Source organism: Neodiprion fabricii, chromosome 6, assembly GCF_021155785.1.
Source record: "Neodiprion fabricii isolate iyNeoFabr1 chromosome 6, iyNeoFabr1.1, whole genome shotgun sequence".
NCBI lineage: Eukaryota > Metazoa > Arthropoda > Insecta > Hymenoptera > Diprionidae > Neodiprion > Neodiprion fabricii.
In genome coordinates, this window is record NC_060244.1 from 14,202,495 (window position 1) to 14,274,583 (window position 72,089).

General features: G+C 40.4%; 2 protein-coding genes across 2 annotated transcripts in view; one reads left to right on the top strand and one right to left on the bottom strand.

Moving 5' to 3' along the window:
• Positions 1–32,894: 32,894 nt before the first annotated feature.
• LOC124185014 lies at positions 32,895–33,518 on the top strand. Its single transcript, XM_046575300.1, has one exon. It carries the CDS (start codon positions 32,895–32,897, stop codon positions 33,516–33,518), a length of 624 nt encoding a protein of 207 aa, XP_046431256.1.
• A 38,240-nt stretch (positions 33,519–71,758) lies between these two features.
• Positions 71,759–72,089, bottom strand: part of LOC124185015 — a 1,347-nt gene continuing 1,016 nt past the window's right edge. The window contains exon 1 of the mRNA XM_046575301.1: positions 71,759–72,089. This exon is cut by the window's right edge and continues 1,016 nt beyond it. Within this exon, the coding sequence (XP_046431257.1) occupies positions 71,759–72,089 (331 nt within the window).

Below are 72,089 nucleotides of genomic sequence, written 5' to 3' on the forward strand. Positions count from 1 at the left end.
ATCCAAAATGTTCAATGTTTATTCAGTTATTGATTTTTGCCGTAGTTTCTCTGGAGACCGAATAGGAGAAAGCGGTGATAATCCTCCTCGTTATTCATTTCATTATCGTTGGCAGATATATATGTATATACACAAATTATACAATTATATCATTGAATATGAATGAAGGTAATTGAATCAAATAATTGATTGATCTGAATAATGATTGATTTAAATGAATTATTTTTCTCGAATTGACGAATAATGACTTTTGAAAAATTGAAAATATGAAATTGAACAACTAATCATTTATCTATCTGTATGTTTTCTTTAAACTTTTCAATGAGTTCTAATCCATTGTATAGATGTTCCAAATTACAATCTATAAAGGTCATTGAATGGCATTTTTTCAATGAATAGTATTTCTATTTTAATTGATATGCGAGCAAATATTTGTGAAATGTGTGAAATTTTTTCAATACTTATATTAATTTTTAAAAATTCAATCAATGTGAAAATTATTTTTTGTTTTTAAATTTTTCTTTTTTTGACAGTCAATTGAAAATTATAATATATATCAATAAAATATGGAAAATAAATTCATTTATCATTTTTTTTATTCGAATAATGATATATACATATGTATATTTATATTTGTATATATCATTATCATAAATATAATATTCATATATATATATATATACACAAATTATATAATAATATAATTGAACATAAATGAAGGCAATTATATTTAATAATCTACTAGGGGCTTCGCCCCTGCGCGCTTCGCGCGCCAACCCCATCTCGGCGCTACGCGCCTCACTATTTCCTTACGCATTGTCTAGTAGACAGGCGAATTCCTTCATGTTGATTTGATGACAAGTCTGCACTTGCTGTCCACTTCAATTCCTTCTGTGCTTACTTTCCTTTTTTTCATCAATCGAAGCTTCCATTCGTTGGTTGAAAATTGGTGTTCCTTCTTTATTGATATCGATCTATCTCCTTGACTTGCTGAATTATTTTTGCTACCGCTCTGCCCGTTATTCTCCAAAATCACCTTCTTTATATTATTTTTTTCTCTATATTTGTGTTGCTGTTCACTCCGCAAAACACCTCTCTCTCTTGTGGTTAACATAGATCCTGGTCGTCCTCTTGCCTGGTTATAGGAATATTTGTTTATTATTATTCTCTGGCTTATTTGTTTATTCGCACTGACAATTTTATTTTCCTTTTTCTTTTGTGATACGTCCGACCATCTACCGTCTCCATCGCCTTGCCTGCCGGTTGAAACTCCTCCTTTCTGTTCGTTGGTTGAAAAGCCAGTATGATATTTTTTGTTTGCTTCCCTATATTTTCGCTGCTGTTCCCGTCGTCTAATTTTTCGCTCTTCTATGTCCATCACGTTGGTTGGTCGTCCACTTGATTCATTTTCCAAGTCAATAATCACAATCGATTCTTCCAATTCTTCTACACCCTTCGTTGAATTATTTTTACTACCGCTCTGCCGGTTATTCTCCAAAATCACCTTCTTTATATTATTTTTTTCTCTATATTTGCGTTGCTGTTCATTCCGCAAAACACCTCCTTCTCTTGTGGCCAACGTCGATCCTGGTCGTCTTCTTACCTGGTCATACAAATATTTGATGGATATTATTCTATGGATTATTTGGTTCTTCGCACTTACGATTTTATTTTCCTCTTTCTTTTGTAATATTTCCGACCATCCACCATCTTCATCGCCTTGTCTGCTGCTTGAAACTCCTCCTTTCTCCACTGTCATCGTAAATCCTGGCTGTCCTTTTGACTGTTTGGTAACATATTTAGATTTACTATTATTTGATTTTTACTTTTCGTACTTATTACTCACTATCTGAATTTTATTTTGGTTCTGCAAGACATCAAAGTGTCCACTGTCTCCGTCGCCGGTGCAGAGTAGCGAGAATTGTGTTTCATTTTGTGATCCGATCCGGTGTGGATGAATTTGTTCTTCGCGATACACGATTAAACATATCTCAAAAATGTCCGCAGCTGCAGCTAATTTTGCTTCTCCCCCGTATATTCTATTTTTATTCATATGTGATTTGTAATCACCAGGTGACCTAATCACAGCACCGTTTGACTCATTACCTGCAATAAGACCCGCAAATGTAGACCAATTATCCACTATATTTGAAACGATACTCAATCTCACCTCTGCGTGTCGATCTTGAGTGCCGTATACACAATACGCCAACGCGCGAAAAAGACAATTTTCGTCGGGAATCATCTTGATAATTTTCGTTTGCATGTTCATTTTCTGCGCGTCAGAAACAGATACCTATAAAGATACTTGTCAAAGACTGTCATAAACAGCCGATGACAGGTGTCAAAGGGTTTGCTAGATGCTTTTTGTTTTGTTTTCGGGATCTCACCCCACCGCCAACTTCATGCGTATACTATTGTTATTATAGTCTTTTTTTACTATTGTTATTATAATCTTTTTCTACGTTCATTTGTTTGAAACTTTTTTATTAGATAGAGAGATTAAAATGAATGATAATTAATTTGAATGAATTATTTTTCTCAAATTGAAGAATAATTCCTTTTTAAAAATCAAATATATGAAATTGAATAACTAATCATTGATCTATCTGTATGTTTTCTCTGAACTTTTCAATAAGTTCTAATCCATTGTATAGATGTTTCAAATTACAATCCATACAGGTCACCGAATGGCATTTTTTCAATGAATAATATTTTTATAATAAGTAATATGTGAGCAGGTAATTAAAAACTATACAGGATTTTTTTAATAATTATATTTATTTTTAAAAAATTTAATTCATCTAAAAATATTTTTTTTTTGAATTCTCTTTTCTTCAAAAGTTAATTGAAAATTATCATATAAATAAATGAAGTGTAAATAATGAATTTATCCATCATATTTTTCATTCAATCAATAATATATGTAGACAAATTATACATTTTTATTATTGAATATTAATGTGGGCAAATTAATTAAATAATTTAATAATATATAGAATAATAATTTGAATGATTAATTTTTCTCAAATTAAACAATGATTGTTTTAAAAAATTCAAAATGTGAAATTGAATAATTAATCACATATCTATCTGTATGTTTTTTTTGAACTTTTCAATAAGATACAATCCATCGTATAAATTTCCAAATTACAATCCGTGAAGTACATTAAATGGCACTTTTTGATTAAATAATATTTTCAATATAATTAATATGTAAGCGAATAACTGAAAAGTATATAGAATTCTTTTATTGATTATATTTATTTTGAATAAATTTAATTAATGTAAATATTTTTTTTTTCTCAAATTCATCTTTTTTCGAAAGCTGATGAAAATTTAAAATATATATGAATAAAATATGAATAATAAATTTATTCATAATTTTTTTTAATCAATCAATTATATATATATATATATTAGGGTGGGCCAAAAAAAATGAGTATTTTTTTTTTTACTTTATACTCTGAAAATCAGTTGCTAGATACCTCCAAAGAATTCTCACCAAATATGAGCTCTTAATTTTGATAACAAGGTCCTCCGCTTTACAATTTTGTATTTTTTCCTGAGTATTAGAAACAAAAATTCGTATCTCTTTGACAACTGTTCGTTAAAAAATATCTCCCCTCATATTCTTGTAGGAAATCGAACGCTCTACAAAAAAGGTCTTTTACAATTTTTTCGTAAACCTCAGCGTTTAAAAGATATCAAAGCTTAAAGTTTGATTATTTTAAGAGAAATTTCTGGTTTGCTTATGAATTTTTTAACTCGCTTACAAAGAATTTTGATGAATTATACAACTCATAGTTTTGTAGGAAATTAACTGCTCTACAAAAATGGTGTCTTATGATTTGTCGATTAAGTTAAGCGTTTAAAAGATATTCATCGTCAAACTTCAATACATACTAATTTTAACAGTTTTTGATGAATAATTCGAAAAATTTCAATTTAATTTATAAGCTTCATGAAAATTTATTCCAATGTGAGTTCCTAAGAAAAGAGAAATGTTTTAAACTATTTTTCTTTAATTTTTTTAGTTCTACATAATATATATTTTTTAATTTTTAATTTTCAATACATATTTTTATACTATTTTTATTTTATTTTTTCGGTTTTATATAATATACAGAACTAAAAATGATACATGTTTTTTAATTTTTAATTTTTGATATACATTTTTATACTATTTTTCTTTTATTTTTTTAGTTCTATATAATATATGTAACTATATATATACTATAATATATAGAACTGAAAAAATGAAAGAAAAATAGTTTAAAACATTTCTCTTTTCTTAGGAACTCACATTGGAATAAATTTTCATGAAGCTTGTAAATTAAATTGAAATTTTTCGAATTATTCATCAAAAACTGTTAAAATTAGTATGCATTGAAGTTTGACGATGAATATCTTTTAAACGCTTAACTTAATCGACAAATCATAAGACACCATTTTTGTAGAGCAGTTAATTTCCTACAAAACTATGAGTTGTGCAATTCATCAAAATTTTTTGTAAGCGAGTTAAAAAATTCATAAGCAAAACAGAAATTTCTCTTAAAATGAGTAAACTTTAAGCTTTGATATCTTTTAAACGGTAAGGTTTACGAAAAAATTGTAAAAGACCTTTTTTGTAGAGCGTTCGATTTCCTACAAGAATATGAGGAGAGATATTTTTTAACGAACAGTTGTCGAAGAGATATGAATTTTTGTTTCTAATACTCAGGAAAAAATGCAAAATTGTGAAGCGGAGGACCTTGTTATAAAAATTAAGAGCTTATATTTGGTAAGAATTCTTTAGAGGTATCTAGCAACCGATTTTCAGAGTGTAAAGTAAAAAAAAAAATACTCATTTTTTTTGGCCCACCCTAATATATATACAAATAACACAATAATATACTTGATTTTAAATGTGGGCAAATGAATTAAATAACTCGATGATATAAAAAATGATGATTTAAATGAATTGTTCTTCTTAAATTGAAAAATGAATAATTTTCAAAAATGAAAAATACGAAATTAAATAACCAATCATTTAACTATCTGTATATTTTCTTCAGGCTTTTCAATAAGTTCCAATCCATTGTATAAATGTTCCAAATTACAATCTATAAAGGTCATTGATTGGCATTTTTTCAATGAATAGTATTTTTATTTTAATTAATGTGTGAGCAAATATTTGGAAAATATGTAAAATTTTTTCAATACTTATATTCGTTTTTAAGAAAATTAATCATGTGAAAATTATGTTTTTTTTCTAAATTCTCCTTTTTTTGAAAGAAAATTGAAAATTATAATATACATGAATGAAATATGTATGATAAATTCATTCATCATTTTTTTTTCCAAATAATGATATATATATATATACATGTATATATACACACAAATCATATCATATTATAATTGAAATGAATGAATGCAATCAAATTAGATAATTAATCGATATGAATAATAATTAATTTTAATTAATCATTTTTCTCAAATTGAAGGATAATTAATTTTTACAAATCAAAAATATGAAATTAAATAACTAATTATTCATTCATCTGTATGTTTTCTTTGAACTTCTCAATGAGTTCTCATCCATTGTATAGATGTTCCAAATTACAATCTATAAAGGTCATTGAATGGCATTTTTTCAATGAATAGTATCTTCATTTTAATCAATATGTGAGCAAATATTTGGGAAATATGTGAAATTTTTTTCAATACTTATATTTATTTTTGAAAAATTTAATCAATATTAAATTTACTTTTTTTTTGAATTCTCCTTTTTTGTGAAAGTCAATTAAAAATTATTATATATATGCATGAAATATGGATAATAAATTCATTTATCATTTTTTTTATTCGAATAATGATATATATATATATATATATATTTATATTTATATGGGCTATTCCGCGTCAACCGGATCAGTCATCTTTCAGATATTTTTTCAATTTGGCATGTGGATTGTGTGTGAGGAGTTAGATTTTGTTGCCAAAGCGCGAATCTCATAATGCAAAATTCGATTTTTTATTAACCATAACAAATTAGACTCCCATTTTTTTCAAAAATTCATAACTTTGGCAAAAAATTAGATACAATATATTTTAATTAATAATTAATATTTTAATTAAAAATATAATAATTACGTGGAAAGCTCCATAGAATCTAAAAAAAAATACGAAATGGTAAAAAAAAGTTGTTATCAATTGTTTATTCAACAATTAATTTTTCAAAGATTTTTAAAACAGTGACTGACACGATGAAAAAATTTTTTCAAAATTCTTACATGTTCCTTGAACTGTACTACAACCTGTGAATTAATTCCAGAGGGGTGTTTTTCTTCGTTTTTGAGTAAAAAATCATCAAAGGTGTCGATGCGCATGAAATTGCGGCGCGCCGAGTCTCTACGTAATAGCGGGCGGCCGGTTGCCGTCCACCGCTACACCGCGGTGGCGTCGCAGCGTTATTTTAGAGTCATTTTCACGATGTAGGACATGATTGAAGAATCTGAAAAAAATACTGTACCTTCACAAGGCGTGCTCAAAGCGATAAGTGAAGTTTCAAGAATGTGTTTTTATTTTAAAATAAGTAGCAAGTTATGTAATTATTATCATTTATGTGCACTCTCATGGTGTGTAACCGTTATTTTGAATCTCTGTAATAAAAAAACGGTGAAAAACACATTCTTGAAACTTCACTTATCGCTTTGAGCAGGCCTTGTGAAGGTACAGTATTTTTTTCAGATTCTTCAATCATGTCCTACATCGTGAAAATGACTCTAAAATAACGCTGCGACGCCACCGCGGTGTAGCGGTGGACGGCAACCGGCCGTCCACCATTACGTAGAGACTCGGCGCGCCGCAATTTCATGCGCATCGACACCTTTAATGATTTTTTACTCAAAAACGAAGAAAAACACCCCTCTGGAATTAATTCACAGGTTGTAGTACAGTTCAAGGAACATGTCAGAATTTAAAAAAAATTTTTTGATCCTGTCAGTCACTGTTTGAAAAATCTTTGAAAAATTAATTGTTGAATAAACAATTGATAACAACTTTTTTTTTACCATTTCGTATTTTTTTTAGGTTCTATGGAGCTTTCCGCGTAATTTGAAAAAAAAATATATTGTATCTAATTTTTTGCCAAAGTTATGAATTTTTGAAAAAAATGGGAGTCTAATTTGTTATTGTTAATAAAAAATCGAATTTTGCATTATGAGATTCGCGCTTTGGCACAAAAATCTAACTCCTCACACACAATCCACATGCCAAATTGGAAAAATATCTGAGAGATGACTGATCCGGTTGACGCGGAATAGCCCACATATCTGGGTGTTGCGTTATCAAGCAACCTGCAAGGGGATATAGCAGCCACCGAATCATGCAAAAGAGGCAAACATGCAATCGGACCACTCTACTCAATTCTTTCTAGGCTCATAGTAGAAACTTGGCTTAGCAAAAAGAAACTCCATGACAGCATGATCAAAACAACGCTGCTATACTTAGTGCGCATCTGGGGTCTCAGGAAAGAAATAATAGACAAACTTGAAGCAACTCACCTGCTTTATTTTAAAAGAATTTTCCATCTTCCTGTCTGTACGCCACATTATCATCTATGCCTTGAACTCAACATACCACACATTTCTCTAGAAGTACTAAAATACGCATACAACTGAGTAATTAAAATACTAGACATGAGAGAAGACCGACTGCCCAAGCTCGGCTTGACTAGACTTATTCAACTATCTGCCAATTACAAAAGTCTGAACTTGAACTGGACCTTACAAGTTAAGTCGTTGCTTTCTCTTATTGGTGAAGAACAAATGTTTGAGGACATGAACGCAACTCATTGAAAGGTAAATAAGGACAGGATCCTCAACAAGTACCGCTCTTTCCTCAAACTTCAAGACCTTAAACGCTACTCAAAGTCTGAATCATGTCAATCACCCATAACAAGGTCGCTAGAAGACTCGTTCCCAATATACCTGACAAGAGGCTCTTTCCACACAATAACACCTAAACTACAGCTGAGAGTCGCCAACATATACTCGTGCAACATATCAACGAAGCTGGGGGTAATTAAATTAAAACCGGCAGAATTATGCCGCTTCTGTCACAACTCAGAAAAGGAAACAATAGTTCACTTTCTGATAAACTGTACATTCTTCAGCTCTCCTCGCTCCGAATACCTACAAATATCCAAGGAAGATAGCGACCATCTCAACATAATTATAATTTTAGATGACCATTCCACATCTGGCTCCAAAAATTTATTAAACTATTTCACAGCGTGTTCAGAATTATTAAACAGTATCACGTCAAACTAGTTCTGTTCAAATCAATACACATTACTTAACGGCCTTAAAATGTATATAAACCTTTCTATGTTTTTTTTTTTTTTCATGCTAAATTTAAAACTTATTGTTTGTAACATTATACGATCTCATAAAAAAAAGGGTATCAAAGATATGGATCTTAAAAATCACTTTAAATAAATAAATAAATAAATGAATATAAATATTGGATTCATTCATCATTGTTGTTATTTAATTATTCATATATAGTGGCGTTTCAGAGTCGCCCGTCACAAGGGCACACAACCGTTATTATTTCTATTTTACGCGACCTCAGCAGGGTACTCCAACCGAACTCGATACAAAATAGGCAATAACCACTTTAAACTAATTCTTTCTTTGTAAATTCTTTATTTCGCGCTTCGGCGCAAGCTAATAAGGTACTTGGACGACAACTATCCCGACCAACGAGGGACCAATAGCTACCGTTTCCAGCTCTCGACGACTTCGCCTACCGACGGTCTAATCAGACTATACTGGCTACCTTGGTGCTCTTCTATACACCTGGGGGCGCATCCACCCGAACCTTCCGTATCGCCTCGACTGCCGGTGAACAGGGAGATAAAAATCCTCCCCATGGCCGAGGGCATCGTTCCTCAAGGAGGAACCATCCACCCGCTCTATCGGATGCCGCAAGGATGGCGTGAAGGGCAGACCGTAGCCTGCCATCTTCCGAATTACCGGCCTGGTGCCGGACCGACCCCAAACCACTACGTCCAGATCGATAAAGCCATCGTTCCGAGGATCGACGCAGCCTTCCTGTTGGCAAGGACTGATTGTGTGGGTCGTGGTCCACGGTTTGGCCAACCGTCTGACTGCACGACCTCGGGTACAGGCAGCCGGCTACTGCCTGTACAAAAGCCGGTGGAAGTGAACAATGAGGCGTCACTCTCCACTCGGTAACTTTGACCAAGAGGCACCCTGTGTATGCCTCTGTCAAAGAAGTCCCCGATGATAGGCAACCTGGACAGTAAACTGAAGCAGCTATTAAATCGTACGAGTTGGTGTCAATGACGAAATCGCGAGCAGCACATTACGCCACATCTAGCGGTAATTTTGGTAAACGCATGACCACGCCGTAACCAATATTCGCCACAGGGGGATGGCCTATTTGCAGTGGGGGTCAACCAACCAATCAAAGGGAAGAAGAATCACCCCTCACGACAACCGCGAGATCGGCGAGCCGAACTCCGACCTCCTTCTATTCTACGCTTGACCTGCTGAGCGACAGCTGTGTTTATCCGTATTCTCCCGATTATTCTCTCGTTTTGAGCTACCGATCCTTCTTCCTCTCGTTCTACTTTACTTTATCTACAGTTTCTCCATACCCTCTATCGTTGCACTATCGTTAACTTCTACCTGTAAATTCAAGTCCTTTCGTTCCTTTCTATTTTCTTTTGATTATTATAAGTTTTATTTAAAATAAATTCAGTGTTGTGTGCCTGAAGTCACCAACTAAGGTAAGGCTTCTGCCTCTGTATTGTATCGTTACGAAGTTGCTCATAATTTCTATTCTCTCTTATGGTATTCATCGACTTTGTGTGAATCATGGTCCACGGCTTAGAGTTGCAGTAAGCCGCCGTGTGACTGCATGATTTCGGTCATTAATATTATATTTATCGTTTCTTGGTTGCATCGTGCGATGCCAGTTTTGTGTGAATCATGGTCCACGGCTTAGAGTTGCAGTAAGCCGCCATGTGAATGCATGATTTCAGTAGTTGATAATTTCCGTGTCTGAGCGACCTCGTAACTGCCGAATAATTATTTCTTTTGTATTTATGATTTTTCTGATTATTTGTGAATTACTATTAGCCTGCTTCTGTACTTTCTATCGTATTTTGAGCCCTATTGGCTTTACGTTTTATTCCATACTCTTTTGTAATAGTAGTGTGCTTCATATTTTATTTCTGTTATTGCTTATTATATTTTAATTTATTTTTGTGCTTATTGTATCGTATATCGAGTTCCTTGGAGTACAACCGAGCGTAGAATCAGCCCCTAAATATTACCGCACCTTTTCTATTGCTATTAGCAATTTTATATTATTTTTGCCTGTTATTCTTTTCTCTGTATTTTGTAAAGCAAGTTCTGCGAATTATTCTATTGTACTGCGGTGTATTTAGTGTATTTCTTTATTTTGTAAACTCTCCGAAATTCTCACTTTCTCATAATTTTGTATTTCGTATTCTCTCAAAAGTTATGTTCAGGAATTCATTGTTTAATTCCTCAGGTCCGTGATCATTATAAATTATTGATTCTACCGTTTATGAATAATTCTACCAAAAGTTATCCAGTTGACCGTTTACACTACCGATTTTGTAAATTGTTAACGAATATCAATCTCTCGTACTCGTCTATGGTAAAATCGTCGTATTATCTACCGAACTATCGTTACGTTGTTTTCCACCGATTGCAGTAAAGTTCTCTCGTTTCTAGTTGACAGAATCATCATATTCGTAGCGTCATTCGCACCTTGGGTAAGATCACGTTGCCCAGTGACGTGTAGTTTCAAGTGAATTCTTGCATTATATCGCATCTCCCAACCTACGTTCATTTTTCTCTGTCAACTGCCGTCTCTCGTTTCAAAGCTACCGTTTACTGCTATCCTACCCAAATTATTGTGAACAACGATTGCTTATTTTATTAACTACCGCTGTCGATACCATTTTATTTGCCTGTCTCAACCATGTAACCTTCTGGACAATATATGATCGATTGACCTGTTCATTTTCCTTTTGACTTGAGTTTATTCTTTATTTCGTTATTTTCTTTAATTCTGTAATTACTGTTAGCTGCCTTGAATACCGCCACTCTACCAGTTCGTACGTGTGCGGACCTGAGCCTAGCCAGCCATACAACGGGTTCTCTATTTATTCATCGTACGGTTTCGTATTATTTTTATTGATTTGTATTATTGTTTGGAAATCGACGCTAACGCGTCTGGCGCCCAACATAATTGATTTTGTTATAGTTTGATATTTCGAATAAGTGGAGAATCGCGCCGAAGTGTCAACGGTAAGTCCTCATCCGAGGGTAACAGAATTTAGCGTTACAATATATATATATATATATATCTGTATGTGTGTATATATATATACAAATTATACATAAATATAATTGAATATAAATGGAGGCAATTAAATTGAATAATTTGATGATATGAACAATAATTGATTTAAATAAATCATTTTTCTTATATCAGCGAATAATTAATTTTTAAAAATTAAAAATGTGAAATTGAAAAACTAATTCTTTATCTATCTGTGTGTTTTCTTCAAACTTTTCAAAAAGTTATAACAATCCATAAAGTACATTGAATGGCATTTTTTGATTGAATAATATTCTTATTTTAATAACATGCGCGCGAATAATTGAAAAATGTATAGAATCATTTTAATAAGTATATTTATTTTAAAAAAATTTAATTCATGTGAAAATTTTTTTTTTCAAATTCTTCAGATCTTGAAAGTTAATTAAAAATTATAATATATATAAATAAAATATAAATATTAGGTTTATTTGCAATTTTTTTTATTCAATCAATTACATATATACACAAATTACACATCGATATATTTGAGTATAAATGTCGTCAAATAAATTAAATAATTTGATGATATGAAAAATAATAATTTAAATGAATCATTTCTTCAATTAAAGAATAATCAATTCTTGAGAATTCAAAATATGAAAATGAATAACCAATCATTTATCTATTTGTATGTTTTCTCCAAGCTTTTCAATAAGTTCTAATCCATTGTATAAATGTTCCAAATTACAATCCGTAGAGTACATTGAATGTCATTTTAACAACGAATAATATTCTCATTTTATCCGATATGTGAGCAAATAGTTAAAAAATATATGCAATTTTTCTGATAATCATATTTATTTTCAAAAAATTTGTTTATTGTAAAAATTTTCTATCTTTCAAAAATTCTTCTTTGTTCAAAAGTGAATTAAGAATTATAATATATATAAATAAAATATGAATACTAAATTTATTTATCATTTTTTTATTCAATCAATTATATACATTGTAACGCTAAATTCTGTTACCCTCGGATGAGGACTTACCGTTGACACTTTGGCGCGATTCTCTACTTATCCACAATATCAAACTATAACAAAATCAATTAGGTTGGGCGCCAGACGCGTTAGCGTCGATTTTCAAACAATAATACAAATCAATAAAAAAAACAGAAAACCGTACAAAAAAGATAAATAGAGAACCCGTTGTATGGCTGGCTAGGCTCAAGTACATATGCGTACATCCCGGTAGAGTGGCGGTATTCAAGGCAGCTAACAGTAATTCCAGAATTAAAGAAAATAACAAAATAAAGAATAAACTCAAGTCAAAAAGAAAATAAACAAGTCAATCGATCGTATATTGTCGGGAAGTTTACATGGTTGAGACAGGCAAATAAAGTGGTATCGACAGCGGTAGTAAATAAAATAAACAATCGTTGTTCACAATAATTTCGGTCGAATAGCAGAAAACGGTAGCTTTAAAACGAGAGACGGTAGTTAAGGGAGCTTTCCAGTGTGACAGCCCCAAAAATCGCTGTTTTTCACGATTTTTTTTTTTAAAGAAAAAATAGTCTAATCGGTCCTGTTTTTTGTTTGTATATTGATTGGGTATTGAAGAATACAAAACAGTTTTTCAAAGATCGATTTATTTATTAATTAATATCTATAAAAATGATGAAACAATTGTGGCAGAAAATGCACTCGGATGTGGTGTCCACGTTGGGGGTCACAATTTTGATCTGAAACAAAAAACACAAAAAGATTATTGATCGGTATATAATTGGCTTTCGTGCTATGGAGGCTTTTTCTTTCTTTTTTTTTTTTGCAAAAATGGCGCCGGTTTGAAAAAAAAGTATCGATTTTAGCATTTTTTTTGGCAGTTTTTTTTACAAAAAAATAGGAAGATGTCAAAAAAAAAAAAAAAAAAGCTTCCATAGCACGATAAACAATGACGTTCAGAATATTGTGTAAAAAATTCAACTCGATAGCTTTAAAACTCTGCTCTCCAAGTTGGACACCGTTTTGAAAAATGCTGTTTCGAGAAAAACGCGTTCAAAGTTTCAAGTGAGGAAATTTTAGGTAAATCATTTACTTACGGTCAATCAGCGATGCCCGGTCCATGCAATATCCCTTCTGCTTCTTCGAAAAGATCGTGCTCAATGGATTGTTCAGTCCGACGAGCTGTCCTCGCCTCTTTGCTATCCAGGGACGCCCGGCGGTTTGCTTGGGTGATGCGCGCATTCTTGTACTTAGCGGCGAAATCTGCGGCGCTCGGCCCTATCGTGCATCCCATCGTCTTAAAAATTTTTAAAATTGGGTCGTAACCTTCATTGAAGGTGCACACAGCACACTGCGTAGCGATTTCTACTATCTGCTTGCCGCAGAATACGTACTTTGGGTCTAGTTGTCACACACAGTGATTGATTGATTTTCAAGAATTTAGCACTCCATCCGCTTTTTTTTTGAAAACTGAGTGCGACAAAAAAATAAGTTGCGCGACTAATTTACGGCTAATCAACGCCAAATTATGCAATAGTCCGAATTCACATTTTCGACAATTGGCGAGCCAAGTTCATGTAGGTGCAGGTAGGAACGAGACAATAGAAATAACGATCGCACGGGCAAACGGCCGACGCGTTAGCTGTAGCGCTCCGTTGCCTTCTTCCAAGAAATGCTGTACAGTAACCGAAAAAATCTTAATTTCGGCATGAAAATTTCAGGGAATATTCGGAAGAGTGTATACTATTCGATAAAGCAAAAAAAAAAAATCGATTTTTTGAAAACTTCACACTGGAAAGCTCCCTTAACAGAGAAAAATGAACGTACGTCGGGAGATGCGATATAATGCAAGAATTCACTTAAAACTACACGTCACTGGGCGACGTGATTTACCCAAGTTGCAAATGACGCTACGAAAATTATTATTCTGTCAATTAGAAACGAGAGAACTTTACTGCGATCGGTGGAAAACAACGTAACGATAGTCCGGTAGATAATACGACGAATTTACCATAAATTATAATCAGTACGAGAGATTGACATTCATTAACAATTTACAAAGTCGGCAAACGATCGACTAGATAGCTTTCGGTAGAATTATTCATAAACGGTAAATTCGATAATTTATAATTATGACGGACTTGAGGAATTGAATAAGGAATTCCTAAACATAACTTCTGAGAGAATTCAAAATACAAAATTATGAGAAAGTGAGAATTTCGGAAAGTTTACAAAATAAAGAAATACACTAAATACACCGCAATACAAAAGAATAATTCGCAGAACGTAAGTTAACAAAATACAGAGAAATAAATAACAGGTAAAAATAGTATAAAATTGCCAACAGCAATAAGGAAAAAGTGCGGTAATATCTAGGGGCTCATTCTACGCTCGGTTGTACCCCAAGGAACTCGATATACGATACAATAGGCACAAAAATAAATAAAAATATAATAAGCAATAACAGAAATAAAATATGAAGCACACTACTATTACAAAAAGAGTATGGAATGAAATTTGAAGCCAATAGGGCTCAAAATACGATAGAAAGTACAGAAGCAGGCTAATAGTAATTCACAAATAATCAGAAAAATCATAAATACAGAAGAAATAATTATTCGGCAGTTACGAGGTCGCTCAGATACGAAAATAATAAATTACTGAAATCATGCAGTCACACGGCGGCTTACTGCAACTCTAGGCCGTGGACCATGATTCACACAAAACTGGCATCACACGATGCAACCAAGAAACGATAAATATTATATTAATGACCGAAATCATGCAGCCACACGGCGGCTTACTGCAACTTTAAGCCGTGGACCATGATTCACACAAAGTCGATAAATACCATAAGGAAGAATAAAAATTATGAGCAACTTCGTAACGATACAATACAGAGGCAGAAGCCTTACCTTGGCTGGTGACTTCAGGCACACAAACTGACTCTAATTTAAATCAAACTTAGAATAATAAAACGAAAGTAGAAAGGAAGGAAAGGACTCGAATTTACAGGAAGAAGTTAACGATAGTGCAACGATAGAGGGTATGGAAAAACGGTAGAATAAGAGAGAACAATAACGGTAGAATGAGAGGAAGAAGGATCGGTAGCTTAAATCGAGAGAATAATCGGGAGGATGCGGAAAACAAAGCTGTCGCTCAGCAGGTCAAGCTTAGAATAGAAGGAGGTCGTAGTTCGGCTCGCCGATCTCGCGGTTGTCGTGAGGTGATTCTTCTTCCTTGATTGGTCAGTTGACCCCCACCGCAAATAGGCCATCCCCCTGTGGCGAATATTGGTTACGGCGTGGTCATACGTTTTCCAAAATTACCGCTAGATGTGGCGTAATGTGCTGCTCGCGATTTCGTCGTTGACACCAATACTCGTACGATTTTGTAGCTGCTTCGGTTTACGGTCCAGGCTGCCTATCATCGGGGACTTCTTTGACAGAGGCATACACAGGGTGCCTCTCGGCCAAAGTTATCGAGTGGAGAGTGACGCCTCATTGTTCACCTCCACCGGCTTTTGTACAGACAGTAGCTAGCTGCCTGTACCTGAGGTCGTGCAGTCAGACGGTTGGCCAAACCGTGGACCACGACCCACACAATCAGTCCTTGCCAACAGGAAGGCTGCGTCGATCCTCGGAACGATGGCTTTATCGATCTGAACGTAGTGGTTTGGGGTCGGTTCGGCACCAGACCGGTAAGTCGGAAGATGGCAGGCTACGGTCTGCCCTTCACGCCATCCTTGCGGCATCCGATAAAGCGGGTGGCTGGTTCCTCCTTGAGGAACGATGCCCTCGGCCGTGGGGAGGATTTTTATCTCCCTGTTCACCGGAGTAGTGTATATATGCCGGTTCTAATCCAAAGATGGCGGCGCTCCCCCCTAGCCCCCCCCGACTCACGGTGCACGCTCTCCCAGCCCCCCCCCCCCCCCCCCCGGTCATTTTTGGCGGCTATTTTCATAGGATTTGACACACACACACACACACTTACACACAAAAAATAATTCCTGTCGAGACTTGTTTGGCGCCGGAAAGCCGCACATAAATCAGATAGGGTAAATACCCGCCAGATCTATTGAAAAAATTCCAGGAAATGACCCCTGTAGGTAGGTTTAAAATGACGTTTTCAATGCTTTTAACAATTTTTTTATTCAACATCAATTACATTTAGTTTTCTTATTGTATTCTCAATTATCTTATTCTAAATTTTAACGAGTAAAATTATACATATTATTTTCAATATCCATATTAATTAAACATATTGTTATTCAAAAATTAACTTATACCAATTTTTAACAGTACCACTGATCGGATTATATTCAACAATGCGATCATGCAAGATCATGCAGTAGGCAGAAGTGTGTGGTGGGAACGTAGTGCTAGAGTCAAATTCCAATCGAATGTCCACAGGTCCCCAGTTTTCAATGTTTCGTTCTGCTTGGAGCAATCGATGACGATAACGGGAGCTTGGTTTATAAATTCACGCCTCGATAGCAAAGGCTCGGCTACTTTGTTATAGTAGCTCATTTGAAACCGAACATACATATCATAGAGAATGGCAGGGGATGTGCAGGCTCGGACTTGCTCGCTATCAAGAGTCGTAAGACCCCAAAACTGCATGTGCACATACCATACGGTGAAGAGCGGGCAAGATAAGATTTTTCTGACACCAAACACTGTTCGCCACTAGCTTTTCGTTGACCGATTTTTCCCACCACATGGCTCACGCTGCTTAACGATTCATAAAACCCAAAAATTTAGGGATGGTGGGAGGGGGACTGCGGACCCCGTCGTCTCTGACGTCATTTTTTACATGAATTTCATCTTCTCTGCAGAGTCGGGAGGGTGATGAAGAGCGGGCAAGATAAGATTTTTCCGACACCAAACACTGTTCGCCACTCGCTTTTCGTTGACCGATTTTTCCCACCACATGGCTCACGCTGCTTAACGACTCATAAAACCCAAAAATTTAGGGATGGTGGGATGGGTAAAGGGTGGGCCCAGTCGTCTCTGACGTCATTTTTCCCTCCGAGATGCGCAGAACGCAGTGCGCACCGCATCTCTGACGTCATTCTACCCTCCGATATGCGCAGAACGCAGTGCGCATCGTTCCCAAATTCTTGCGATCTATCGGCCTATATACATATAAGCTCAACGCATCCGATGCAGACTAGTCAGTCTTACACGATACGTGCAAGTCAAAAAAGTTATACAAAGTTCAGCTTATATCAACGTCAAAGTCATGGCAGTCGAAGCGTATATGGGACTTGCGGAGCAGATGGAGAGGACGTACAATTTGCTGAGAGAGCAACCACCCGGAGAAGAGAATGACGCCGTCATCAATCATTGGACTGATATTGGAATTGCGAATATCCAAGTTCTGCGCGATATTTCCATGCAACGAGGAACAACCGTTGGTGCGAAAATACGGATCCAACATTCGATCGCACTCCTGCAATCTTGGGTGACGAAGATCAAGCAGTTGCAGCAGCGCACAGTGGTGACGGGTGGAAGTATCGGTACTCCTGCGGGTGTACAATGGGACGACGTGGATAGCGCTTTTGCCAGCCGAATCAGAACGGGGGTTATCACAAATCTCCGTCATAAAAATTTGCACGCCTTTCTGGACGATGTGCAACGCGTCATCACCGAGAAGTTGGAGCTGATACTGCGCGAGGAGGGAAATGTGAAGGTTAACCTCATATTATCGTGCAAATTCGAAAATGCCAAGCACGAAGAGATCTCCACCAAAGTTAAGAGTTTCAACACCTCCAACGTGGCGATTCTCCTCCCATCGAGCGATATAAATGGTTGGTTCATACGTGCACGGGGTGATCTGCAGTCAAAGGTGGAAGATTTCGAGCAACGCGATTCCGGCTGGAGTATGATTGAGATCCTTAACCTCACTGTAAATATCAATCGCTATCAGCCTCTCGCCGCGGGGGCTTCAACATTCGTCGAGCTGCCCCAAGACATTCAACGGAAGAGAGCGGTGGTGAACGTGAGGAACGAGGACGAAAGATGTCTTCTCTGGTCCGTCATAGCAGCCCTCCACCCGGTCAACACCCACACTGAAAGGACTAGCCGTTATCATCGATATATTTCCGAGTTGGACTGTACAGGTATCAAATTCCCTGCTACTCTACATGATGTGAAAAAGCTTGAGAGATTGAATAATTTGCGCATCTATGTATATGGAATAGAATCTCAAACTTTTTCGCATCATGCAAAATCAAATAAAAGCGTCATCGTGCCAATTTATTTGAGTGAAAATTTGCATAGCGTAAACACTGACACGATCCATCTTCTAATGGTTAAGAGTAATCCAGAAGACGATATGACTGGCGAGTTTCCACCGAGATTCCATTTTGCTTGGATTAAAGATCTTTCCCGATTGGCGAGCAAACAATTGTCCGTTCATGAACACAAAATGTTTTTATGTGACAGATGTTTGTGCCACTTTAGCGTGAAACACGCCTACGACAATCATCGGCAAGATTGTATTACGCTAAATAAGGTACGCATGGAATTTCCCAAGTGTAAAGATTTAGTATTTTCCAATATTCAAAACAAAGGCACCGTTCCGTTTGTCGTATACGCCGATCTCGAATGTATATTAATCCCTGAACCTGTAGATGAATTTTAAACTCGTAAGACTTGTGAAATTCAAAAGCATATCCCGCACAGTGTAGCGTACTATGTACATTGCGCGTACGATGAGACTTTATCTGAGTTCCACGGTAAACGCGGTGTCGATTGCATAGATTGGTTTATGAAACAGCTTAAAGATTTATCAATTCAAGTAGAGTCACGCATCAAAAACATAATTCCGATGAAGTCTCTTACCCAAGTGCAACGCGATCGTCACATGCGCGCAAAGAATTGTTATATTTGTGAAAAACCGTTTTCGCCTGAGGAGAAAAAGTGTTACGATCACTGTCACTTCACGGGTAAATATCGTGGTCCTGCTCATAATCGGTGTAATTTGAATTTCAGAGAGTCGCACACAATTCCAATAGTTTTCCACAATTTGTCCGGTTACGATTCTCATTTTTTAATAAAATCCCTCGCGTCAACTATTCCCGGTAAAATTACACTGCTACCCATAAATAAGGAAAAATATATATCCTTCACGAAACGCGTCGATGGAACAATGATGCACTTGAGATTCATCGATTCGTTCCGATTTATGGCTAGCAGCATCGATATACTTTCCAAATATTTGACCGATACCGATAAACGCATAACACGCAAATTTTATAATAACCCGACTCAGTTCAGTTTAATGACCCGCAAAGGCGTTTTTCCCTATGAATACGTCGATTGTTGGGGGAAACTCGATGAACCGCGATTACCTGCAGAGAAGCATTTCTACTCGCACCTCTGCGATGCAAATATTTCAGACACCGATTACGAGCACGCGAAAACTGTTTGGAGGGAATTCCATTTAGAGTCATTGGGAGGCTATTCAGATTTATATTTAAAGACCGATGTTCTTTTGCTTGCCGATATTTTCGAAAATTTCCGCGCTAGCTGCTTCAAAACATACAATTTAGATCCGTTGCACTACTACACTGCACCGGGGCTTGCTTTTGACGCGATGCTCAAGCATACTAATGTAAATTTGCAACTTTTAGACAACCCTGAAATGGTAATATTTATTGAAAGAGCCATTCGAGGCAGCGTAGCGCAATATTCTAATCGACACGCTCGGGCCAATAATAGATTCATGGGAACAGATTTTGATCCAAACAAAGCGGAATCGTATCTCATGTATTTTGACGTGAATAACCTGTACGGTGCAGCTATGAGCGTGCATTTACCAATCGGTTCGTTCGAGTGGGAATATCAGCACATCGATATAACGAACCATCCGGACGATTCGCCGATCGGTTACTTTCTGGAGGTAGATTTGGACTACCCTGTAGAACTCCACGAGGATCACAAACACGTACCTCTTTGTCCCGAACATTTTACTCCTCCAGGTAGTAAAAATGCCAAACTCGCGACCACCCTTCACCCCAAAACAAAGTATATATTGCACTATAGAAATTTGAAACAGTGTTTGAGTTCAGGATTGAAATTAACGAAAGTGCATAGAATTTTGAAGTTTGCGCAATCTCCATGGCTCGAGCCTCACATTACGCTCAATACAGACATGCGTAAGCAATCTAGGAATGAATTCGAGAAAAACTTTCACAACCTTATGAATAACGCTGTGTTCGGCAAGACTATGGAGAATGTGCGAAATCATAAAGATGTTAAATTGGTTACAAAATGGGAGGGAAAAGGTGGTGCGAGAATGCTTATTGCCCGAGCAAACTTTCACAGCTGCACCGTATTTGACAGTGATAAGGTTATCATTGAAATGAATCGTGTCAAAGTTCACTTCACCAAACCTATTTACGTCGGCGCATCAATTCTAGATCTGTCAAAAATCTTTTTCTACGATTTCCACTATAATTATATTAGAACCAACTTTTCGAATAGACAGGCTAAATTGATGTATACCGACACAGACAGCCTTATTTATTAATTCAATGTGCCTAATATCTACGATATCATCAAACGTGATGTAGATACAATGTTTGACACCTCTGACTATCCGCCCGACAATGTGTATGGTAATCCCATTGAAAACAAAAAACAACTAGGACTTATGAAGGATGAAAATAATGGTAAAATTATGACAGAGTTTGTGGGACTGCGAGCAAAGCTGTACACATTTACTACGATGGGCGAGGATGGGGAAAAATATGACAGTGGCGTAAAAGTGAGTAAGCGTGCCAAGGGTGTAAGAAATTCATCGATAAATAGCATCACGTTTGATGATTATAAGCGCTGTCTGACGGCTTACCGAGAGTTGACTCTTCCACAGTGTTTAATACGCAGCAAAAACCACGAAGTAAGCACGATCGTACAAAAAAAATTGGCTCTGAGTTGGCAGGATTACAAGCGGCAATTGATACCTGGACAGACCGACACCGTACCTTGGGGGTTTGTCCCAGCCCCCCAATAGCTATAGGATAAACTTCAGACATAGAATTGATGTAAATATTTGATGTTTGACGCCTCGAACGATCCACCATCGGGCGGAAACGTTTCATGATCTATACGATATTTAATGGATTTGAAGTTTCAAAATGCGAATTCATATACTCAACAATTGTTTATTTATTTATTATTAATATATCAAGCAATTATTCATATTTATTCGTTTACCACGAGAAAAGTTTTCAGAAAATGAAAACAAATTTTCAGGAAACGAAAAAAACTTTTCAGAAAATGAAAAAAACTTTTCAGAAAACGAAAAAAAGTGTTCAGAAAACTTTTTTCCCATTTGATTAACACGTAAAAAAAGTTTTCAGAAAATGAAAAAAAGTTTTCGGAAAATGAAAAAAAGTTTTCAGAAAAAGAAAAAAAGTTTTCAGAAAATGGAAAAAAGTTTTCCAAAAAATAAAACGTGTAATAATCGTATGGCAAAATTGCATATTATCATTATTATTATCACTATTATTATGATCATTTTTTTTTTTTTTTTTTTTTTTTCCGAGGAGTTGCGGAATACAAGTTATGGATTCGCGCCAGTCATACGGGCTAGCGCGGATGCGGGACTCCAGGGTGGCCTACCCACTAAACCGCCACCTCCTGTGCAACGCTCCAAGCCAGGAACTATGGTGATATTACTTCTAGCTGGGAGCTCTGTCGGTGCGCGTCTCGTCAGTCTGTCCGTCCGTCCGTCCCGTGCCGGCAGTCCGTCAGTTGCGTTACGTCAGGTAGCCGTCCGCGTTCTTACGTCGTAGGATTGTCTCTGTGTAGGTGGCAACAAGTTGCCACCTTTCTGTACTATGGAGCATCACCCCGACAACGTTGTCGGGTGTGATGCCTCCCACGACCGTTTCCAGTCTATGTCTCAGTTCTGTCCAGCGGTCACATTCAAAGAACGTGTGTTCCGCGTCGTCTCGTTCGTGTCCGCAGCACGTACAGTTGGGCGTCCGTACTCGGTTCAAGTTGTATAAGTACCGTCTAAAATAACCGTGGCCCGTCAGAAGCTGGGTGACGTAAAAATTCACATCCCCAAACCCCCTCTGGATCCACGGTCTCAGGTCCTTAATAAGTCGTCTCGTCCAGTTTCCCGTTGTTTCTTCCGTCCACCGTTCCTGCCACGTCTGTATCGTCGCGTCTCTTTCCGTCGTTGCCGCGTCCCGTCGGGTCACGTCCGCGTCTCTTCCGTAGACCCTCTTGCGCTCAAACGCGAGAAGGTCTATGGGAATCACGCCTGCCACCACCAGAACGGCCTGTGCTGAGACCGTCCGATAGGAACAAGCGATCCTCAACGCGCTTCGTCTCTGTACCGTCGTCATTGCGTGACAGTATTTCTCAGTCTTCAGGGAGTCTGCCCAGATCTCCGCACCGTAGAGGAGGATCGAGTTCACCGTCGACATCAGTAGTCTCCGTTTCCCTGGTATCGGTCCGGTCGTGTTTGCCATCAGGTGGCTTAGGGATGCTATCCTTTCAGCCGCCTTCTGAGCCGTCCGTCGTATGTAAGGCCAGAAGGTCATCTTCGTATCCAGGTCACCCCCAGGTACTTGACTTCCCCTCTGGTCTCAATCTCGTCCGTCCCGACCGTCATGCGTAATATCGTCGGTATTCGTCTCCTGGTGAGAAGCACCAGTTCTGTCTTTTCCGTCGCGAGTTGGAGTCCGTGGTCAGTCATCCACCGTCCGACTCGTCTCATCGTCTGGTTCAGTGCGTATTGTGCGAGATCTGGAGTTCGCTCGACTAACACTGCCGCCACGTCGTCAGCGTAAGCGACCAGGCGAACGCCGAGTGGGAGCTCTAGTCTGAGCAGGCCGTCGTACATCCCGTTCCAAAAGTCGGGTCCTAGTATGGAACCTTGAGCGACCCCCGCGGTTATCTGTCGCGTCACTTGGCCTTCGGTCGCTTCGTACGTCAGTCGTCTGTTCCGAAGGTAGTCTTCAACAACTCGGAGCAAGTAAGGCGGGACCCCGGAGTCGCCTCTTAGCGACCCTAGGATATCCACCCACCTGGCCGAGTTGAAGGCGTTCTTAACGTCAAGTGTCACCAGCAGCGCGACGGGTCGCACAGCGTGGCAATGTCTGTCTGTCGACCGAAAGGAGTCAACCACCTCTTGGATCGCTCCAATCGTTGATCGACCCCTCCGGAAGCCGAACTGCTGGTCAGAGAGGCCTCCGCCGTCCCGTATCGCGTCCGTAAGTCGTGGTCGCAGAAGCTGTTCGTACAGCTTCCCTGTCGTGTCCAGTAAGCTCAGCGGCCGGTAGGCCGACGGCGTGCTGGGGTCACCCTTACCCTTTGGGGTAAGGACCAACCTCGCCACCTTCCACCGGTCGCTGAATGTCCCTGTCGTAAGGCACGTATTGTAGAGGTCGAGAAGTATCTCCGGCCTTAGGCTCGTCATCAGCCGAAGAACCTCCGCCGGTACCCCGTCCGGTCCTGGGGCCTCACCCCTCTTCATCGCTTTGGTCGCTCCGACGAGCTCCTCGGCGGTAAAGACGGGGGGCGCCGCCGTCTCGTCGTCGTTCGTCGCGTCCGTACGCGTCGGGTGCGTCGGGAATAGTCCGTCGACGATCCGTTGTGCGGTTTCAGCATCTTTGAGTTCCAGCGGGATCCGGGCCCCCAGCCTACCGGTCACAATCTTGTGACCGGCACCCCAGGGGTCGCGGCCCACCTCCTCGCAGAGCTTCGTCCAGCATCGCGTCTTGCTGTCTCTGATGGCGTACGTCAGTCGTTTCCGTTCAGTCTTGTACTCGGCCTGAAGGGTTTCCCTTTCGGGTCTCCCTTCAGCCCTCGTAACCCGTCGTCGTTTTGCCAGGCAACCCTTCCGCAGCTCGGCTATCTCGTCCGTCCACCAGTATTGTGGTGGTCTGTTACGTCCGTACCGTCGTTTTGGCATTGTACTGTCGCACAGCCACGTCGTCAGTTTGGCCGTCTCGTCCGCTAGTCTTTCCGCCCTTTGCCGGCCAGTCAGCTCTGGGGGGACGTCGGTAGTTGGGGCCGGCGCTGCCGCCAGCTCCGCCGAGAACTTCAGTATGTCGAGTTTGTCCACGTTTCACCGCGGGGGGTGCCGGGTCCTCGTCCGTGTCGTCCTTGTCTCTCCTGCCACTTCGAAGGCGATGTACTGATGATCGCTGGCCGTGTAGCCCTCGAGCACCCGCCACCGCCCTATCCGTGGCAGAGTTCTGTCCGTCGTCATCGTTGCGTCCGGGATGGAGTCTCCAAATCCCGGCCGTCTGTACGTTGGTACGTCTCCTGTATTTGCCACCACGAGGTCCGGCCTTGCGGCCATCTCCAGCAGCAGCCGTCCGCGTCTATTCGTTGCCGTCATGCCCCACTCGATCGCCCTCGCATTGAGGTCCCCCGCGACCACGAGGTCCCCGGGCAGGTCCCTGAGTCCGTTCTGGAGGAGCGCAACCTTCGCCCGGAATTCCGCCGCAGTGCAGTTTGGGGTCAGGTAGACGCTGACGTAAGTGACAGCGCCCACCCTAGCCCAGACGTAGTCGTCCCCGACGCCACGAGCGGTTATCCGGGCTCGGGCAGCGCCCCTCACCCAGATAGCTGCTGTCTTGGTCTCGTTCGTAATCCAATCCTGCGTTTGTCGCATCCTGTACGGCTCGCACAGGATCAGAATGTCGGCGTCTTGTTCGTCTGCTATCTGTGGTAGTAGCATGTCTGCTGTCCTACTGCGGTTCAGGTTGCCCTGAACTATCCTGTCCGTCTTCCGGCCTGCTTCTTGCACTCCTTCAGCGCAACCCGGTACACCGCGCACCTCCCGGAGCCCGCGAGATGCGCCGCATCGCCGTGTCCCGCCTCGGCGCACAGTGGGCAGGCCGGTCTGTTCTTACAGTCCGTGGCGTAATGTCCTGTCTCGCCACATTTCCTGCAGCACTTCGTCCGGTCTGTATTTTTACATTTTGCCTTAGTGTGCCCGTATTATAGGCACTTGTGGCATTTCGTCACCGTCAGTCGTGGTCGGACGCGGCAAGCTACCCATCCAATCCCGATCGGTCCCCGGCCGAGCAGCGCTCTGGCTTCCTGCGACTCCAGGTCGCATACGGCCATGAACTGCTCCGCCCGGTTCGGGCCGAAGATGTGGACCCCAAAGTCCGCGTCTCGTCCCGTCTCTCGTCGCAGTGCCTGTATCACGTCGTGTCTGGTCGTGACACAGTCAAGATCCATGATCTTCAGTTGAACCCTGGAGGTCCCGGTCCTGACGTTGCCTGCGTCGCCGACCGCGTCCTGCAGGACGCGTCGGAAGTCGTCTCGTCCGTTGGCGTCTGTCTTTATCTTCAGAAGACACAGACCATTCTTCGTCTTCCTGAGAGTCGTCACTTTAACATGACTCTTCGCAGGGTCGACCGTGGTCCGTATCTTCCTTACGATGTCGGAGTACGTCGTGTCGTTCCCGGGTTTGACAAGCACCGCCGTCCCCCAATGTTTGGGAGCCGCTCTGCGCCCCTCAGCTCCAGCTGTCGTGTCCGTCGTCGCCTTTGTCCCGTCCGTCCGCGTCTTCTGTTTCTTCTTTTCCTTTCTCGCCCTTGTCACTGTCTGCCAGTCAGCAACCGGTTCCGCAACCGTTGCCCTCTTCTGAGAGGTTTCCGGAGTGGTTCCAGTCGCCTCCCGTTTCCGTCTCGTCCGCGGAGTGTTTTGTGTCCGTTGTTCAGTCTCAACGTCCGTCTCCGTCGTCTCGTTGTCCGTCTTGTGGTCCTCCGGGGCTACTTTAGCGCGCCTGTTAAGGGCAACGTCGGCAGCCTCGAGGATAGTCTTGATGCCCAGTTTAACGGACATACTCATGTTTTTTTTGGATGGCCGCTGCCTCGGCCATCCTTGTCGCCGTGCTGTGAATCAGTAGCAATACGTCCGTCAGGTCCATATCGTCCGTGATTCGTGTCTTTGTGCCGATCGTGGATACAGCGGAAGCGCAACTCGCTCCGCTGCCCGTGCTCGACACGCTGTCCGTCCTGTCTCGTCGTTGGAGTCCCAGTGTCGTCCTGTCCGCTGTTCCAGTTTTCGTGTCCGCCGTCTTTGTTGCCGTCTTTGTCACCTGGTCTTTGCACAATTTGCGGCCCTCAGAATCCATGCCGCTGCCATGAGCCACCGAAGCTTTCACCCGATCGGAACTCAGGGTGGATTTCCCCTGTGCTGGGGCTACCACCTGAGGTATATCATTGTTTACCTTGTGCATCTCCATAAAAGTTCCTAAGTGCTACGGGTCTCTCGGGGGCGCGACTCCCCGTACCGCGCCGGAACATAGCACGGCCCCTGAGGTCGCCTCGGGGGCCTTCCGTCGGACTTGTGCCGACTTCCGTCCCCTCCGACTTACTAGAAAACCCCGGGGTCGTCATTTCCCGAGCGGACCAGGTTTTTACGCCCAATCCGCCTCCTGAGGCCGCCTCGGGGGCCATCCATTGGGCCTGTGCCAACTTCAGTCCCCCTTGACTTACTTGATGTACGCGGGGTCGTCACGTCCCGAACGAGGGATTTAACCCCCCCGCCACCTGCGGTAATTATTATTATCATTATTATTATTATTATTATTATTATTATTATTATCATTATTATTATTATTATTTTCGTAGTACATGCGCGCACAAAGGGGATAAAATGTGGAAATATTTGTATAGTCAAAATCTTATATTGTAATTCGAAAAATACATACAAATTATGTTACATGTCTGTTTTATTTATCCAACTATTGTGCGAATTATCAAAACCCGACCACTTCACATAGAACAGATTTCCCCGCTTCCGTGACACTTTCTCCACAAGGTAGCCGTCGGGATATTTCACTTTGGTGAGCTCTTCCTCCTAGAAGCCCCCCTCGATGGGATGATCTTGATAATCGGTAAGTTTGTAGGTGGGTGGATTGGTATTTTTCACCTCACTCACGGTGAATATTTCTGTCGTCCAATTGGATGTATAACCTTTTTCGAATACATTCTTGTACTTGCTGATTCAAACTCTATCGCCTACACTGAATTTCCGCGCTCGATCACTTCGTTCGATTTGCCGAGGCTTGTACACGCCACGATACAGCTGTTTTTCATTCTCCGTGCTGACATCCTGTAAGTTTTATTCGAATCCTGCGATGTTTGGTATTGTTGTAGGACTTCATTAAATCATCCAAAATATTAATTCACTTGTGAAATCCTAGGAGAGTGAACCATGTCCACATTTTATTCTTTCAATGTCCGACTAAAAACGTTCGCATTTCACAAGTGGACTAATATTTTGGCTGTGCCGCCCCGAAGCTGCACGCCAGGACGTCGTGTACGTAGCTCAATCATGCAAACTCTGAATCCAGGGGTCATTACTACGCGAGCAATGACAGCTCTTGCGACGATCTTGGAAGGGGCGAGGATCGCGGTCCTCCTAGACTGCGGAAGAGAGGGGCTGCAGGCGGCCTCGACGTCGATAGTGCCGGACCCTGGTGGCGGGGGACACCTCCACCATCGCCTGCAGTGATCAAAGGCCTTCAAATGATGATAATATTGATGATGATAATGATAATAATGATAATCTATAATTTTTCGGTACGATCAATGCTCATTTTATTTTTTGATGAACTTTTTTTCATTTTCTGAAATTTTTCTTCATTTTCTGGAAACTTTTTTCCATTTTCTGAAAACTTTTTTTCATTTTCTAAAAACTTTTTTTACGTGTTAATCAAATGGGAAAAAAGTTTTCGAAAATTTTTTTCTCGTTTTCTGGAAACTTTTTTTTATGTTCTGAAAATTTTTTTTCGTTTCCTGGAAACTTTTTTCCATTTTCTGAAAATTTTTCTCGTGGTAAACAAATAAATATGAATAATTGTTCAATATATTATTAATAAATAAGTGAATAATTGATGAATACATGAATTTACACGGTATTCGAATTTTAAAACTTCGATCTGCTCAATATCGTATTGCCGGCGAAACGTCTCTGCTTCATGAACTATCGCCATGGGTGTCGAACGCATATATTTACAACGGTTCTATGCCCTCAGTTCCAGCCTACGGCTAGTTCATTGCGGGGTTGCAGCACACCCTCCAACTTCTGGTGCCTGTTTGCCCAGGTATCGGTTGCATATTACCGTCTTGTCAACTCAAGATTAATTTTTCAGTACATTGGAGCTAACCTCGCATTTTTTTACTACGTATTAGGCACTGTGGGGTTGATCAACTCTTGGTAAGCCCCTCAGACGATTCTTATAATCATTGAACGTGATGTTATTTATCGTTGCAGTTTTCGCATCCTTGACACGCTTACCCACTTTAACACCGTTGTCACATTTTTGTTTCATCCTCATCCGTGATGGGGGAAAAGATGCGGCTGCTGCTATGATATCTGTACTAACCCAGAGCCGTATACCTGCACATCTATACGTTGATCAATGCGAAGAATTTCACAACATCAAATGGAAAGCCCTTATGATGCAGCACAATATCAACATGTATTTGACGCTCAGCAACATGAAGGCGTCGATATGCGAACGTTTTTAGTCGAACATTGAAAAAATAAAATGTGAACGTGGTTTACTCTCCTAGGATTTCATAAGTGGATTAATATTTTAGATGATTTAATGAAGTCCTACAACAATACCAAACATCGCACGATTCGAATAAAACTTACAGGATGTCAGCACGGAGAATGAAAAACAGCTGTATCGTGGCGTGTACAAGCCTCGGCAAATCAAACGAAGTGATCGAGCGCGGAAATTCAGTGTAGGCGATCGAGTTCGAATCAGCAAGTACAAGAATGTATTCGAAAAAGGCTATACATCCAATTGGACGACAGAAATATTCACCGTGAGTGAGGTGAAAAATACCAATCCACCCACCTACAAACTTACTGATTATCAAGATCATCCCGTCGAGGGGGGCTTCTACGAGGAAGAGCTCACCAAAGTGAAATATCCCGACGGCTACCTTGTGGAGAAAGTGTGACGCAAGCGGGGAATCTGTTCTATGTGAAGTGGTCGGGTTTTGATAATTCGCACAATAGTTGGATAAATAAAACAGACATGTAACATAATTTGTATGTATTTTCCGAATGACAATAGAAGATTTTGGATGTACAAATATTTCCACATTTTATCCCCTTTGTGCGCGCATGTACTACGAAAATAATAATAATAATAATAATAATAATAATAATAATAAGAATAATGATGACGTACGAAACGACCGAAGGCCAAGTGACGCGACAGATTACCGCGGGGGTCGCTCAAGGCTCTATACTAGGACCCGACTTTTGGAACGGGATGTACGACGGCCTGCTCAGACTGGAGCTCCCGCTTGGCGTTCGCCTGGTCGCTTACGCTGACGACGTGGCGGCAGTGATAGTCGAGTGAACTCCAGATCTGGCACAATACGCACCGAACCAGACGATGAGACGAGTCGGACAGTGGATGACTGACCACGGACTGCAACTCGCGACGGAAAAGACAGAACTGGTGCTTCTCACCAGGAGACGAATACCGACGATATTACGCATGACGGTCGGAACGGACGAGATCGAGACCAGAGGGGAAGTCAAGTACCTGGGGGTGACCCTGGATACGAAGATGACCTTCTGGCCTCACATACGACGGACGGCTCAGAAGGCGGCTGAAAGGATAGCATCCCTAAGCCGCCTGATGGTAAACACGAACGGACTTGGACCAGGGAAACGGAGACTACCGATGTCGACGGTGAACTCGATCCTCCTCTACGGTGCGGAGATCTGGGCAGACTCCCTGAAGACTGAGAAATACTGTCACGCAATGACGACGGTACAGAGACGAAGCGCGTTGAGGATCGCTTGTTCCTATCGGACGGTCTCAGCACAGGCCGTTCTGGTGGTGGCAGGCGTGATTCCCAAAGACCTTCTCGCGTTCGAGCGCAAGAGGGTCTTCGGAAGAGACGCGGACTTGACCCGACGGGACGCGGCAACGACGGAAAGAGACGCGACGATACAGACGTGGCAGAAACGGTGGACGGAAGAAACAACGGGAAACTGGACGAGACGACTCATTAAGGACCTGAGATCGTGGATCCAGAGGGGGTTTGGGGATGTGAATTTTTACGTCGACCAGCTTCTGACGGGCCATGGCTACTTCAGACGATACCTACACAACCTAAACCGAGTACGGACGCCCAACTGTACGTACTGCGGACACGAACGAGACGACGCGGAACACACGTTCTCCGAATGTGACCGCTTGACAGAACTGCGACAGAGACTGGAAACGGTCGTGGGAGGCATTACTCCCGACAACATTGTCGGGGTGATGCTCCATAGCACAGAAAGGTGGCAACTTGTTACCACCTACACAGAGACAATTCTACGACGTAAGAACGCGGACGGCTGCCTGACGTAACGTAACTGATGGACTGCCTGCACGGGACGGACGGACGGACAGACTGACAAGACACACACCGACAGAGCTCCCAGCTAGAAGTAATATCACCATAGTTCCTGGCTGGGAGCGTTGCACAGGAGGTGGCGGTTTAGTGGGTAGGCCACCCTGGAGTCCTACATCCGCGCCAGCCCGTATGACTGGCGTGAATCCGTCACTTGGATTCCGCAACTCCTCGGAACAAAAAAAAAAAAATAATAAAATAATAATAATAATAATAATAATAATAATAATAATAATAATAATAATAATAATAATAATTACCGCATGTGGCGGGGGGGTTGAACCCCTCGTTCGGGAGGTGACGACCCCGCGTACATCGAGTAAGTCAAGGGGGACTGAAGTTGGCACAGGCCCAATGGATGGCCTCCAAGGCGGCCTCAGGAGGCGGATTGAGCGTAAAAACCCGGTCCGCTCGGGAAGTGACGACCCCGGGGTTCTCTAGTAAGTCGGAGGGGACGGAAGTCGGCACAAGTCCGACGGAAGGCCCCCGAGGCGACCCCAGGGGCCGTGCTATGTTCCGGCGCGGTACGGGGAGTCGCGCCCTTGAGAGACCCGTAGCACTTAGGAACTTTTTATGAAGATGCACAAGGTTAACAACGAATTACCTTAGGTGGTAGCCCCAGCACAGGGGAAATCCACCCTGGGTTCCGATCGGATGAAAGCCCCGGTGGCCCATGGCAGCGGCACGGATTCTGAGGGCCGCAAATTGTGCAAGGACCAGGTGACAAAGACGGCAACAAATACAGCGGACACGAAAACTGAAACAGCGGACAGGACGATACTGGGACACCAACGACGAGACAGGACGGACAGCGTGTCGAGCACGGGCAGTGGAGCGAGTTGCGCTTCCGCTGTATCCACGATCGGCACGAAAACACGGATCACGGACGATATGGACCTGACGGACTTATTGTCACTGATCCACAGTACGGCGACAAGGATGGCCGAGGCAGCGACCATCCAAAAAAACATGAGTATGTCCGTCAAACTGGGCATGAAGACTATTCTCGAGGCTGCCGACGTTGCGCTTAACAGGCGCGCTGAAGCAGCCACGAAAGACCACAAGACGGACAACGAGACGACGGAGACGGACGTTGAGACTGACCAACGGACACGAAACACTCCGCGGACGAAACGGAAACGGGAGGCGACTGGAACCACTTCGAAATCCTCTCAGAAGAGGGCAACGGTTGTGGAACCGGTCGCTGACTGGCAGACAGTCACAAGGAAAAACAAGGAAAAAAAGAAACGAAAGACGCGGACGGACGAGACGAACGCGACAACGGACACGACGGCCGGGGCTGAGGGGCGCAGAGCGGCTCCCAAACACTGGGGGACGGCGGTGCTCGTCAAACCCGGGAACGACACGACGTACTCAGACATTGTCAGGAAGATACGGACCACGGTCGACCCTGCGAAGAGTCACGTTAAAGTGACGACTCTCAGGAAGACGAAGAATGGTCTGTGTCTCCTGAAGATGAAGACTGACGCCAACGGACGAGACGACTTCCGACGCGTCCTGCAGGACGCGGTCGGCGACGCAGGCAACGTCAGGACCGGGACCTCCAGGGTTCAACTGGAGATCATGGATCTTGACTGTGTCACGACCAGACACGACGTGATACAGGCACTGCGACGAGAGACGGGACGAGACGCGGACTTTGGGGTCCATATCTTCGGTCCGAACCGGGCCGAGCAGTTTATGGCCGTATGCGACCTAGAGTCGCAGGAAGCCAGAGCGCTGCTCGGCCGGGGACGGATCGGGATTGGATGGGTAGCTTGCCGCGTCCGACCACGATTGACGGTGACGAAATGCCACAAGTGCCTGGGATACGGGCACACAAAGACAAAATGTAAAAATACAGACCGGACGAAGTGCTGCAGGAAATGTGGCGAGACAGGACATTACGCCACGGACTGCAAAAACAGACCGGCCTGTCCACTGTGCGCCGAGGCGGGACACGGCGATGCGGCGCATGTCGCGGGCTCCGGGAGGTGCGCGGTGTACCGGGTTGCGCTGGAGGAGTGCAAGAAGCAGGCCGGAAGACGGACAGGATAGTTCAGGGCAACCTGAACCGTAGTAGGACAGCAGACATGCTACTACCACAGATAGCAGACGAACACGACGCCGACATTCTGATCCTGTGCGAGCCGTACAGGGTGCGACAAACGCAGAATTGGATTACGAACGAGACCAAGACAGCAGCTATCTGGGTGAGGGGCGCCGCCCTAGCCCGTATAACCGCTCGTGGCGTCGGGGACGACTACGTCTGGGCTAGGGTGGGCGCTGTCACTTACGTCAGCGTCTACCTGACCCCAAACTGCGCTGCGGCGGAGTTCCGGGCGAAGGTTGCGCTTCTCGAGGACGGACTCAGGGACCTGCCCGGGGACCTCGTGGTCGCGGGGGACCTCAACGCGAGGGCGGTCGAGTGGGGCATGACGGCAACGAACAGACGCGGACGGCTGCTGCTGGAGGTGGCCTCAAGGCTGGACCTAGTGGTGGCAAATACAGGAGACGTACCAACGTACAGACGGCCGGGATTTGGAGACTCCATCCCGGACGTAACGATGACGACGGACAGAACTCTGCCACGAATAGGGCGGTGGCGGGTGCTCGCGGGCTACACGCCAGCGATCATCAGTACATCGCCTTCGAAGTGGCAGGAGAGACAAGAACGACACGGACGAGGACCCGGCACCCCCCGCGGTGGAACGTAGACAAACTCGACATACTGAAGTTCTCGGCGTAGCTGGCGGCAGCGCCGGCCCCAACTACCGACGTCCCCCCAGAGCTGACTGGCCGGCAAAGGGCGGAAAGACTAGTGGACGAGACGGCCAAACTGACGACGCGGCTGTGCGATAGCACAATGCCAAAACGACGGTACGGACGTAACAGACCACCACAATACTGGTGGACGGACGAGATAGCCGAGCTGCGGAAGAGTTGCCTGGCAAAACGACGACGGGTTACGAGGGCTGGAGGGAGACCCGAAAGGGAAACCCTTCAGGCCGAGTACAAGACTGAACGAAAACGACTGACGTACGCCATCAGAGACAGCAAGACGCGATGCTGGAAGAAGCTCTGCGAGGAGGTGGACCGCGACCCCTGGGGTGCCGGTTACAAGATTGTGACCGGTAGGCTGGGGGCCCGGATCCCGCCAGAACTCAAGGATGCTGAAACCGCACGACGGATCGTCGACGGACTGTTCCCGACGCACCCGACGCGTACGGACGCGACGAACGACGACGAGACGGCGGCGCCCCCCGTCTTCACCGCCGAGGAGCTCGTCGGAGCGACCAAAGCGATGAAGAGGGGTAAGGCCCCAGGACCGGACGGGGTAACGGCGGAGGTTCTTCGGCTGATGGCGAGCCTGAGGCCGGAGATACTTCTCGACCTCTACAATACGTGCCTTACGACAGGGACATTCAGCGACCGGTGGAAGGTGGCGAGGTTGGTCCTTATCCCAAAGGGTGAGGGTGACCCCAGCACGCCGTGGGCCTACCGGCCGCTGAGCTTACTGGACAGGACAGGGAAACTGTACGAACAGCTTCTGCGACCACGACTGACGGACGCGATACGGGACGGCGGAGGCCTCTCTGACCAGCAGTTCGGCTTCCGGAGGGGTCGATCAACGATTGGAGCGATCCAAGAGGTGGTTGACTCCTTCCGGTCGACAGACAGACATTGCCACGCTGTGCGACCCGTCGCGCTGCCGGTGACACTGGACGTTAAGAACGCCTTCAACTCGGCCAGGTGGGTGGATATCCTAGGGTCGCTGAGAGGCGACTTCGGGGGGGTCCCGCCTTACTTGCTCCGAGTTGTTGAAGACTACCTTCGGAACAGACGACTGACGTACGAAACGACCGAAGGCCAAGTGACGCGACAGATTACCGCGGGGGTCGCTCAAGGTTCCATACTAGGACCCGACTTTAGGAACGGGATGTACGACGGCCTGCTCAGACTGGAGCTCCCACTCGGCGTTCGCCTGGTCGCTTACGCTGACGACGTGGCGGCAGTGATAGTCGAGCGAACTCCAGATCTGGCACAATACGCACTGAACCAGACGATGAGACGAGTCGGACGGTGGATGACTGACCACGGACTGCAACTCGCGACGGAAAAGACAGAACTGGTGCTTCTTACCAGGAGACGAATACCGACGATACTACGCATGACGGTCGGGACGGACGAGATCGAGACCAGAGGGGAAGTCAAGTACCTGGGGGTGACCCTGGATACGAAGATGACCTTCTGGCCTCACATACGACGAACGGCTCAGAAGGCGGCTGAAAGGATAGCATCCCTAAGCCACCTGATGGCAAACACGACCGGACCGATACCAGGGAAACGGAGACTACCGATGTCGACGGTGAACTCGATCCTCCTCTACGGTGCGGAGATCTGGGCAGACTCCCTGAAGACTGAGAAATACTGTCACGCAATGACGACGGTACAGAGACGAAGCGCGTTGAGGATCGCTTGTTCCTATCGGACGGTCTCAGCACAGGCCGTTCTGGTGGTGGCAGGCGTGATTCCCATAGACCTTCTCGCGTTTGAGCGCAAGAGGGTCTACGGAAGAGACGCGGACGTGACCCGACGGGACGCGGCAACGACGGAAAGAGACGCGACGATACAGACGTGGCAGGAACGGTGGACGGAAGAAACAACGGGAAACTGGACGAGACGACTTATTAAGGACCTGAGACCGTGGATCCAGAGGGGGTTTGGGGATGTGAATTTTTACGTCACCCAGCTTCTGACGGGCCACGGTTATTTTAGACGGTACTTATACAACTTGAACCGAGTACGGACGCCCAACTGTACGTGCTGCGGACACGAACGAGACGACGCGGAACACACGTTCTTTGAATGTGACCGCTGGACAGAACTGAGACATAGACTGGAAACGGTCGTGGGAGGCATCACACCCGACAACGTTGTCGGGGTGATGCTCCATAGTACAGAAAGGTGGCAACTTGTTGCCACCTACACAGAGACAATCCTACGACGTAAGAACGCGGACGGCTACCTGACGTAACGCAACTGACGGACTGCCGGCACGGGACGGACGGACGGACAGACTGACGAGACGCGCACCGACAGAGCTCCCAGCTAGAAGTAATATCACCATAGTTCCTGGCTTGGAGCGTTGCACAGGAGGTGGCGGTTTAGTGGGTAGGCCACCCTGGAGTCCCACATCCGCGCTAGCCCGTATGACTGGCGCGAATCCATAACTTGTATTCCGCAACTCCTCGGAAAAAAAAAAAAAAAAAAAAAAATGATCATAATAATAGTGATAATAATAATGATAATATGCAATTTTGCCATACGATTATTACACGTTTTATTTTTTGGAAAACTTTTTTCCATTTTCTGAAAACTTTTTTTCTTTTTCTGAAAACTTTTTTTCATTTTCCGAAAACTTTTTTTCATTTTCTGAAAACTTTTTTTACGTGTTAATCAAATGGGAAAAAAGTTTTCTGAACACTTTTTTTCGTTTTCTGAAAAGTTTTTTTCATTTTCTGAAAAGTTTTTTTCGTTTCCTGAAAATTTGTTTTCATTTTCTGAAAACTTTTCTCGTGGTAAACGAATAAATATAAATAATTGCTTGATATATCAATAATAAATAAATAAACAATTGTTGAGTATATGAATTCGCATTTTGAAACTTCAAATCCATTAAATATCGTATCGATCATGAAACGTTTCCGCCCGATGGTGGATCGTTCGAGGCGTCAAACATCAAATATTTACATCAATTCTATGTCTGAAGTTTATCCTATAGCTATTGGGGGGCTGGGACAAACCCCCAAGGTACGGTGTCGGTCTGTCCAGGTATCAATTGCCGCTTGCAATCCTGCCAACTCAGAGCCAATTTTTTTTGTACGATCGTGCTTACTTCGTGGTTTTTGCTGCGTATTAAACACTGTGGAAGAGTCAACTCTCGGTAAGCCGTCAGACAGCGCTTATAATCATCAAACGTGATGCTATTTATCGATGAATTTCTTACACCCTTGGCACGCTTACTCACTTTTACGCCACTGTCATATTTTTCCCCATCCTCGCCCATCGTAGTAAATGTGTACAGCTTTGCTCGCAGTCCCACAAACTCTGTCATAATTTTACCATTATTTTCATCCTTCATTAGTCCTAGTTGTTTTTTGTTTTTAATGGGATTACCATACACATTGTCGGGCGGATAGTCAGAGGTGTCAAACATTGTATCTACATCACGTTTGATGATATCGTAGATATTAGGCACATTGAATTAATAAATAAGGCTGTCTGTGTCGGTATACATCAATTTAGCCTGTCTATTCGAAAAGTTGGTTCTAATATAATTATAGTGGAAATCGTAGAAAAAGATTTTTGACAGATCTAGAATTGATGCGCCGACGTAAATAGGTTTGGTGAAGTGAACTTTGACACGATTCATTTCAATGATAACCTTATCACTGTCAAATACGGTGCAGCTGTGAAAGTTTGCTCGGGCAATAAGCATTCTCGCACCACCTTTTCCCTCCCATTTTGTAACCAATTTAACATCTTTATGATTTCGCACATTCTCCATAGTCTTGCCGAACACAGCGTTATTCATAAGGTTGTGAAAGTTTTTCTCGAATTCATTCCTAGATTGCTTACGCATGTCTGTATTGAGCGTAATGTGAGGCTCGAGCCATGGAGATTGCGCAAACTTCAAAATTCTATGCACTTCCGTTAATTTCAATCCTAAACTCAAACACTGTTTCAAATTTCTATAGTGCAATATATACTTTGTTTTGGGGTGAAGGGTGGTCGCGAGTTTGGCATTTTTACTACCTGGAGGAGTAAAATGTTCGGGACAAAGAGGTAAGTGTTTGTGATCCTCATGGAGTTCTACAGGGTAGTCCGAATCTACCTCCAGAAAGTAACCGATCGGCGAATCGTCCGGATGGTTCGTTATATCGATGTGCTGATATTCCCACTCGAACGAACCGATTGGTAAATGCACGCTCATAGCTGCACCGTACAGGTTATTCACGTCAAAATACATGAGATACGATTCCGCTTTGTTTGGATCAAAATCTGTTCCCATGAATCTATTATTGGCCCGAGCGTGTCGATTAGAATATTGCGCTACGCCGCCTCGAATGGCTCTTTCAATAAATATTACCATTTCAGGGTTGTCTAAAAGTTGCAAATTTACATTAGTATGCTTGAGCATCGCGTCAAAAGCAAGCCCCGGTGCAGTGTAGTAGTGCAACGGATCTAAATTGTATGTTTTGAAGCAGCTAGCGCGGAAATTTTCGAAAATATCGGCAAGCAGAAGAACATCGGTCTTTAAATATAAATCTGAATAGCCTCCCAATGACTCTAAATGGAATTCCCTCCAAACAGTTTTCGCGTGCTCGTAATCGGTGTCTGAAATATTTGCATCGCAGAGGTGCGAGTAGAAATGCTTCTCTGCAGGTAATCGCGGTTCATCGAGTTTCCCCCAACAATCGACGTATTCATAGGGAAAAACGCCTTTGCGGGTCATTAAACTGAACTGAGTCGGGTTATTATAAAATTTGCGTGTTATGCGTTTATCGGTATCGGTCAAATATTTGGAAAGTATATCGATGCTGCTAGCCATAAATCGGAACGAATCGATGAATCTCAAGTGCATCATTGTTCCATCGACGCGTTTCGTGAAGGATATATATTTTTCCTTATTTATGGGTAGCAGTGTAATTTTACCGGGAATAGTTGACGCGAGGGATTTTATTAAAAAATGAGAATCGTAACCGGACAAATTGTGGAAAACTATTGGAATTGTGTGCGACTCTCTGAAATTCAAATTACACCGATTATGAGCAGGACCACGATATTTACCCGTGAAGTGACAGTGATCGTAACACTTTTTCTCCTCAGGCGAAAACGGTTTTTCACAAATATAACAATTCTTTGCGCGCATGTGACGATCGCGTTGCACTTGGGTAAGAGACTTCATCGGAATTATGTTTTTGATGCGTGACTCTACTTGAATTGATAAATCTTTAAGCTGTTTCATAAACCAATCTATGCAATCGACACCGCGTTTACCGTGGAACTCAGATAAAGTCTCATCGTACGCGCAATGTACATAGTACGCTACACTGTGCGGGATATGCTTTTGAATTTCACAAGTCTTACGAGTTTAAAATTCATCTACAGGTTCAGGGATTAATATACATTCGAGATCGGCGTATACGACAAACGGAACGGTGCCCTTGTTTTGAATATTGGAAAATACTAAATCTTCACACTTGGGAAATTCCATGCGTACCTTATTTAGCGTAATACAATCTTGCCGATGATTGTCGTAGGCGTGTTTCACGCTAAAGTGGCACAAACATCTGTCACATAAAAACATTTTGTGTTCATGAACGGACAATTGTTTGCTCGCCAATCGGGAAAGATCTTTAATCCAAGCAAAATGGAATCTCGGTGGAAACTCGCCAGTCATATCGTCTTCTGGATTACTCTCAACCATTAGAAGATGGATCGTGTCAGTGTTTACGCTATGCAAATTTTCACTCAAATAAATTGGCACGATGACGCTTTTATTTGATTTTGCATGATGCGAAAAAGTTTGAGATTCTATTCCATATACATAGATGCGCAAATTATTCAATCTCTCAAGCTTTTTCACATCATGTAGAGTAGCAGGGAATTTGATACCTGTACAGTCCAACTCGGAAATATATCGATGATAACGGCTAGTCCTTTCAGTGTGGGTGTTGACCGGGTGGAGGGCTGCTATGACGGACCAGAGAAGACATCTTTCGTCCTCGTTCCTCACGTTCACCACCGCTCTCTTCCGTTGAATGTCTTGGGGCAGCTTGACGAATGTTGAAGCCCCCGCGGCAAGAGGCTGATAGCGATTGATATTTACAGTGAGGTTAAGGATCTCAATCATACTCCAGCCGGAATCGCGTTGCTCGAAATCTTCCACCTTTGACTGCAGATCACCCCGTGCACGTATGAACCAACCATTTATATCGCTCGATGGGAGGAGAATCGCCACGTTGGAGGTGTTGAAACTCTTAACTTCGGTGGAGATCTCTTCGTGCTTGGCATTTTCGAATTTGCACGATAATATGAGGTTAACCTTCACATTTCCCTCCTCGCGCAGTATCAGCTCCAACTTCTCGGTGATGACGCGTTGCACATCGTCCAGAAAGGCGTGCAAATTTTTATGACGGAGATTTGTGATAACCCCCGTTCTGATTCGGCCGGCAAAAGCGCTATCCACGTCGTCCCATTGTACACCCGCAGGAGTACCGATATTTCCACCCGTCACCACTGTGCGCTGCTGCAACTGCTTGATCTTCGTCACCCAAGATTGCAGGAGTGCGATCGAATGTTGGATCCGTATTCTCGCACCAACGGTTGTTCCTCGTTGCATGGAAATATCGCGCAGAACTTGGATATTCGCAATTCCAATATCAGTCCAATGATTGATGACGGCGTCATTCTCTTCTCCGGGTGGTTGCTCTCTCAGCAAATTGTACGTCCTCTCCATCTGCTCCGCAAGTCCCATATACGCTTCGACTGCCATGACTTTGACGTTGATATAAGCTGAACTTTGTATAACTTTTTTGACTTGCACGTATCGTGTAAGACTGACTAGTCTGCATCGGATGCGTTGAGCTTATATGTATATAGGCCGATAGATCGCAAGAATTTGGGAACGATGCGCACTGCGTTCTGCGCATATCGGAGGGTAGAATGACGTCAGAGATGCGGTGCGCACTGCGTTCTGCGCATCTCGGAGGGAAAAATGACGTCAGAGACGACTGGGCCCACCCTTTACCCATCCCACCATCCCTAAATTTTTGGGTTTTATGAGTCGTTAAGCAGCGTGAGCCATGTGGTGGGAAAAATCGGTCAACGAAAAGCGAGTGGCGAACAGTGTTTGGTGTCAGAAAAATCTTATCTTGCCCGCTCTTCATCACCCTCCCGACTCTGCAGAGAAGATGAAATTCATGTAAAAAATGACGTCAGAGGCGACGGGGTCCGCAGTCCCCCTCCCACCATCCCTAAATTTTTGGGTTTTATGAATCGTTAAGCAGCGTGAGCCATGTGGTGGGAAAAATCGGTCAACGAAAAGCTAGTGGCGAACAGTGTTTGGTGTCAGAAAAATCTTATCTTGCCCGCTCTTCACCGGATGGTATGTGCACATGCAGTTTTGGGGTCTTACGACTCTTGATAGCGATCAAGTCCGAGCCTGCACATCCCCCGCCATTCTCTATGATATGTATGTTCGGTTTCAAATGAGCTACTATAACAAAGTAGCCGAGCCTTTGCTATCGAGGCGTGAATTTATAAACCAAGCTCCCGTTATCGTCATCGATTGCTCCAAGCAGAACGAAACATTGAAAACTGGGGACCTGTGGACATTCGATTGGAATTTGACTCTAGCACTACGTTCCCACCACACACTTCTGCCTACTGCATGATCTTGCATGATCGCATTGTTGAATATAATCCGATCAGTGGTACTGTTAAAAATTGGTATAAGTTAATTTTTGAATAACAATATGTTTAATTAATATGGATATTGAAAATAATATGTATAATTTTACTCGTTAAAATTTAGAATAAGATAATTGAGAATACAATAAGAAAACTAAATGTAATTGATGTTGAATAAAAAAATTGTTAAAAGCATTGAAAACGTCATTTTAAACCTACCTACAGGGGTCATTTCCTGGAATTTTTTCAATAGATCTGGCGGGTATTTACCCTATCTGATTTATGTGCGGCTTTCCGGCGCCAAACAAGTCTCGACAGGAATTATTTTTTGTGTGTAAGTGTGTGTGTGTGTGTGTCAAATCCTATGAAAATAGCCGCCAAAAATGACCGGGGGGGGGGGGGGGGGCTGGGAGAGCGTGCGCCGTGAGTCGGGGGGGGGCTAGGGGGGAGCGCCGCCATCTTTGGATTAGAACCGGCATATATACACTACTCACCGGCAGTCGAGGCGATACGGAAGGTTCGGGTGGATGCGCCCCCAGGTGTATAGAAGATCACCAAGGTAGCCAGTATAGTCTGATTAGACCGTCGGTAGGCGAAGTCGTCGAGAGCTGGAAACGGTAGCTAGTGGTCCCTCGTTGGTCGGGATCGTTGTCGTCCAAGTACCTTATTAGCTTGCGCCGAAGCGCGAAATAAAGAATTTACAAAAAAGAATTAGTTAAAAGTAGTTATTGCCTATTTTGTATCAAGTTCGGTTGGAGTACCCTGCTGAGGAACCGTAAACTAGGAATAATAACAAAAAAAAAAACAAATTATACGTCAATATAATCGAATATAAATGAATGATTAATCATTTATCTATCTGTATGTTTCCTTTAAACTTTTCAATAAGTTCTAATCCATTGTATAAATGTTCCAAATTACAATTGATAAAGTACATTGAATGGCATTAATTCAACGAATGATTCTTGCGTTTTAATCAATACGTGAGCAAATAACGAATTAATATATGGGATTTTGTTGATAATTGTATTTATTTTTGAAAAATTTGATTAATGTAAAAGTTTTTCATTCTTTGAAAATGATTTTTTTTCAAAAGTAAGTCAAAAATTTTAATATATATGGATAAAATATGAATAATAAATTCATATTCTCATTTTTTTCCATTTAATTATTTTGTATATATACAAATTATACATTATTATAATTAAATACGAATAGAGGAAATTTAATTGAATGATTTATTGATATGAAAAATAGTTAATTTGAATAAATCATTTTTCCTAACTTGAAGAACAATTAATTTTGAAAAATTAAAAATATGAAATTGAATAACCAATCATTTATCTATCTGTATGTTTTCTTGAAACTTTTTAATAAGTTCTGATCCAATGTATAAGCTTTCCAAATGACAATTCATAAAGTACATTAAATGGCATTTCTTTAATGGATGACATTTCAATTTGAAATAATATGTGAACAAATAATCAATAAATGTATAGGATTTTTTTAATAATTACATTTATTTTTAAGAAATTCAATTAATGTGTAAATTTTTTCTTTTCACAAAATGCTTCTTTTTTTAAAAGTGAATCAGAAATTATAATGTATATAAATGAAATGTAAATAATGAATTTATCTATTATGTTCTTCATTTAAATAATTATTTATACATACGAATTATACATTGATATAATTAAATATAAATGAAGGCAATTGAATTAAATAATTGAATGATATAAGAAATAATTAATTTAAATAAATCATGTTTCTCAAATTGAAGAATAATTAATTCTTAAAAATTTAAAATATGGAATTAGATAACCAATCATTTATCTATATGTATGTTTTCTTTAAACTTTTCAATGAGTTCTAATTCGTTGTATAAATGTGCCAAATTACGATCCATAAAGGACATTAAATGGCATTTTTTTAATGAATAATGTTTTCACTTCAATTGATATGTGAGCAAATAATTGAAAAATGTATAGGATTTTTTTTGATAATTATATTTATTTTTAAAAAATCTAATGATCGTAAAAATTTTTTTTTTTAGAAATTCTTCTTTTCTTGAAAGTAAAATAAAAATTATAATAATTATAAATGAAATAAAGATAATAAATTTATTCATCATTTTTGGTATTTAATTGATTATATGTATATGTATATACACAAATTCTACATTAATATAATTGAATATAGATGGAGACAGATAAATTGAATACTTCGATGATATAAAAAATGATTAATCTTAGTCAATCATTTTTCTTAAATCAAAGAATAATTAATTTTTGAAAATTAAAAATACGAAATTAAATAACTGATCATTAATCTATCTGTATGTTTTTCTTAGACATTTTATTTAGTCCTAATCCATTGTATACATGTTCCAAATTACAATCCATGAAGTACATCAAATGGCATTTTCTGATTGAATAATATTTTTATCATAATTTATATGTGAGCGAATAATTGAAAAATATATAGAATTCTTTAGATAATTATATTTATTTTTAAAAAATTTAATTCGTGTAAAAATATTTATTTTTTTTAAATTCTTCTTTTTTCAAAAGTTAATTCAAAATTACAATATATATAAATAAAATATAAATGATAAATTTATTCATCATTTTTTTTATTCAATTAATTATATATTCATACAAATTATACGTTAATATAATCGAAAGTTACGTCCTCCAGACTTCATATTCCTTTCCCACGCTCTCAGTTACCTCACGCTCTGTAGTCTACTCTTATCGTTCGCGAGTCAGCAGATTCTCCTGTAACTCGCGGCTAGCTTGCCTGCTACATCCCGCAAAACCAGGCAGATCCATCCCAGCGCTCAAGCAAGACACCTATCCCTCTAAACCAAGACCATACCTTTTTCCCTCGACCGACTCCGTTGCATTGACTACTAATAAACAATCATATACTTTAAATCGTTTACCTTCCCTTAATACTAATCCCTTTCTATTCTATTCATTTCCTGCATTGGGAGTAGTAGCACGCGAGTGCATAGTCGACGTGAACGGACCCTACAATAGCCAAATAATACCTTGGCTGGGCGTGGAGTAAGCTCCGATTACCACTCATCGGAGCCTACGCAATCTACCCCGTAACATTTTGGTTGCAGCGGTTTTGCCCGTCGACCTACCCGTCAGTGCAGTGCTGCATGTTCTCTACGAAAGTGTTCAGTGCTCAAAATTTCTAACGCCGTACCAATCAGTGATAGCCGTGTTACAGACGAACTCTGGCCCACAAAGTACTGTAACAGGCATGCAGAACCTATTCAACTCGCCACGGACACAGGCTCTGCAAAGAGTCCCCAATTTCAATAACTCCGTCACATTTTGGTACTATTGAAATTCATCGATACGTACGACGTCGAATAACTGTGTAGCGAGTGAAAATTCAGTGCGATAGCCAAATTAAGCCGCACACCGCATCTGAACACGTCACCTTTCGAACCGAAAAATAGTGAATGGACCCTTCCCGCTCATTCGGACTCCTGCAACCCTGTTAAGGTGCTGCTGACGTGGCATGTCCTATATATATTTCGTGACGTCAGAAGCGGGGAAATCGCCCGCACAAATCCTGATAAAACGGGGGTATGAATCTGACTGGGAAAATTTTTAAAAGATAGCTTGAATAAAATTGTACGTCTGTATCTCAGTCACTACTATCGCAGATCACTGATAACGTCTAATAAAAATAATGATGAACTCAATGAAATCACGTCGCGTCAAACGTGGCCGATCGGGCTAGCGACTTGTTGAATATTCACCGTTTGTACGATATCAGAATTTCTTTCACTTTTGCCAGGGAGATACCGACGTACAAAAACACACACGTAATCCGGGAAAACCTATAGCACCAGTCAGTTTTCTGTAAATATGGCACGATTTGTGCGGGTGATTTTCAGGTGACAGGCGCCCGTTCTGAAGCACGAGAAGTCTGTAATTTAGTTCAACGTTGAACCTCCAGAAGCGCTGTAGTCGACCGAAGCGGTACCAGATGGTAAAATGACATGGTAATACGCACACGTCCTATGTTTCTGCTAAAGCAACAATCTGCAGTGCCGACAAGAGCATAGGCTTTTAGGTGGATACGAAAAAATGTACAACTCACTCAGAATAACTGCTAGATTTTGAAATTCGTGCATATCGTAAGGCATCGTTTGGAAATTGTAACATCAGTTCACAATCGCGGTAACTATTCGTAATCGCACGTAGCCCGACTGTATGTGAACGAGGCATTCCATGCGAAACCGACCAACCCGTGACCCCGACCAATTTCGATTCTATTGAAAATTTTAAACTTTCTTGTACCTGCCAAAAGCAGTCTTTCTGAAATATTTTGGATGTTTGTCTCAACCCATCCAAACATCGTAAATTTATCAAAATTTCGCACAATTTTTTTTTTAAATGCTCATGGCTTTTCCAAAACCCGATATTAAAATAACATACTGTTTCTTTTCTCCTTTTGAGTCGTAGTTCCGGAAAAAAAAATTAGTCTTTTTCATTTTATTGAAGGGTTTTGGGGCATTCTACATCGAGTACGCACCACTTAAATCTGCCTTTTTTCATCGATTTGATGGAAAATCATTAACAAAAACGAAAATACCTATCCCTTAATTCCTGTCCGTCGAAAAGGCAGATATAAATGGCGAATAATTGACATAGAATGCCCCATATACGCTCCGGATATTCTCATCTAGTAGTAGCATCGATGTCCGCAAAGTTGTCATACTTACAGATTATTGACCGAAAGATTAGATGCGGCAGTAAAATTAATACCGAAATTGCAGAAAACACGCAAGTATAGGCGTGAGGGTTTAGGGTTGAGATAAAAAAATTGTGCTCTTGAACAGACCATTATTTATTTATTTATAGCAAATTTAGGGGGGGGGGGGCGGTTGACAATCGTCCGAACCTGTTTTAAAGATTACCCTAATATATACGTGAAATTGTTTCTGAACCGGATGTGTTTAACAATAGTAGAAATACATCCCGCAAAAAATCCATGTCACTGTGATTACATACAATTATCGCATACAATGGTTCAAGATTCGTTGCAAATATTTTACAGAGCCGATCCTTGTTAAAACTCTGATGAAGATTTGCTTGCCAATTTTTTCTGTTTTTAATTCTCAACAAATTAGGATTTCATACTAAAATTTGCTTCGTTTCATTGGTCGATTACGCCTAGTTCTGAATGATGCTACCAAATTTTTTTTTTTACATTAGACGAATTACCTGAAAGTTACTCATTTGGTAGAAATCGTTATAAAACTACATACCGTGACTTCTCGTAGATGGTATACGCTACGGATACGCTAGTGAGTTTTGGGTTGGTTTCCGCATCGTATACGGCCTACGAAAAATCAGGGTATGTGTTACTGCTGTACATCAAAGTCCGGCACGGTCAATCATGCGCCCAACTGAAAATTGCTACGAAAAACCATAAAAAATCATTCGAAGACGTTACAATTTTCTACGGATTCACTCCAATCCTATAAGATTTCACAGAAATTTGGAACTCTCGAAGAAATCAACTTCTTCGGATTCCGAGTACTATCCCTCCTTTTTTGAAATTCAATACCACTCGTTTATATTATAATCCTCCCTCTAGTTTATTGAATGTGAAACAATAACAGTTTTCCGTGAATTTCTATCAAATGAGGAACTTTCATGAAGCAATTTTTCTAATGACGAAATAACTTATGTAACATCTATGATGTCTGGCGAAATTGCCAAATAATACACAAATAAAACATTTATTAATAAGTAATATTGATTCCCTCAACCATCGCACGAGACATTTTATCATGAATATAGGACTTTTTACGTGTGTATCAATAAGTGCTATGAATGAAAAATTCCTAATATTTTAAACATTATTACCTGCATTTCTTCTCTGCCAGATATTTATTTTCCATCAGATTGACGCGGACGGGTAAAGTACAATATAAAAAAAACATTCGCGTTTTATTGTATCGGTATAGGGAATACGTGCTACGAGTGCTGACTTCAACCCTGATTTTCTAGTAAATGCATAAAACAATTGTATTAAAAATTTGTAAAGATATTAATCGTTATCCAAATGAAAAGTTTAAAAAAAATCGAGCTCGATTACACACCACAGAGCTTACCGTAGTAATACCTTAATTTTATTTCGCAGTAAACAGATAATTCGGGCATGAATCCAAACTAATTCAAATCAGCTTGAATTCATTTTCCAGAATTCATTTATTTTTCAGTTAATTCTCATTATTTCAGTTAGAACTTTTAGTAGTTCAGTTAATGCTTATCAATTCAGTTATTTCGTATTAATTCAATTAATTTTCATTAATTCAGGTGCATTATAATGAATTCACAAACCTATCGGCACGACAATTCACCGAGTTATTTCCCCCTCGGGCTGCACGGTAGGGTTTACTTCAACGTGATTCGTAAATAGGAGGATTATGGGAAGTTGTGGGATGAATAGTACTGACCAGATCAAGGAGAGTATTTTACAAAATTAGTTTTTATTTAGAAAGATTGTTAGATATAGTGACTGAATTTAATAAAAATTGAATGTGGGCTGGTTCCACCCCCTACTCCCGCCCCTTCGGTTTCCCCTGCCACCTCCACGACGGCGGCGGTGCCGGTTTCGGCGGCTGCCTTCCCCTCGAGGAACGGGACCGCCGATGGCCATAGCGGCTGCCACCGCCACCCGGACGGCCTCCGTGATCCGTTCCTATCAACAACCAAATAATTGTGATCCAATGTCACGAGCATATTTGACCGATGAGCAGCTATTCTATATGAAATTATAAAACACGAAAACAGTGAAAAGTAAAACTGTTTCGCCACTGCAATGACAGTATACAGCGGTTCACACGCAGCGAGGGTATAACATCCCAACTCCTTGGGCAATAAAAATGTGTCAGAAAAATATGGTATGCTTCGCGAAGATATCTACTGAGGGTCATCGTTACATTATACTGGCTACTGCATAGTTTTTGAAAATTACACAATTAAACCACTTTTTAATTCTTAGACAGACTCTTTCAATAACTGCAAAAAAAAAAATTGGAAACAATCAAATATGTAGTTGGGGACGTACCTCAAGCGTCGGGCTAGCCGCGCGATCAGGCCTCGCCGCCGAGGAGGCAGCAGGTGAGGGCGGCGGAACCACCATCGTCGGGGACTGGAGTGGCGGCGGTGGCGGCGGTGGCGGCGGTGGCGGCTGTACAGAGGCCGCCATCAACAACCCCTGTCCCTCGCCGTACAGTTCCGGAATCTAGGCAAAGAAAATGCATAAGCACACGCGTAATTGTGTACGAAAACACAAGATTACTTACCGGCGTTAGGGGCTGTTGAGGCGCCTGCCGCCATCCATACCACTGGGGCGGCGCGTAGCCCCAGTGGTATCCCGGATGTGGGGGATTCGGGGTGACCCCCCACGCCACCCCCGGCTGTTGTAGCGGGACCGGGGGCCTCAGCCGCACATTCACACCTCCGGGCCATTGAGGTTGCGCCTCAACGCCCAGAGGTGCTGGCTGGTTGGGATCCACCCGAATCCCCGCTGGATTTACAATCACTTCTTGATTGTTATTTGCTAAAAAATAAAGTTCGCAAAATTAGTCCCATGCCAAATCAACGATTTATCAAAATCAACGCGAGCGACCTTCCCTACATCTGCGTTGCTAGTGCAGCAGTTGCCAGGTGTTTAGGTATACATACAGTACTTGGAAATACAGAAAAATATATCGCTCACGAATAATATAATTCATTCAAAATCTTGGTCCTGAATTCACAGCCTATATACCGGATCGCGATGGCCACTAAGCTAAAAATAATCGATGCATCGGTTAATCGAGTCGAAAAAAATTATGGAATAAGATTCGATTGAATCGGTAATAATTTATCGATTAATCGATCATTTGATATTTTATTGAAATTGTGCATTCGAATCCCTAATTTAGTGCGGTTTATAAATATTCTCGAGCTGCTGAAGCTGAATAGAGGGTGGCTCAAAAAAACCAAAAAAAACAAACAGAAAAATTAACGCCCCAATTCAAAACCTGAATAAACTAAGATCGCGTTTCTCTATCCGCAAGATCTTTTTGAAGCAAAGCTTTCCAAATCAAAGCTGTTACGCACGTTGTAATGGGGATCTAACTCAACAAAAGTGAAACGTCAGAAAGGGAAGTTGCAACGCGTATTGCTGCTGTGAGTAAAGCGAACCAGAGTACTAGAGAAGGTAACTGCGAAAGTTTCAGTGTAATTGGGTTATAAATATTATAACTATGAATGATTTTATAAAAAAACGCTCGGTGCGCGAGCGGCTTGTACAGCGTTCGTGCGCTGCGGTAACGGAATATTACGCGTTATTCGCAAATTTTGTTAACACTGCGATGGTACATTGCAAAGTTTATTGTCATTTAATTATTTACAATGTTTATGTGTATCGTTGATCGTACCCACGTACCATTCGTCTCGCTGTCAATTATTTTCAGACATGTGTGAAAATCAACATTTGTCATATGTTAATAAATATTTAACAACAGAGAGCATAGAATAGGTATGCGAAAAAAATGATTACCGAGTACAAAATTTTTGATTTCGATAATTTCGCGTGGATTTCGACGTAAAAAATGTTGAATTTCACAATGTAAACAGTGGGACGTATTTTTGTAATAAAAAAACATAGTTAACAATTCCCGGAGTTTCCGCAAAAAAATCCACGACATTTCCATGACTATTCCAGAATTTCCGAATTCACAGGCTTTCACAGGTTTTCCAGAATTCCCTGACCAGTAGTCACCCTGTTATTTATAGCTCAAATGATATACATACATTACATAAAAAAAAACCTAAAAAGACGTAGGATCAACATTTTTCACGTATTATGTGAGGATTAACATAATTTTGATTATTACGGAATTTGGCTTTTTGCGAATGGTATTGGGTTGGACCTACTACCTTAAAATATTTTGTACGCTATTGATGTTTTTCTATAACACCAATAATGCGAAAGAATGCATTTTCTGCGTGCAAAAAAGTATTTACGCGCCAAATATTATGATTGGTAACAAATTACTTACGGTTCATCGTTGCCGGTGGTTCGTGAACGACTGACTCTCTTCGGTATCCTTTGGCGGCGACGCTTGCGCTTCACACACGCCACTGTCCCCACTATCCGCGCGGCCGTCACTTCTGCGTTTCCTCGCGTACCGTCTACATCCACTTTTCGCGGCGAACGAAGCAAACACGAGTGTTTTGGTAATTTGCCGCGTCACAAGTTCTAATCACGTGCAAATTTTCACGCAGACAGTGTGTATACATATATTTGTTACAAAAAACAATAATCTTGTGAGTGCAACAATGGCTAAGTCACGTCGCACGGCTGGATCGAAAAAAAGGTTAAATTTGACGCGCCGACGAACGAATCGTTCGTTGCAATGGTAAGTGTTTTATAAAAAATATATACTGCAAATTTCTGTTATGCAATTATAGATATCATTTACAAGAATCCTGGCAAATCTGCACTTGCTATGCAGGGTGATTCGCAATTCACAGCAAATACTTGACAGGGCGAATCTTTATCAAAATTGGAATCGAAAGTTCCTAAGAAATTTTTCGGGAAAACGCCTTTTTTCATTCAAAGAAATGAAAATTTAATTTTTTCGGATTTATTTTTCCATCAACCGTTTAATTTCTTGGATCGAATTTGTACGTAAATGGACATCCCTCGCGGAAAATGCCTCAACTTGGTGTTAATTCGTACCCCCGACTTAGATAATGCTGAATTCCCATAAGAAAAAAATTGTGGGTACGAATTTACACCAAAGTCGACGTTTTTGTCCGTGAGGGTCTTCCAAGAAATATTCGAGAAATTATTCATGGAGAAATAATTTGTACTACAATTTGTGAAAAAGTTAACCAGCGAATTTTGTTCTCAATTCTGATGATGATACAGAAAAATTTATAAAAATTAAAACTAAACTGATAATATTCAATTGAATTTCAATTGTTTTTTATGAAGAACGTCGTTTTTTCGAATAATTAATCAGGAACTTTCGACTTTGATTTTGACAAGGAAACCCTATAATATATTCGTCCAGACTCCGGAATCAACTTGTAGTCCCGTTACGTTGTTTATTTCCGGACATAAGCAGCGAAATTATTATTGTAATTATCTTTATGACGACTGACGATATTTTGACACAGGATCAGTTAGATAAATTAAAATTTGTGAATATCTTTAGCATTTCGGTATGAACAATGCAAGTACGTTTCACTCCGCACGACGTATCGTACAAGAGAACAACATATAGTTATACCACTTTGTATCAGGCAACGTTTACGGAGTAGACTTTGTATAATTTCCCACTGGCAAGCCGTTTTACTTTTCAAATACATAAACAATATGTAGCATAATATAAATAAAGTACGAAATTAATTCGTTTACGAACAAATCAGATCCTCATTATTGAACACAGATAACGTGCCAAGATAATAAAGATTCCACAAATTAAAATTGTTTCCATACAAAACGTACCATACAGTAATTATTTTTTCTTTACAGTGAATTAAAATTGAGTCGAAGCATAATTGGAATTTGATGAATTATTCTCAAGTTACAGCATATAGTCCAGGCAAAGCGTGCTCAAAAAATAGGCTCGTGAGAATTTTGGGTAGAACGCTATTTTTTTTTTAATTCTCTGGGGGGTCGGCCATGAGTGTGAAACTCAGTTTCCGGGTCCGAAAGGGTTAGCGAACGGCCGCCATCTTGAAATTGAGGGTGTCATTGGTTTTTGTTATTTACGTCCGTAACCGTGAGGCTGACAAAAATTTTGTTGAGAGCTTTTTTGTAGTTGATACAATTATCCATAACTTTTTCCCATAACTTTTTATGCTCATATTATTAATAAAAAAATTATAAACAAAAAACGATGAAAAATTAGGGAATAGAAAACTTTGAGGCAAGATTATTAATTAATTTGAAATCTGACAATAAAAATGCATCCAACCTTTTTTATAGAGAATTTTGCTATGAACAATTTGACTGATTTTTTTTTTCGCTTCGTTGTTATTGATTCTTATGGTAAATACTGACTAATAATTTGTAAATTATACTTTCAAACAGAACAATATAATAAAAGGAAAAAAACGGCTCGAAATCAGTTATCAACCATTTTGATATTTAAATATAGCGAAAAATAACTGAAGAATTCGTTTTTACAGTCTTATATTAATTCGATATTGGAGGTTCGATGTGTGAGTTGATAGAGTGTGGATGTGCACGTTTAGTGTGTTAGCATCCAGTGTGAAAAAAACAAGTAAATAGTATAGTAAAATCAAAAGCGTATAGTTAATCGGAAAGACAATAAAAAAAATAGGAGTATTTTAGTATATAAATAATAAAAAACGGGTGTGATAATCGGTTAAAACTACTAAAATTAAATAACGTAACCGGAGATAAGGTTATGTCCGAAAGTAGGAGGGCTATAAATGTCGATACAACGGCTCCTGCACTATCGATAGTAGGTGTCTTACCACAAGCTGAAAAAGTGGACAACAAGCAGTTAAAATCACCGGTAGGCGCCAACTTTGAAAAACGAAGACCTGGAAGACCTACAACCCGAGAAAGTTTCCTGATCCATCGTTCAGACTCAGCAGGTTCAATTAAAGAACTGTTTAATAAAAGGAAAAGGGAGTTAGAGGACAGTTTTGAGAAAAGTTTCTCAGAAAAGTCCCCAAAACTAGCGCAGCGAAAGAAGGCTTTCACGGAAAGCAACGAGCTGAGCAACAGTTTGGAAGAGTATTCACCTGTCGCTGCATCCCCACCAACGGACATGGCTTCCGAGAAAATATTGGAGGAAATCAAGAGTTTCAGGCTGGAGAGCAGCACAAACCTAAACAGGCTGGAGGAAAAATTTCTAAAAAAGCTGAACGACATGAAGATTGAGCATGCGAAGGAAATAAATGTCATTAAAAATGACTGTAATGAGCTGAAAAAAGAACAGAGTGAAATCAAAGAAAAAGTGAAAGCTCTTGAAGGAAAAATAAATGTGAAACCAGCTGAAGGAGGCCAGTCAAGCGCAGGAGGAAGACAAATAAAAGAAATTGAATATCTGGTGAACTATGTAAAGCGACAGGAGAACAAAGATAGAGCGAGCAGAAGACAGAACATAGTAATCAAAGGTTTGGCGGCAACCAGTAACATTAACGACAGTGAAAAAATTGTAAGCGAACTACTGGAAACAAAATTCAATCTACGCAATGCACACAGTAACCTGGAAATCTTGGGAGTAGACAAAAATATCTACAAGATAACGATACGAAACGCTGAAGACAAAAGCTTAATTATGTTAAACAAAAAAACAGCGCTAAAGGGAACAAAGATATTTGTTGAAAGCGATCTTACCGAATCCCAGGCTCGTGAAAGATGGAACCTCAGGAATGCGGTAAAATCGAAAAGAGAAGCCGGCTCATCTGTAAAATTTTACTGGAATAAGGTGAACGTCGATGGCAGATGGATGGCCTGGGACGAGGGCTCTCAGGAACTTATTCCGACACAACCGCCGAACAAGAACAAAACTCGTCAAGAAAACAAAAGCACAATGATGGAGCAACAATAACAAGAAGCGAATTCTCTTAGTCTAATCGTATGGAATGTCAGAGGAATAAAAAACTTTTATAGTCAATCACAACTCAACGCACACGACATCATGTGCCTCATTGAAACATGGACCATGAGTGAAGTCCCACTAAACGCTTGGACAAACAACTACGATCTAACCTGGATAAACGCAACCAAGGACAACGTACACGGGCGTGCCAGTGGTGGAATGTTAATACTGTTAAATAAGAAACTTGATAAAACGATAGTACATATGTCATATAACAACTGTTTTGTGCGTATAGTAAATCGGAGTAGTGTATTCATAGTGGGTTTCACGTATCTTAGGCCAAGTGACGAGCACTTTAATAATGACCTAAAAAACTTTAGTGAGGTAGCAGAAAGCATAGTGAATCAATTTCCGTCAGAGCCAATTTATTTGATGGGAGACTACAACGCGAGGATAGGTAACCCTATCCAAATACCTGATGAAATTCTAAGTGAAACAAATCTTACCGGAGATGGAACGTTTTCCGACTGTACGCTCAACAAAAGAGGGGAAGCAGTGAATAATTTTATTGACACTAATAACTTCATAGTAGTAAATGGTAAAAGTGTAAGTGATAGTCCGGCGAAACCAACCTTCACCGGTAAGGGAAGTAGTATAATTGATCTCGCGTTGTCTAATGAACTAGGGCTTGAAAAAATTCAGGATTTTGAGGTACTTTATAATATTAATTTTTCTGATCATTTTTCAATCAAACTTGTTTTAAATGGTAATAATATAGTCAGGGCGAGACCAAGTAAGCAAATCAAATATTGTTGGGATAACAACTATAAACTCATGTACAAACAACATTTAAGGTGGTCGCCGCTCGTGGGTCTAAATACGGAAATAGAAACGATAGACGAAATTGAAAAAAGGTTTCACCTGGCTATCACCCAATCAGCATATGAGCTGAATATGGTGCGTGAAGTACATAATATAAAAACAGACGAAAAGCAACCATGGGTAGACAAAGAATGTAAAGAGTTAAAGAAAAGTGTAAATTGTAATCTGTGAATTTATAGAAAAAATAATTTTAGGGAACAGGATAGAATTAAGTACCGAGAAACTTTAAAATGTTATAAAGCCCTATATGAATGTAAGCGTAAAGAATATTTTGTGAAGTTAGCAGAAAAAATTAACGATGCTAGGAACGCCCAAGAATTTTGGAAAGCGCTAAATAAATACAGGGTTAAAAAATATGTACCACCAGAAATAACAGGTAAACAATGGATTAGCTTTTATGAGAAGTTGCAAAAAAAGATAGAAACAAATAGTAATATATATTCGGGAGTATTAGATCCTTACCTGGACGAGGATTTCACTATAAAAGAATTAAATAAAGTACTTAATAAGTCGAAAAACGGTAAATCGCCTGGGGAAAATAAAATCACAAATGAATTTTACCGGAGTTGCTCGCAAAACTGGAAATATTACTTACTTAGTCTTTTCAATAAAATTTTGCGCGATGAAATTGTCCCTGAAAGCTGGTCAAGTATAATCTTAACAATGTTGTTTAAAAAAGGTGATAAGAAAGACCCAGCGAATTACAGGGGAATTTCTCTGGTTAATCATATAACAAAGCTTTTCACATCTTTATTGGCTGAAAGGCTATATACTTGGGCAGAAAAATGTAAAATACTACCTGAAGGTCAGGCGGGTTTTAGGTCAAACCGAAGTTGTATGGACAACTTATATGTACTGTTTGAGTTAATCCATGCAAAACTAAGGCAAAAAAAGGGTACATTATTTATCATATTCGTGGATTTAAAAAGAGCATTCGACAAAATAATACATAGGTATTTATGGGCAAAACTTTTAAATATGGGCGTTAGTGCAAAGTATATAAGGATACTGAAGGACCTCAATAAGGCGCATATAAGAATAAAAACTCCAGAGGGTCTAACGGATAGGATAGATATAACGGAAGGGGTACTGCAAGGAGAAATCCTTAGTCCCCTTTTGTTTATTCTCTTTATCGCGGACATGGAGGAATACTTCCGGGAAGAAGGCCTCTATGGCACAAGTTTAAACATTCTAACTGACATACTATTACTTCTATATGCTGACGACCTAGCAATAATTGCAAATAATAAAGCTGATGTCGCGAAAAAACTTAAAATTCTACACAAATACTGTGAAAAAAATGGGTTAACTGTAAATGTAGACAAATCTTATATATTGTATTGCAGAAAAGCAGGAAAGATACCAAAAAATCTTAAATTCTATTACAATGCAAAAAACATAGAAATAGTGTCAAATTTTACATATCTTGGGATACCTATATCAGCGTCAGGAAGGGGGCGCTTGGCAATGACGAGTGCAATAAGTAAAGCAAGAACCGCAATAGACGCCGTAAACACAGTTATTTATAAAGCTAGAATTTATGATTTTGATAGTATTAACACACTATTTGATAGTATGATTTCTTCGATAGCACTATATGCAGCCCCTGTGTGGGATCTCAGATACATAAACGAAATTGATAGCCTCACCACTGAATTCTATAAGAAGATATTATGTATAAAACGTACAACTCCGAATAATCTGGTAAAGTATGAGACAAACAGAATTGATTTAGCGTATAATATTTGGAAGCTCACATGGGGCTGGATAGTAAAAGTGCTAAAGATGGAAGAAAATAGATACCCATTGTTATGTCTTAAAAAACAGATAGAGCTATATAAAAGCGGTTATGAATCTTCTGAATATAATTGGTTTACCGAGGTTGGCAAGTTTATAAAAGCAATAGATGAAAGGTATATGTGTGTGCTTGACTCGTTTGACGGTAAAGAGTGGGAGAGAGTAGGTAAAATTCTGTTAAGAAAGTACAAACAAACCTTAACAGACAAAATACAAGCGCAAGTTAACAGAATTGCCTATCTAGAAACCCCAGATTTATACAACAAACCAAGTAATCAATATCTTCATAGTAAGGTCCCGCTAAAGATTAAAAAAATTATGGCACAACTTAGAACGGCAAATAATTATGGTTTCAGTCTATATGTAAACAAAAAAGTGAATAAGTTTAACCCATTCGAGCCGTGTCCAACATGTCAGGATGAAGCATTCGATACTCTTAAGCACTTTCTTATGGAATGCCCATTGTACCGGGATATAAGAGGCAAGTTTGTGAATAATATAAATGTTACAATCAATAATCTTAATGTCGTCGAAGTATGTCAAATGAACAATCCAATTGAACTTAATAAAATTTATGTTTATGTTGAACAATTATGTAGGCTAAGAGAATTACGCATTTCTAACAGCAATATTCTAGATTAAGCGATTTATAATTAATTAACTAGTAAGTTAAGCTAAAAATCAAAATGTACAACTCCGAACTCAATTTGTAAACATTAGAAACATCTAATAAGGCAAATAAAGAATCTATTTATCTATCTATATTAATTCGATATTTGAAAACTAAAATATTATATCTAAATGAATTCAAACAAATCATTGAATTTAAAAATTCTCTATTGGAAATCATTTCGAATTATTAACATTCAGTCAATTCAAATTAATTAAAGAAAAAAAATAATTAACCTCAACGTCATATAATAAATTCCAATAATCCGTAAGCAATGGATACCTTTTAAAACTAAAAACAGAACGAATAAACTTTCGAGAAACGACAGTTTTTTTTCTCGATTACAAATAATTCAGAATTTAACAATCATACGAGTTTTATATTCTTATAAATTTCTAAACTTCGGATTATTATTATTGACTTTCAGGAACAAATAAAAGAAGAAAGGAATTCGGATGTATTCCGTTTAAATTAAATGAAGAAGAAATAATAGAATTTAATTACCGTAAGAATCAATAACAACAAAGCGAAAAAAAAATAATAAGTCAAATTGTTTATAACAAAATCCTCTATAAAAAAGGTTGGATGCATTTTTATTGTCAGATTTCAAATTAATTAATAATCTTGCATCAAAGTTTTCTATTCCCTAATTTTTCATCTTTTTTTGTTTATAATTTTTTTATTATAACATTAGCGCAAAAAGTTATGGAAAAAAGTTATGGATAACTGTATCAAATATAAAAAAGCTCTTGACAAAATTTTTGTCAGCCTCACGGTTACGGAGGTAAATAACAAAAACCAATCACACCCTTGATTTCAAGATGGCGGCCGTTCGCTAACTCTTTCGGATCCGGAAACTGAGTTTCACACTCATGGCCCACCCCCCAGAGAATGAAAAAAAAATAGCGTTCTACCCAAAATTCTCAGCAAAATCACGCTTTGCCTGGACTAATAATGATGACCGCGACACGCGCTCGTAGAAAAATTAACAATGCTCCAGAACAATAAGAGGTAGGAAGCCGAAAACTTTCACAAAACTTCTTCGAAGCATTGTTAAAATGTTGGTGTGATTGAAAAATGAAAACTTCAAATTTCGTCGCACAACTTTTTCAATGTATAGTATAATAAGGAATCCTGCATGAAATCTTTGGAAAAAATCGCAATTTTATTTATCTCCTATATTCAGGATTGTAATTGGGCTTCAAAGTCGCGGGATACATTCAAGTTTGTCGTGTTAAAGTTTCAAAAATAAATATCAATACTGAATAAAGTTACGACGATTTGAAGTGAAAGAAAAAATATCTTTTGCTTTGACAAAAATGACCTCTTGTATTTCAGAAACTGTAAAAATTATCAGTAAGGTGTATCTGGGATAAAGATGCGTAATGAAACCAAAACAAGTTGTCATAGCGTTAGACAACTGCATGGTGATCAAGTTGTAACACAGTTAGATAAGTATGGTGACGCGACATACAATAATTAAAATGTTCCAACATGTTGTTTACAACAATTTGCTTATGATTGTTATTATTACAACAAACGCTGGTAGTTGATAAGATAAGAAAACTTGTTTTGGCTTTCATTTTCCATGCCGTTGAGAAATTGTTTTTTATTCTGTATCTCTGATTATACCGGGCAATGAGCTATTTTCGGCAAATTTAGTTTCCGAAGATAATTAGAAGTGAGGCCTGCGAGGTATTTGCTAATGAATTTGTCCATCTTCTCTTTGTGTAGGCGGCGCCGCGCGGCGTTCAATCGTCCAACAGCCGAAGAGAACGCCAACTCTTCGGCTACGATAGCTGCTGCTACGCACACCGAGACCCCGCCTGCGCAGGCAGGTGAACCACTCGAGGTCGTATTGAACCTCGACGAACCGAGCACGTCTGGAGGTACTCTCTGACGCATGTCGACTCCCGAACTGTTACGCATCTTGCAATCAGAAGATGATGATAGCGACGCAGAAGAACTTGGGGACCACGATAACGTTCGCGACAATGATTGCGACATAGAGAGAGCCGCTGCAGTATCCGACTTTGAATGGCCTGAAGAAGATGGCCTGTCCGATTACGAGTTGGTTGTATCTGACGCTAAACCCGACTCGTACCGTTTAGAAGAAGCGCACATCGATGGCCGCCGTATTGTAAGCTTAGAGCATCTTTTCTCTGATTTCATCAGGAAATTCGGGAATCACGCACCGGCTCTAAATTGTCCGATGCGTTCCCTGGTAATCGTGGATTCGCGCCGGCAAGGCTTGAAGACACAAGTATTTTTTCAATGCCAAATGTGCCTTTACAAAGACAGCGTCTGGACTGAACTGGAAAATCTTCAATCCATGGACATACATCATAGCGCGGTGGCCGGATGCATAACGAGCGGAATAGGGTATTCACAATTGGAACAACTCCTTGCAGCGGTTGATATCCCAAACGTCTCGCAGCGGACCTATCTGAGGTACGAGAACGATATAACGCTCTCAATAATTAGCTCTCAAACGAGGTGACGTCGTTGATGGCATCCCTCATATTCCCGTCGTAGCGGATGGTAGCTGGATGAAACGATCTTACCGAACCGGAAAGTACGATTCTCTGTCTGGAGTTGGAGCGATCGTCGGGTATCATACGCAGAAGGTCCTCTTCATCGGAGTGCGTAATAAATTTTGTGCCACGTGTGAGAGGGTGGCCCGTACTGGGAAGGAACCTACGGAGCACACGTGCTACAAAAATTGGGATCGAAACCGCAGTTCGACCAGCATGGAGAGTAACGTTATCGTCGACGGATTCACATCCAGCATTGATACGCATGGACTTATCTACTCCACTCTGATCGCCGATGAAGACAGTAGCGTGTACAAGAAGATCTTGGACAGCAGCCCGTACCCGAATATGATTGTCAAGAAGGTCGAATGCATCAATCATTTGTTGCGTAATCTGGCAACGAAAATAAAAGACACGATGAAAAATAAAGGTCGCATAGGGAAATTGCGCCAAGTTGTAGAAGGTAGCGTACTCAGGCTGCGAACTGCCGTATCGAAGGCTGCAAAGTTCAGATCGACGGAAGACGCTCCCACAAGCCTGAAGGCCCAGAAGCTTTCTGGGGATATTTTAAATATCCCGAGCCACGTGTTTGGTGAGCATAAGAAGTGTGCTGAACTGGGGTACTTTTGCGATGGATCGTTGAAAGAAGGCGAAGAAAACCACGTTCCAGCTCTAAAGGCTTTCGGACTGTACAACAAGATACAGGAAGCCTTTTCTAGTCTGAGTTGCCACTCTGACAGCATAATATTAGGCGTAAACAGCAATAGCGTGGAGAGGTGCAATTCCATCATTTGCAAATACATCGGTGGTAAACGAATAAATTACGGGGCCAGAGGTTCGTATACCGGAAGATGTGCCGCAGCTGTCATACAGTTCAATACGAATAAATCTTTGAGCGTATTGAGTGAAGCTGTCAATGAGGAACCAACAGCGACGTTGAGGCACATGGAAGAGCGGCGCATTCGGAGGAATGAGAATAACGCAGCAAGCAGAGACAGGTGTGCCGAGAAACGAAAAGCTGAAAAGAAAAACGACTCGAGTGCAGCATCGCGAAAAGTTGGACGTTCGAACACAACCGAAGACTACGGATCTAATTATCAACGTCCCGACTTATCGGCGGAAGAAAACGCAATAAAAACGCAGTATCACTACGATTAGCTGCTCGAATGGCAAGCGAACCGCGATGAAATTGAACGGACAACAAGGCAGCAAGGACGAAGCGAGCGTTGGCTGTCAATACGGAAAAAGATATTGACTGCATCGAATTTTGGACGCGTGTGTCGCATGCGAAGTGATACATCGTGTAAAAACTCCGTCAAGTCGCTGCTGTTTCCGACACCGTTGCGGTTTCCTGCTATTGAATATGGCCGGCAATGCGAAGAACAGGCGCGAAAACAATTGGCCACCGAGCGCAATATCAACATCACGGAGTGTGGGTTGTTCATCGATGAGGAGCTACCGTACATCGGTGCGTCGCCGGACGGTGTAATCGACGACGATGGGATTGTGGAAATCAAGTGCCCGTTTTCCATAAAGAACTTCGCCCCGGAAGAAGCGATCGCACAAAAAAAAGAAAATGTGCATCGTATTTTTGACAGCCGAGGCGAAAACGTGAACGAGAGTCACGAGTACTTCTACCAAGTGCAAGGTCAGCTGCACGTCACCCGTAGAAAGTACTGCATCTTTGCTGTTTGGACACCACGAGGTATGAAAAGTATAGTCGTTGAGAGCAACGCCGACTTCTGGTCTAAAAAAATGCAACCCTTCTTGACGAGATTCTATAAATGTTGTATGGTGCCTGAGATCATTGACAGCTGCCTGCTAAGAAATATGGAGATCAGAGAACCGCAGTATATTGTAGACGCTCGTCAGGAAAACGAAAACAGGGCTGCAAGTAAGGCAAAGGACCAAGCGAAATAAATAATATTACAGTTTTGTTTCCTCGTACCACATCTCTGATGAATGTACAAATCACAGTTACTCACAGTTGTCCGTAATTTTAATCGAAAGATAGGGTTATATCGTTCTAGCGGGCAGTCGTGTGACAGATAAAAATTCTTCGTGACGAATCTCCTGTGACGTAATTTGTGTTGTACATTTATCGTGGTGCAGGTAATCGTTAGAATACAAAATTCCATACTAATATAATTTTGAGTTTTTCATACAATCAAGCTTTCGAATATATCATATGTATCATATGTATTTAGTTGTGAGATATTTAAAATATTTCAGCCGCCTATGTTGCTGAATTTGTAGTACTGTGCGTGATATTCGTTTGTGAAATATTGGATATGATCAGAATATTATTTGAATTAGAACCATTTTATGTTATTTAAGTACATAGCCATTACACATTCCTGTGAGCATGCCGCGACGCGTTACAAGAATTCCAGGAAATGATTACATGAATAATGGCATAAAGACATTAGAATCTCTAAACATCCTGATGGGAAATATGTTTATCGAGCCTGTCATACGACTGTCAGCTAGAACGACACCCGCTCTCGATTGAAATTACGACCTACGGAGATTCAGATCGATTACTGGCGCATTAGCGGTTTGCCGGTAATCTCTTACGAATGTTCAAATGATTTGTTATACATTTTTCAAAATATTCAGTAACCAAACTGTATACGTGTTTCAAATTTTTTTTTATCTGATTTCTTGATATATAATCATTTTGATTTTTCGTTAGGAGTGTGCAGAACAAGAATTTTATCGAAGCCTAGATTCGAATGCTCGGAGGGTTCAATTATTATAATCGTACGGTAATTTTTTTTCCGATAATTGGTGAAATTTACACATGTACGTGTAAAATATACCCTAAGTACGATGCAAATATGCGAGAAATTTCAAATCTTGAGGAAAATAAATATTACGACTGTTATTATTTCATCATATAAACCATAAAACGTCAGTCGGGACGAAATTTAGGTTCTTGAATCAGAAATATCATCAAGACAAAAAATGACCGCGTATTTTCCATAACAATGAAAGCTTATTTGAAGTGATATATGAGCATAAAAAGTCAAAACCTATTTCTATGATTTTTTTTCCGGAAGCGCCGAGTCATTTAATTTTGTTGCAAAATGAGCGCGCAGTAAACTTGAAGAATCAATATCTCATCTCCGGTTCTATTTGACGTAGAAAAATGATTCACAGCACATTCGCGAGCAGAGAGGATAAGCTTTCGTAGAAAACTTTGGTTTATCCGGAAACATTGAACATTGTAATTGTTATTAACGAACGAATTGTTTGATAGTACCATTTTTTGACGGGGCTTCTACCATTTTATACATTCTGTAAAAAATCTTTCCGATTACAAATAATCCGTCGGGTTTGACGAGGAATTTCCCATTCATATTTATTCCGATTGACCATAAATTAGATATCTGCTATCGGTAGTGAAATATTGAACACGGTGAAATTTAGAGTGATTCGTCAAAAATGGATATCTTAATTCCAAAAGAATTATCTCAAATTTTCGGATTATTCAAGACGATGAAAATTTTTAACCACACTTCATCAGATTCGACCATTCACTTTCAACATTTTTAGGTATAGTGAGATGGCGCCGACACATGGTTGTAAGAGAATAGAAGAGAACCCATCTATTTGTATGTGTCTTTATATGATAAGGAGGGGAGGGCACGAATTCTCTGCCAAAGTATATTTTTATCGACAAGTACTAATCATGTTATGGATTCTGCATTGAAAAAGCGAAACAACCAAATGAACACGCTTATATTTTACAGGATAATCCGTCGTAACCGTTGGACGGGCGCAATGTCACATGCCGCGAGGATATCTTCACGAAGTGGTGAACTATGTTCAAATTACATTACTTCGCAAAGGATGTTAGAAACTCCCATCAACCGGGAGAAGGAACTGTTTCGCACAACCCGCAGCTTCATAGTTACCTTGAATCTCAGATACTATTTCCTTGCATTTAATATTTCAGAGGGTATAAAAATAATCCTCAACGTCGATGTCAACAATTATTTCATACATCCATAGTAACATGAATAAAGTGTTCCAATATTATATATAATCATTTTTTGAAACCCTTTTCACTAGTAAAATAGCTTCGAACATAAAATTTTTTCATCATTGTCAGTAGAGTTGTGTGTAACAAGCGATGTACAATTTCAGAATGATTCCGATACAGTAATACCCCGAACTTACGCTATGGGTCGTGCCCGTATTGACGGCGTAGGTCGAAAAAAACGTTAGTCGGGGTGCACGTTTTATACAACTGTATAATATATATATATATATATATATATATATATATATATATATATATATATATATATATATATATTAGAGTGTCCCAAAAAAACCGACTATTTTTTTTTTTCAAAAAACATTGAAAAATCGTCAGAGTATCTCTAGAAAATGACCCTGTGAAAATATAAGCTCTTAATATTAATATTTAGAGGTGGCGATTTGTAATTTTCTATTTCCCATTTAAATAACATGGGAAAATTTTTTTTTGAACTTTGGAATTTTGTGATGGGATAACGAGCTACTTCATAAGTATGACAAAATCAGGTCTTATAGGAAATTTGATGCTCTACAAAAAAGGTCCGATTGACATTTTGCGTAAATCCAGCCGTTTCAAAAATATCGAGCCTCAAACTTCGGACTGTTTAAAATTATGCTTTTTTTTCGTAAATACAACAAAAATTAATTTATATGTATTATAAACCCAGAATTATCAACTGAACAATAAATATATGCATATATTTGACGGAATGCAGATCCGAAATTATTAATAAAAATATTAATAATTCGTAAATACAACAAAAATTAATTTATATGTATTATATGTAATTAATATTTTTATTAATAATTTCGGATCTGCATTCCGTCAAATATATGCATATATTTATTGTTCAGTTGATTTACGAAAAAAAAGCATAATTTTAACCAGTCCGAAGTTTGAGGCTCGATATTTTTGAAACGGCTGGATTTACGCAAAATGTCAATCAGATCTTTTTTGTAGAGCATCAAATTTCCTATAAGACCTGATTTTGTCATACTTATGAAGTAGCTCGTTATCCCATCACAAAATTCCGAAGTTCAAAAAAAAATTTTCCCATGTTATTTAAATGGGAAATAGAAAATTACAAATCGCCACCTCTAAATATTAATATTAAGAGCTTATAATTTCACAGGAACATTTTCTAGAGATACTCTGACGATTTTTCAATGTTCTTTGAAAAAAAAAAAATAGTCGGTTTTTTTGGGACACTCTAATATATATGTATGTATATGTGTATGTATGAATACTCACCAGAGATAATCATGTATGTACCTCATAGAAAACCTCTGAAGAAGAATGAGAAATAGTCTTTATTTTCGAAATACAAAATGTTCGAGCGCAGTCGTCTGCCGACACAAAGATTTTTTTTTCCCGCGCACAGTCACTATCCGTAGACTGAACGAATAATCGAATACAATGTAATGCACGGACGGAAAATAAACATGACCATTCAAGTTTGCGACAAGGAGAAGCCGCGTTGGGCGGGGGGCGACCGATGGCGTAACTTCATAAAACGAGACCACAACGATTCGTACCCGTTTTGTTTCAATCGTATTTTTCAAACATATTTTCAAATATTTACAAATGGTGAATGGTGATATTTATGAAATCATTTTGAAAATACTTCGTGCTGTGTAAAATTAATATTGCGCGATATGTTTTAATGTATATGGGACCTTCTTTTAGAACCAAGCACCTTTGTGACCGACACATTTTTGATTCAGCTGAAATTTTTTTTGACGAGTTCTATACCGAAAAAATAGGGATACGTATTCGAGGATTTTTATTTCACATATTTCGTAAAATAGAGGGGATCGAAAATTTGATAATTTGGTGTTTTTTAGCTTGGAAGACTCACTTTCAAACATTCACAACGCCGGTTCTATTCGAGTTGGAAAGTTCGTTTTTTTCATCTCAAAGCTAATGCAATGAATTTTATTACAACAATTTTTTCATTAACGATTATTCCGAAATTTATACTGTTATAAACAATTAATATGTTTTAATCGATCTTTAACGATTGCCCCAACCTCGTAGCGAGTTCTTAGCACAACCATCGTATTCGACGTCAAATTTTTTATCCATAACGTATTTTGAATTGATGGAGAATACGATGGTCGTGCTGAGAACTCGCTATGAGGTGAAGGCAATTGCTAAAAATCGATTTAAACATATTGATTATTTATAACAATATAAATTTCGGAATAATCGTGAATGAAACAATTGTTGCATCAAAATTTATTTTATTAGCTTTGGGTTGAAAAAACGAACTTTTCAGCTCAAACAGAACCGGCGTTATGAATTTTTGAAAATGAGTTCTCCGTGCCAGAAAACACCAAATTATCAAATTTCTGATCCCCTCTACGTTACGAAATATGTAAAATAAAAAAATCCTCGAATACGTATCCCTATTTTTTCGATATAGAACCCGTGAAAAAATTTTAAGCTACATCAAAATTGTGTCGGTCGATTTTTATCTAAATCTGTCGGATTCGTCAAAGAATGTCCCATATTCAAGGGTGTTTCACGGAACAATAAATTGAATTTGCTATATTTACCGTAAAACTATCTATATAATGATCAGTTCGGTCGTGATGCAATCGCTACACACATGACGTCATCATTTGCATGCAAAATTCGGGTCAATCCTGTTGGTATGGTTACCGACTCAGATTCAGGTCTTTTACCGACCGCGTTTTGTCTAATATTGTGTTGCGCTACTCCTCGGTGGAGAGTACCACCTTCGAATGGTTTGGAACCGAGGAAACTTACGCAGAGGGCGTTTCGATCGATTACAACTTTTAGATCCAGGTCAGCAGCACTTTAAGACGAGAATCTGGACCCGAAAGTGGCATCGCCCTAAGACCTGGATTACCACACTTATTTATCAACACGCCACGGAGTACCTCATCCATACCCTCCTCGTGCCGACGCATGACGTGTATCGCCTCTTCAAGTTTCACCTGCGTCCAGCTGCCTAGAACCATGCTGTATTCTGTTTTTGCGTTTACCTTCGCCCTGTGCAGTGCTCTCGACAGCAAGACAGACGATTCGACTAACGTCGCGATGAGGCAACTGAATCAGAACCCGGGAATCTTCTTGGAACAGTTGCAAGACCTACGTACATATAACAAAGAATGGACTCTGCTGAACTACGTAGACCTTCAATATTTATTCGACCGACTTGACCAAACATCAGAATTCTTAACCATAATAAAAGGAAAATTTTTACATTAATAAATTTTTGAAAAATGAATATAAATTTATTTATTTTTCAAAAATTTAATAATGTAAAAATTTTTTTTTTTCAAAATTCCTAATTTTTTAAAAGTATTTTAAATATTATAATATATGTAAATAAAATATAAATAATAAATTCATTAATAATTTTTTTCAGTTAAATAATTATATATAGTATATGTATATATATGTGTGTGTGCATAGGGTGCTTCATTTTTAGGCGATATTTTTTTTTTGTTTGTGCTACCTGAAAATCGGATACTTTATACAAAATAAAAAATTATGCCGCCGGGTAAAAGGCTTAAAGTGCAATAGCGGCTTAGCTCATTTAAAAATTCAATTTCCTATTTAAATAACACAGAAAAATTTTTCTATTTTATTCAAAAATAATTTTTTAAATTAGAAACCTGAATTATATAATGACTCGAGAAAATCGTTTTATTGTCTATAGTAAATTATTATTTGATGTAAAAATAATAAATCTAGATTTAGAAATGATTTGATGTGAAATATAATAAACATTCATCTTCGCAGCTCTATAACTCAAAAGCTGTTGGTCGGGGGGGATTTACGCAAAGGAACTTTTTGTAGCAAATTTTATGCCCTACAAAAGCTATACACGCGTTTTTTCCAAAAAAAATTTTTTCACGTCGAAAAATCAAGTTGAAACCGAAAAAAAAAATTTTTCCGTGTTATTTAAATAGGAAATTGAATTTTTAAATGAGCTAAGCCGCTATTGCACTTTAAGCCTTTTACCCGGCGGCATAATTTTTTATTTTGTATAAAGTATCAGATTTTCAGGTAGCACAAACAAAAAAAAAATATCGCCTAAAAATGAAGCACCCTATGTGTGTGCATATATATATATTATAATTTTTGATGAACTTTTGAAAAAAGAAAAATTTGAAAACAAAAAAAATATCTTACATTAATTGAATTTTTGAAAAATCAATACAATCATTAAAAAAATCCCATATATTTTTCAATTATTCGCTCACATATTGATCAAAATAAAAATATGATTCATTAAAAGAATGCCATTTAATGTACTCTATAGATTGCAATTTGGAACATTTATACAATGGATTAGAACTTATTGGGAAGTGTCGAAAAAACATACAGATAGATGAATTATTAATTATTCAATCTCATATTTTTCATTTTTGAAAATTGATTATTCATTACTTAAGGAAAAATAATTCATTCAAGTTTATGATTTTTTTGATTGTTAGATTATTCAATTCATTGACCACCATTCATATCCAATCATATTGATGTTTAACTATTACGTACATATTTATAAATTATATACTATGTTATTTTCATTGAATAGGAGGATGATGAATAAATTTATTATTTATGTTTTATTTTGATGTGTGTGTGTGTGTGTGTGTTATTTTTTTTTTTTTTTTTTTTTTTTTTTTTTTTCTAAGGGGGGGGGAATGCTTTTACGCATTCCAGGCATAGATGTTTTCTTAGATGTTTTGCATAGGTGGACTGCATATATTATTCGCCTGGATATGTGAGACTCAACTAGCGCCATACAAAAAAACTTGACACTAGCTACTACTCACTAAACCCTAAACCCCTTTTTCTTCTCTCCTCTGATCCCCTGCGGTACGACTGTGAAGTATTACTTCGCAGGGGGAGGTTTAGCTGCTGCTCTTCCTTCTGGTAGCTAAGGTGTTATTTCTTCCTTCCTTCCTTCTAGATCTTGTTTTCCGTTCTTCTTCCTTCAATGGAACGCAACTCTGTAAGCACTTCGGTAGCAAACGTGCATGTGGCGTTCCAGGCAGCTTCGGTTGACAGCATTTCTTCTACTATTGACTCTGGTGTGATTCTCTTGTTCAGGATCTTCTCTAACTCATCACGCTGAGGGATAAAACGAGGGCACTCAAGAAAAACGTGCTCTGCATTTTCAGCAACTCTTGGGCAGGCCGGGCACTCTGGAGAATCATCATGCTTAAAGCGATGGAGATATGCCCGGAAACAGCCGTGTCCTGACAGCATCTGTGTCAAATAGTAGTTGACCTCGCCGTGATTCCGGCCCAGCCAAACGTCAATCCTTGGTATAAGTCGATATGTCCATTTTCCCTTTTCTGCAGCATCCCATAGTTGTTGCCATCTTGCAATACTATATCGTCGCTCTTCAGTTCTCAGATCTTCAGCGCTCAGTGTAGATGACCTCTTTCGGTGGTATAGGTTCCGTCTTTCCTCAGCTAGAACTCTAAGAGGCAGAGTTCCAGAAATGACGCACACTGCTTCCTCGGATATTGTGCGAAAGGCGCTTGCAACTCTTAGTGCACTTAATCGGTAAACCGGTCCGGCTTTCCTCCATGATTCTTGGGTCTCCAGCGCGTCTGCCCAAACGGATATTCCATATGTGAGCACTGATGTGACTACTGAAGACAACAATTGTCTCCTGCTCTGCTTCGGGCCTCCAACATTCGGCATCAGTCTTGATAGACTGGTTACCACCGCTGATGCTTTAGCACTTACGTGTTCGACCTGTTGCTTAAAGTTCAGTCGGGCATCAAGCATCACTCCCAGATATCGGATAAATGGTTGCGATGTGATCTCATGCTCGCCGACATTCGGCTTGATGTTTTCGACAATCTTTCTGCTGGTGATGAGCACCGCTTCAGTTTTGTGCTTGGCTAGCTCCAAGTTCATCATATCCATCCAACGGTTGATCCGGCTAAATGTGATATCAAAGGCCAGATTTATTTCTTCCAGATGTTTCGCGACAATCACCACGGCTACATCATCGGCATATGCTACCAGTTTGACTTCTTTTGGCACTGCTATTTTCAGGAGACCATCGTACATGACGTTCCATAGTAGCGGGCCTAGGACTGAGCCTTGTGGCACACCACCGGTAATATTATACTCCTTAGGACCACTCTGTGTGTCATATCTAAGGACCCTGCTCGTGAAGTAGCTTGCTACCATCCTACACAGGTATCCTGGAACTTGTTTCTCTTCGAGGGCCCGCATGATGCAGTCCCAATTGGCGGAGTTGAAAGCATTCTTGATGTCCAATGCTGCTACCAAACAGTACTTTTTTGTACCACGTCTCCATCTCTTTCCGGCTATCGCTTCCTTGGCTGTATTGACAACCAGGTCGATAGCATCCAGGGTTGATCGTCCTTTCCGGAAACCATACTGATTTTCTGATAGGAGTGGATCGACTACGGCGTCTATTCTCTGGTGGATGATTCGTTCTAATATCTTACCCGCCGTGTCTAGCATGCAGAGTGGGCGGTAAGATGATGGCTCGTCTGGTGGCTTTTTTCCTTTGGGAAGCAGTACTAGTCTCTGTTGCTTCCATCTTCGAGGAAAGATCCCTTCTTTGAGACATGAGTCGTAGGTCTCTAAGAATAATTTTGGCGCTGCTTTAATAGATGTTTTTAGTGCAATATTTGGGATCCCATCCAATCCCGGCGCCTTATTATTCCCTACGCGATTGCATGCCTCCATCAGTTCTTCTACTGTGACAGGTCGAATGTCTTCAGAATTAATCTGCAGTGATGAATATATAAACTCACGTTGCCGCGGAAACAGCGTTGAGACGATCCTCTCTAGGAGCTGTGGACACGTAGGTGACGGTATTGGCTGGTATTTCAGGTGGGTCATGACCACCTTATACGGTCTGCGCCATGGGTCCCTGTCTACTTCTTCGACAAGTTCCTTCCAGCAGCGTTTTTTGCTATCTTTGATGGCCTTGTTCAGTTCTCGGCGGGCCTTTTTGTACTCCGCGACCAGCTCCACCGAGTTAGGTCTTCGATAGCCACGTTGCGATGTTCTTCTTTTCTTGAGACAAGCTGTTCTGAGGGCGCTAATCTGATCATTCCACCAATGCACCGAAGGTCTTTGATTTATACCACGCTTACGAGGCATGCAGGTGTCACACGCCTGGGTGATTTTCGTCATTAGGTTCTTCGTCTTCTCCTCAGCATCTCCTGTGATGGTCGAGTCCTTGTCTAATGCTACTACCAAAGCTTCCGAGTCAAAGTCTTTTACTTTCCATCCAACTGCATTAGTTTGTCTAGTTGCTCTTCGAGGGTTCCGACCAGCCGATATTTCCCAAAGTATTGCATTGTGGTCGCTGGCGGTGTAGGTGTTCATAACTGTCCAAGAATAGCTTCCTCTCAATAGACTGCTGCTGACGAATGTGAGGTCTATTATCGAACTAGCCTCTCCCTTGGTGTATGTTGGTGTTTCGCCAATGTTAAGAAGAACTACGTCCAGCGTGGCCATTGCTTCAAGTAATGCTTTACCTCGCGCATTGGTCTGCTTGCTGCCCCAGTCTACCGCCCAGGAGTTGAAGTCTCCGGCTATTGCTACTGGGTAGTACTGCTTTGCATCCTCAGTAAGTCGATCCAGGAATTCTGTGAAATCAGCAATAGAGAGGCTAGGTGGTGCATAGCAGCTATAAAAGCGGATACCGTTAACAGATGCTGCTACAAAGCCGTTGCTATTATTGCTCACTACGCTCTGGAAAGGAAATTTGCCACAGGACCAGATGACAGCTTTGGTGGTGCTGTCAGATTCCCAAGGTTGGTTATTCAGGTGTCTGTACGGCTCTGCTATTAGTACTAAGTCTAGCTGTAGTTGACGCACGGTCTGCATAAGCAGGTCATGCGCAGCCTCACAATGATTGAGGTTGAGCTGTAATATCTTCATTATTTCTTGCTTGTCTTCTTCTGAAGCGCCTCTTGGAATACCGGGCATCTATATGTGCCGGCATGGTGAGCAGCAACTTCTTCGCTATTCTTCTCAGCGCATAATACACATTTGGCTGGATTTTTACAGTCCGCAATTTTGTGTCCTTCTTCTCCGCATCTTATGCAGTGCTTAGACCGGTCAACTTTGCCCTTACACTGGGATCCAATGTGCCCGAAGTGCCAACATTTATAACATTGAACCGGTCTCATCGTCGCTCTTATTCGGCAGTTAACCCAACCGATTCGGATCTTGCCGTTTCCATCCAGTAGTTTTCGTGCTGTTGTCGCT

Excerpts from the sequence above, each read along its gene's own strand:
- LOC124185014 (XM_046575300.1), top strand. The coding sequence starts at position 32,895 with ATGCTACTACCACAGATAGCAGACGAACACGACGCCGACATTCTGATC.